Source organism: Lutra lutra, chromosome 3, assembly GCF_902655055.1.
Source record: "Lutra lutra chromosome 3, mLutLut1.2, whole genome shotgun sequence".
Taxonomy (NCBI): Eukaryota; Metazoa; Chordata; class Mammalia; order Carnivora; family Mustelidae; genus Lutra; species Lutra lutra.
The window spans coordinates 142,524,688-142,596,776 of NC_062280.1; positions in this window are offsets into that span (position 1 = coordinate 142,524,688).

The window sequence follows — 72,089 nt, forward strand, 5'->3', positions numbered from 1 at the left end:
GCCTCTCTGCCTACTTGTGATCTCTGTCAAATAAATAAATAAAATCTTAAAAAAAAAAGAGAGAGAGAGAGGAAACAATCAGAGGGTTGCTGGAGAGCAGGAGGGTAGGGGGTGGGGTAACAGTGATAGGCATTAAGGAGGGCACAGGACGCAGTGAGCACTGGGTATTATAGACAACTGATGAATCACTGAATTCTGCCTCTGAAACTAATAATACTTTATATGCTAATTAATTGAATTTAATTTAAAAATTTTTAAAAGAAAAAAAATAAAGTGAGTCTGTGTAGATAGCAAAAGACAAAACAAAACAAAACAAACAAAAAAACAAAACAGAACAAAAAACCCTAAGATGCTCAGGAGCCAGGGCTGAGAGAATGCAGATTATTCCTTCTTCCAGAGACGTGCTGACTGTGGGTTCCAAGTAATATGGGGAGCTGCACCCTAGAATGCTCTCTATGACACAATCACCTGGGAGGGAGCCCTTGCTGGCCAGGCCTCCAGGATAGAACCAAGGTGTCCACAGGTGGGGCCTGGGGTATTTATTTATTCATCAAGAAACAAAGTCTCAAGTGAAGGAACTAGGTTTTAATTATAGAATATCAGGCATCATGGAGGATATGGAGGGGATACCTCAGTGATTCTGACTCCCTGAAATCACATCACAAAGTCTACTTCGATGTTCTCAACTACCCACCTGGCTCACAACCCTCCTCTCCCCCGACCACAGGGGAAAAGCTAAGCAATTATATGACACTGAAATCATTCTGCTAGTCGCCATTCTAAAAAAGCAAGTTGACAAAAGCTATAAATGCCCCAGTATGCTTTCAATTCAAGGAACAAGTTTCAAAAAAGTTAAATTTTTATATCATTTACAGCATCAAATCAATAGATTAGGTGCTACAAATAGGAATTGAATAGGAATTCAAACTATTAAAAAACCCGTAGCTTAGTCTTTGTATAAAATAAATTAGAAATTTATTTCAACATAATGTACAAGCCATTCTTGCTCTGGGCTGATATCTATCTCTAATCTGCAGAATTTCTTTTTGAAACATAGGGATACAAAGGCAGAAGAATGAAAAAGAAAAAAAACAGCCCTTTAAAGTTTTCAGTGTTCTGGAAAGCTCACTTCCTTCATTTCAGAAACCTGGCTAGGAAGTATTGATTTTCTCAGCAAGAATCAGCTAATTCCTTGAGGCAATTAATGGTTTTGTTATTTAACATTTGTTATTCAACAATTGTTTAACGTTGGAGGGCTTATCACGCATTTGTTGTGAAGCACCTGTCCCAGGGGGAGAGCACTTGGATCAAGGCCAAACCACAGAAGGGAGTTGGAAATGTTAGCAGGAGCTGAAGACATATATGCTTCTGGCTGATTTCTGTGGATGAAGTAAAGGATATTATCATTCCAGCCCCTGTCCTTACTATCTGCTCTCAGGGTGGACCCCCTTGCTTTGAGGAACCATTTGAGTGAGAATGAACAGCATGAATCTGCTATTAATGAAGCATTTACTAAGAAAACTAGTTTAATGGCGCTCCTTTCATTGCCCGATTTTGTAAATACTTTACAGCAATCCGAGGGGCAGGTATTAATACTCCACATTTTCAGATACAGAGAATTTAGGTGACTTGTCCACGCTTGCACAGAGTGGAGGTAAAGTCAAACCCAAGTTTTAAGTCCACATTATTTCATGGGAACTAGAATTGTCCTCATTGTAGCCAACATAGGGAAACATATTCCTTAACTACACATCTCTTTTGAATAATTCTAATTTCCACAAATTATTACTCAGAAGAACTCTACAAAGAACATGTTTCTATATTTTTGCTTATAATGTGAACTTTTCCCAGAAATTACATGAAGAGACAAAGGAAGAATCAAATAGAATGTTACACTGAACAGGATGGCAGGGACATGCTGCATTCCCGTCCCCCTGACAAGTTGCATCTGAAAGTCACAAGAATTCCTAGTTAGGTCTGTAGACCTTCTGGTAGCTAAGGAATTCAACTGAAGAGGAAGTTGAACATTACTTTCCATAAAGGCATAAAAGCAAATGAATGAAGTGAGATCACAAGTTTCAGAATCTGCAAGCATTGTGATGTGACACACTGTATTTACAAGCGTGCTGTTTGTTGATTAAAATGTACAGAAAAAGAAATAGATGTGCTGCTCAACACAGAATTACAAGAGTTCCTTTCGAGCAGGCATTCTTTCTGAGAGCTGTGCTGAAGCCATTAGTGACATATGAGAAGAAAACGAGACTTTTTGCAATCCTACATTGCCAAAAGGAGACCTCTACATTACTTTCAGCAAGAGAACGGTCACAAGAGCTCACATCAATTGCCTATCCTTCAGCAAGTATCCTGGGAATATCTCACAGGACTCCTGAGAAAACAGTAGGAAATACATCGTGATGTGGTGAACCATTCTCATGACTCAATAACTTTTTATCCTTTCCTCAAGCCAAACAGTTAAAAAGACTGCCTGCTATTATTCTTAGCTGCTGGGATGTAGCTTCCTGTTCTGTGTTTTCATCACAGGTGGTGATCGCCAAAAGGAAAAGTTGTTCAAGAAAATAACTTGTCACAAGCTAATGCATGACTCAAGCATGGAAAGTTATTTGAAGTTAAATTCTAGAAACAGAAAGTCTTCCCTTGGGAAGGACTCAGATGTGCAGAGATGTGACCCACTATTTGAATGACTACCATCTGCCAGGCACTTTATAAATATCATTTGATTTAACATCACAACCACTATGGCAGATCCTTCTATCTTCACTTTATATGTGAGAAAGATAAGCTCAAACTTTTAAGAAATTGCTAAGATCACACAATCAGTGAGTAGTAGAAATTATTTTTTTTAATCTTTAAATTTTTACTGAGGTATACATTCAAATAGTAATGTGCATAAACTACACTAATCTTTTAGCTAATGAAATGTTACATGTATTTATGCCCATGCAATCACCATGTAACTGAGGATATAGAAAGTTAACACACTGTAGAAAGTTCCTTCTTGCCTTTTTCCATCCAATATGCAACCCAGAAGTGACCTCTACCTTGACTTCTATAAACATGGATTAATTACATTTGTCCTTAAACTTCATACAAATGTAGCATGACTAGCCATCCTAATTTGCCTGGAACTGAGGAATGCCCCAGATGTAGACTTTCTAGTGCTAAATCTGGCACAGTTGGTCATCCTTTAAATTGAATCATACAATATGTATTCATTTCTGTTTTGTTTTATACCACATAATGTCTGTGAGAGTGATCTAGGCTGTTACGTGTAACAAGGTTTTGTTCATTGTGTGTGTTATTCCATTTCATTACTACTCTATAATGTATTAATCCATTATCCTGTTCATGGACATTTGTTCCTAATTTTTGACTTTCATGAATAAAGGTAACAAAAATGTCATACGAGTCTTTTTGTGGAGATAATTACTCAATTTTCTTGTTAGAAGAAATGCTAGCTCATAGCAGATATGTTTTAACGGACACCACCAAAATTTTCTGAAATAGTTGTACCAATTTATACTCCTAGCAATTTATAAAAGTTTTAGTTGCTTCGCTACCTTACCAACATTTGGCAGGTCAATTTTTCAGTCATTCTTGCCATGTGATAGTCTACCATTACCAATATTCATTCCCTTGTGCCATCTCCTTCCATACTGACTTTGGTCTTGGCCATGTGATTCACTTCAGCCAATGGGATCTTAACAAGCATGACATAAACTAAAATTTGATAAACACTTGCCCACTGGGGCTTGTTCTTTTGGGACACTCACTCTGAGACCTGATCCACCATATAAAGATGTTTGGCTATGCTGCTAGAGAGAGTGCATGGAGAGGTGGAAGGGAAGCAGAAACATTAAGATGGACTGCTCACCTGGGTCCTACCTGCTCCAGCCATCTCCACTGAAGTGTCAGACCTGTGAGTGAAGAAGCCACATGGGAAATTCCAATCGCAGTAAAAGCAACATGGAACAGAATTGCCCAATGGAGTCTAGTCCAGATGAAGAACTGGGAAAAAATATTATTGTTACTGTTCAGTCACTAAATTTGGTGGTGGTTTATTTCATAACTATAGGTAGGTTCTAACAGGTAAGTATATATCAATATCTCCCTTTGGTTTTGAATATTCCCCTGAGGAATGATGATACTGAGCACCATTTCAGATGTTTATTGTCTACTTGGATAACCATGAAATTTTATTTTATTGCACTTTATCACTTAACTTTCCCATTAGATCTCCTGTCTTCTGCTATGATTATAAATCCATTACTTTAGTCTACCACAAGTTCCTTTACTTCTTCCTAAACATTCCAATACCTTAAATGGTTTAATTCCATATAGTCTTTCAACACTTTGTGCAAGGACTTCCATTTTATTTTATTTATTTTTTTTTAAAGATTTTATTTATTTATTTGACAGAGAGAAGTCACAAGTAGGCAGAGAGGCAGGCAGAGAGAGAGGAGGAAGCAGGCTCCCTGCTGAGCAGAAAGCCCGATGTGGGGCTCGAACCCAGGACCTGGGATCATGACCTGAGCCGAAGGCAGCGGCTTAACCCACTGAGCCACCCAGGCGCCCCAAGGACTTCCATTTTAAAATGCCATAAGCTCCATGATACATTGCTGTTATTTTTGCTTTAAATAACCATTTTTTTTTCTATTTTCCTACATATTTACTCTTTCCAGTGTTCTTCAGTTCTTCCTCCAGTTTCGTACTTTCACCTGGGCTCATTATGCTTCAGCCTAAAGCAGTCAAATTCTTTACAGGGTAGGTATGGAAGCAGTGAATTCCCTGAGATTTTGTTTGAAAAACTTCTTAAATTTCACCTTAAATTTTCACAATTAGCTGTCCTTCATTTATTTTTCAAGGAGGGAATGATAGTGCCATTTTTTCTTACTTCATAGACAATACTTTTCATATTATTTTTTTAGTGTTTAAATTTTTCAAAATTTATATACATTAAAATTCCACTTTATGGTGTATAGTTCTATGGTTTGTGACTCAACTGCATAGAATTCAGTAGCCATAATATAACTGTGTTACAAAACAGCTTCATTACTCCCCAAATTCTTTCATCCTGCCTCAATCTCTGAAGACCACTGATGTGTTCTCAATTCCTAGTTTAGCCTTTTTTAAGAATGACATAATTGGGGCACCTGGGTGGCTCAGTGGGTTAAAGCCTTTGCCTTTGGCTCAGGTCATGATCCCAGGGTCCTGGGATTGAGCCCCACATCGGGCTCTATGCTCAGCAGAGAGTCTGCTTTCTCCCCTCTCTCTGCCTGCCTCTCTGCCTACTTGTGATCTCTGTCAAATAAATAAATAAAATCTTAAAAAAAAAAGAATGTCATATAATTGAAGGAAACAATATGTAGACATTTTTTACCTTAAAATTTTTTTCTAGTTTTATTGAGAAATAATTTACACAACTTTATAAGTTTAATGATGATTAGGTTTGTACATGTTACCAAATCATGACTGCAACAGGTTCAGCTAATGTCTATAATCTCATATAAAGAAAAAAAAAAATTCTCTTTGTGCTTAGACCACTACATTACTTTCAGCAAGAAAGAATCTACACTCTTAACAACTTTCCTAAAATTCACATAGCAGTGTTAACTCTAGCTATCATGTTGCATATTATATTCCTAATACTTATAACTGGAAATTTGTACCTTTTGATCACCTTCCTCAAATCCCTCCTCCCTCACCCTTCATTTCTGGTAAACACATGTCTGATCTCCTTTTCTATAAGTTTATTTTTTTCTTTTGTTTTGGGGTTTCTGTTTGTTTTTAGATTCCATGTATAAATGAGATCATACAGTATTTTTCTTACTTCACTTATCATAAGGCTATATACTTATGGCATCACAACTTTTTTATCCATTCATCAATTGATGGACTCAGGTTGTTTCCATGCCTTGGCTATGTAAATAATGCCATCCTGAACATGGAGGCATAGACAATTAAATGGTCACAATTATATGGCCAATCTTCAACAAAAGAGGCAAGAACATGCAACAGGAAAAAGAAAGTCTCTTCAACAAATGGTATTGGGAAAACTGGACAGCTATACAAAAGAATAAAACTGGACCACTTTCGGAGCACCTGGGTGGCTCAGTGGGTTAAGCCTCTGCCTTCAGCTCAGGTCATGATCTCAGGATCCTGGGATCGAGTCCCGCATCGGGCTCCCTGCTCAGCAGGGAGCCTGCTTCCCCCTCTCCCTCTGCTGCTCTCCCCACTTGTGCTCTCTCTCCTTCTCTCACTCTCCGTCAAATAAATAAATTCTTTAAAAAAAAAAACTGGACCACTTTCTTATAATATACACAAAAATAAACTCAAAATGGATTAAAGATCTAAATGTTAAGACCTGAAATCATAAAAATCATAGAAGAGAAAATAGGCAGTAATTTCTCTGACATTGGCTATTACAATTTTTCTAGATAGGTCTCCTGAGGCCTATCTAGAAAACAAAAAGCAAACATAAAGCAAAAATAAACTATTGGGACTATATAAAAATAAAAAGGTTCTCCACAGCAAAGGAAATAACCAATAAAACTAAAAGAGAGCCCACCAAATGGAAGAAGATGCAAAATGACAAAGCCAATAAAAGTTTAGTGTCCAAAATATATATAGAACTTATAAAACTCAATAACCTAAAAACAAATAATCCAATTAAAAAATGGGCAGAAGACATGAACAGGTATTTCTCCAAAGACAACATCCAGATGGCCAACAGATACATGAAAAGATGCTCATCACCACTCACAATCAGGGAAATGCAAATCAAAACCACAATGAAGTATGACTTCACATTGGTCAGAATGGCCAAAATCAATAACACAAGAAACAAGAGGTGTTGACGAGGATGTAGAGAAAGAGGAACACTTTGAACTGTTGGTGGGAATATAAACTGGTGAAGCCACTCTGGAAATCAGTCTGAACATTCCTCCAAAAAAATTCCTCCAAAGAATACAAAAATACTAATTCAAAGGTACATGAATCTCCCTATGTTTATAGCAGCATTATTTATAATAGTCAAATTATGGAAGTAGATGTGGTGTGTATATATATACATAAATATATAAGTAAATATATGCATATATATATATGTAAATATGTATGTATGCATATGTATATTATGTATATTATATGTATATATGTATATATTTGCCTATGTTTACATACACATATATGCAAATATATGCATACACACACAAAATGGAATATTATTCAGCCACAAAAAAGTATGAAACCTTACCATTTGCCAGGACATGAATGCAGCTAGAGTAACATGTTAAGCAAAATAAGTGAAAGAAAGACAAATACCATATGATTTCACTTACATGAAGAATTTAAGAAATAAAAATGAGTAAATGGGAAAAAGAGAGAGAGAGAGACAAACCACAAAATAAAACTCTTAACTATAGAGAACAAACTAAAGGTTACCAGAGGGGAGAGGGAGGGGGATGGGTTAAATGGGTGATGGGGATGAAGGAGTGTACTTGTCGAGATGAGCACAGGGTGATATATGGAATTTTTCAATCATTATATCATACAACTGAAACCAATATAGCACTATATTAACTGGAATTTTTTAAAAAGAAAAACATATATACATGTGTATTTTGACTCTAAAAAAATAAAACATATCTTGGGAAATCAAATTATTTTTTCCCTAAGCTTACTTTCTTCCATTTTTCATTATTTTAATTTGTCTAAACTTTTTATTATTTATGCTTATTATTTTGCATTATTCATTATTTTGCCTTAAAACTGTTTTAAAATTATCAGCCTTTGTCTCTGTAAACACCTTACCACACTTTCTAAAGCATGTACACTTTTAAAACTCTATGATAATTTTTGAAAAGGGTGAGTGGAATCAGCTATTCCTTTCCCTCTGCCACACTTCCAAGATTTGCCGTTAAGTGGCTATCATATTACTCATTCTTTCCCATGGGCTGTGAACAGAAACAATGTATTTACTTCTAGGTTAAGACAATTAGAGCTGATATTCCCCCTTCATCCCCTTCTTTCCCTCTGTAGTGACCTCAGAGACTACATTTAGCACAGCTACAAGATGGCATGGCCTCCATTAGCCTTGGTCTCTGAAAGGCCGTGTGCAGCAGAGCCCTCTGCTCACCAACCAGTAACAAGTAATGCGTGAGACATAAACAGTTGGTTGTGACAAGCCACTGAGATTTCAAGTTAGTTAAATACAGCACAACCACTTCTTAAACAGAAAATTCTTTTATACATTTAAAGCAACTGGGATCAACATGTAAATAGCATAAATGTATACGAATAAAAAATAATCTTTTCTTCCAATGACTATTCTTATTTTGCCTTGGAGTTCTAGTCTAATATCCCAGAAAACAAGGTAAAATGCCTACATTAAGAAGTCTTAAACTAAGGCCACCATTTTCAGGTTAACTCAGCTTCATGTAATACTTGATTCAAAGTTCAAATTCTCAATCATAGCTATTTCTCCTCTCTCAATAGAGCTTACATCTCTCTTCTCCCTCCTGAGACCCATAAATGGGTTCAAGATGAACTTTACTTACTCTTATGCATTTACAAGGAGTTACCTCCAAGGCACAGTTTTTCTCCCTGCTCTCCCAGTTCCCATGGTGGTGTGGTCAGTTTGCTCTGGTGCCTATGTGGGCATCCATCAGGATATTTCTACCCCAGCTTGGACTACTTTGGCATTCTACTGGCTCCGGATGCTGAAGTTGGCAACAACTGAGCTCTGCCTTCATTACAAAGACCCTATATTCAGAGGCTGGCCAACATTTTCTGGCCCTCTAGTGAAAGAGTATTTTAGGCTCTGCGGGCCACATACAGTCTCTGTTGTATATTTTTCTTCCTTTTTCTTGCTCTTCTTGTGGTGTAGTGGTGATGATGATCAGTCTTCTTCTTTCCCCTCTCTTTTCTTTGCCTTCTCTTTCTCCCTCCTTCTCTTCATCATTATTCTCTTCTTTTTGAAATTGTAAACACCATTCAGACCTTAGGGCCATAAAAATGAATACTGGCAGGATATGACCCATTGGCCACAATTTGCCAACCTCTGACTTACAACCTTTTCATTCTGACCTTGAGCCTCTTCTAGCTTCCAACACTGATTTTAACAACTCCTGGGTTCCTGGCATGCTTTATAATCTGTGGGAGGTTGTGGGCTATTTCAGGTCCATCTGTTGAGAAAATTCCCTCTTCCCAGAGTCCTTTTTTTATTTTTATTTTTTATTACTTCTGCACCATGCTGATCCCAGAAACAGACCAAGGGTTGGCATGCTCTTTTGTTCCCTCTCAACCTGCTGAGACCCTACTGGAGTGTGATGGCCTGAGGCTCAAGAAAGTGGGGGTGCAGGTCTGTTTTCAGGGACCCAGGTAACAGCTTTCCATTCTGTGAAGCTTCTTTAAATTCTTCTTCTTTTCCCCCCAGAGAATAGCTTTCTATTTTTTTCTGTTTGGTGGATCATGTCCTCTGATCTTCTAAACTATGGTATATAGGAAAACTCTTCCACTGTGCTGCATTAGTCTTGCATTTTACTGTATAAAAGGGACATTTTGTAATTTAGAAAACGCCTCTTTCTCAACCGAAGTAAACCAGTTTTTAATATATATTCCAAGCCATCCCTGAAGTAAACATCATAAATCTCCATGTTTTGTAATTAAATACTTCCTAATTTACCTGCTACTGATACAAGTTTTTTTAAACAGAGGTATGTATGTATGTATTTCGAGCTACCAGACATCTAAACTGCGTCAGCCATGGAGCATGGATTTTCGTTATTTTGCAGGAAGTACATAGCTTCAAGGGTAATGTAAAGCAAAGTATTCAAAAGTTGTATATTACAATCATCTATTTAAATATTTTAAGTGATCATTTATTCATAAGGCCCCACTTTTTCCTTCTCAAGATACTTGGCATGATGCAGAAGCAATTAAAAGACACTCGTAATCATAATCACAGCAATTATTATGTTTTCTGGGAGCTCTGTGCCACCCTTACATAGCAAGCCTCCAGAGATCTAGTTCTGCTTCTGGAATAGAGAGCATCTGTCCTTAACAGAGGTTTCAGCCTATGCTCCTCCCTGGGTCACCCAGAAGAGCGTCAGCAGTGACTCAACAGCACCTTGAGAGGCACTATTAGTGACTCAGTGTCACACAGCAAAAGAGAAGGTTGCTACAATACTTGGCCTTTCTTTTCCTCTTGTGAGAGTTCTTTCTATGATAGCTGAAGGGTGAAATACAGCAAATTTAAAATTCCAAAAACATTCTGCTTTAGATGCCCTACAATATGGTTCCGGCTTTGGTTATAGAAAGGAGTGGAATGTGTAAGATGGCTTTATAACTTTAGAAAGAAATAATTTCTAAAAAAATATTAGTTTCATTCAGCAAGGTCCAAATTGCTTACCTATGCTTGTGTTCTATATCTCTTTCCTCCTCTTGTATGTGTGTTTAGGAGGGAGAAGGAACATCTAGTCCAGTATCACAAATCGTGTGCCTACTTCTTCCAGGGAATCCCTGGAGAATATGAAATGGGGACCACTGGGCCAGGCTGTTGAGGAACTGACCTTCTCTCCTGTCTGGACTGAATTTCAGCATTGGAACTACCACTTCTGAAAAAATTCCTCCTGCCTGTGTTCAGGCGTCAGTATTTAGGCTTATAAATATGCAGTTACCTACTGGTCACCCTCACTGTATGTGAACTCCTTAAAGGCAGAAATTATGTCAAGCTTTCAAAAATTGGTTCTTAAAAGAAGGGAGGAGAGGGGTGCCTGGGTGGCTCAGTGGGTTAAAGCCTTCTGCCTTCGGCTCAGGTCATGATCCCAGGGTCCTGGGATAAAGCCCCACATCTGGCTCTCTGCTCAGCAGGAAGCCTGCACCCCCACCCTCCCCCCGCCCCTGCGTGCCACTCTGCCTGCTTGTGATCTTTGTCTGTCAAATAAATAAATAAAATCTTAAAAAAAAAAAAAAAGGGAGGAGAGTTTGAGAGAGCAATGAATGAAAGAACACATGAAACTAATTAGTCTGGTAAGATTATTTGTAGTTTTGAGAGGTTCATTTATCATGTTTTTCTGAAAGGAAAGGATGGTACACTTCATTCAGCAAATTTACTCAGATTAGTGCATTAAATCTGATCAAATATCTGGGTTATGTGCTTGAGTATCATGACTGAGACAATACTGGATCATCACCAGGAAGGCTAAATACTGAATAAAATCTTTCATCTGACTGCTTTCATCAGACAGCCGAAAGGGATAAAACCACCAAAGATAATGGTTCATGCTGAACACAGGCTCTTCCTAAGAAGGAAAGACAAATAATAAGGATCTTGTCCTAGTCCATCTTTTTTATTGGTAAGTGAGTCCATTATATACAGTAGGTCATGTAAGAAGATCATTGGATATCCACAGCTAAATTTAATATATACCTTTTCTTTCCATCCAATTAAATGAGTTTAGAGCCTCTATCAGAGCACTGTGGTAAGTACCAGAAGTGAGAGGGGGAGGAACACACAGGCAAAAAACTGGCATATAAAAAATAAAATTTAAAAAAAGGAAAAAAAAACTGACATATAAACAGATGGTTTGAAGTCATAGTGCAAAGACCCTGAGCCAGGTGGCCTGGGTTTGAACTTCACCACTCCTACTTTCTAACTCTGTGACCCTGGACAGGTTACATAGCATCACTAATCCTCAGTTGCCACACTCATGAAATTATAACAGTACCTATCTCTTAGGGTTACTGAGAAGATAAAGGACACGGCAAAAATACTTCGTTCAGCATTTGACACAGAAAGTCCTCCAAAGTCACAGTAATTATTATTGTTTTGCTATTGCTGATGTTTTCATTATAATTAAGATAGAGTCCTTGACATGTAGGAGCCATGGTTTGGCTGAGAATGACAAGTACTACTTATCAATTGATTTTCACAAAATAGATCATAGCAAATGAAATACAGTCTACCAAATACACCAATAACCTTCAATATTATTAATAATATGTATGGATTAAAAGAAGTTTTGATCATGTATCAATGTTCTCTTTCTGTTTATTAAATCATACTCTTGCATTATATAGGTAGCTATTGGATACTGGGTATTTCTTTAATAAACCACATAGAAATTTAATTAGAAGGATAATGTATTCTTGTTCGAGTTTCTCATAGAATTATTTAATCTTCCATTAACACTCCTATCGAGGTCAAAAACAATTCTTTGCACAGATATAAGTCCTCAGACCTATAAGAACAGATTCAAAATCAAAACAGTTCTATTAGGCCTGCAAAAGCCCTACAAAATTGATGTAACCCTAAGGACTACACAGTGGTGCAGTTCTAATGTGGATGATTCTGAAGATTTTCTTGCCAAATGGAACAGTGCTCCAAAGAATGAAGCCCACTCGCAATATTCTGAAGTCTTTTAAATGCCAACCACCAAGCTAAAGAGGTGAAGATGAATTACATGAAAGCCTTTCTCAATAAGCTAAAACCTTCATCCCATAGTGAGCCTAGAATAAAACAAACCAGAGCAAGCAGGTTTCATCTCCTCAGGCCCTTTGCCTTTGAGAGGCCCAAAAGACTATAGTGATGGATTGTCAAGAGAAGATGGTTTAGCACTTAACTTCCTTTCACATTTATGGAGGAAAAAGGTAAGACAGACTATTGTATCTCAAAGATCTTCTTCTCAGTTTCATGCTATTTAACCCTACCCAGAGCACATGTAAAGATGTTCACAAGACTAAGCAAAGCATCAGGGCAAACATCAGGTCTTCCTTGGGCATCCATTTTTCTAGAAGCTTGGTAGGAAAGCATTATCTACATATTTAATCAGACACAGATACCTCAAGAATTCATACAATAAATCAGGAAATCTAAAAATATATGTATCTTTCTGGAACTTGCACCTTAGGAATATCATGTCTACTTTGCTCTTCTGAAACTTTAACAGAAAGTTTGAATATCCAATATGACAAAATGTTCCCACCAGCCAAACATAAACAAAAGTTCCAGGGTTTTATGTTCTGAATTTGTATTCATTTCTTTGTCTCACCAGTACTTAAGTGTACACAAAAGCAAACTCTAGCTATAATAAACACGGGATTCGCTTTGCCCTCTTCTCCAACCCAGGTCCATGCCCTTTTATCCCCTTCATAGCAAAAGGATTTTGTCCTTTTATGCTTTCCCTTGGGGGTATAGAGCTTTATAAAAATCACATAGAACAGCTGATGATACTCCTAAGATCCTTACAAGGCAAATGCAGATGGTGATGATAACCACCCACACACTGTCCGTCTGCTCAGATGTTAACCTCAAGGGAAAAAATCTATACCAGTGAAATGAGGACATTTTTCATGCCAGCAAAGAACTGCTGTGAAAAGGTACAATCATGATCCCACCCATTCACCCAGGCTCTGATTTGAGAGTACTATAGTCAAACATACAGGCCCCAGGATTAATTGCTAGACTACAGAAGTCACTCTGATTTTTCTAAGAGTGATTAATGACTTTGCAAGTCAGTGAGCAATAGTGATCTGGGCGTTTGGGTTTCAGGTAGAGGACAGTGTGTGGATCACGAACTTACAGAATACCCAGATAACCATCTTTATATTTCTGTACCTTCTATGGTTCCTGGCACGGGGGGCTGGAGGGTACAGAAAAATATCTGAGAAGAACTAAATGAATAAATAGCTTTCAGAAGATTTTCAGTTCAAGGGAAGTTGAGGCCCAGGAAAAATTTAATACAATTAGTTTGTCACACTATCATGGTTAGAATTATATCTCCACTAATTAACTGTGGAATCCTGGGTAAGATATTTAAACTTCCCAAGCTTCCAATTCCTCATGCATAAAATAATATACTCATAGGGTCACTATAGGAACTAAATGATATAAAACACCAAAGGTACAGTGATTAACTGAGTGCTTGTCACAAGTAGATACTGAATAATTTAATCTTCCTTAACAGGTAACCAGAAAAGTTCATCCTCTCCTTTGTTGAAGAGCTCAGAGTGGAAAGCAAGGTGTGAAAAATAGAACTTTCATCTGGAAAATGATGAAAAATAACCTGAACTGAAAATGAGTACTGCCTGAAGCCAGAGATATTCATTCATTCATTTTGCTTTGATCTTGCTCTTTAGTGGCTATATGATGTTGAAGAAGTCATTTAAGCTCTGATAGTCTCAGTTATATCAGCCACAAATTATGACTATAATTTCTGTAATTTATAAATTAATTAAAATTTATAAATTTTATAATTTTAATAATTTTTGCTCATTCCATCATATAGTCCTATTTTGAGACTTTGTGTAAGGTATAACCATGATTTGTAAATAGTGACACATTATACAAATATAAGGCACTATTATGAATCAATTTTTTGGGTTGCTAAATATAGAAATGGCATATAAATATACTTGAATAGCAGGCAAAGGGGCTCATAGTAATATTTCTCTTACTATGGGAAAGAGAAAAATCATGCTTTCAAGGCCAAGTTAAAAGTCAGAGTCCCTAACTTTAGTTCTAATAGGCTCAGAGGGTTCATCTTGCATGCTTAGAAAACTAAATTGGGAAGAATTGAGAAGATGTTGTTGGGCCCAATTTTAAAAAGTACCGTTTTAGTTCAGTTGTGGCTGCTAAGGATCCAGAAGGTAGGTGAGTCCATACGTGTGCTGTGAATTTTCCATCGTAACATGACATGTCCTTTCTGCCCAAAATATTGCTGACAACCCACTTCTTGAAACTCTCTATTCTGTGAACCCTAACTTGTTGTGTTTGCCAGTAGCTTTAAATGTTCTTTCTCTGCTTCCTGACATATCTTGCTTCCACCCACCATTTTTGTTTTCATCAGTTTCTGTCTAAACTCATTTCCTAGGGACCTCTTTTTTTTTTTTTTAATTCCCATGGGAATTCCCATGTGCAATCCTAAATTTACATTTATTGTCCTAATATCTGTACATAGCTTTTATAAGTCATTATCACTCAAATATGGCTAAGAATTTATAAATCATCATTTTCCTAACCCCCTTATCCTCCTTAGTTCCTTATTTCTATCATTCCTTTTATCTCAGGGTGTCCAATGCTTTATATGCAGAAAGCCATAAAATTTAAATGCATTCTATTACATTGGAGGAAATAGAATCCCAGTAACTTCAGAGATTTTTCTATCCCCCTGGGTACATCTAAATTCCAGGGCTTTCACGAAGCTGTGGTATCATGAAAAGTGGACACCATGTCCTTGCTATTATCTGTTCAAGCTGGCATCTTCTGAGACTTCCAGAACACCAATCCCTGGACCTTTAACCATCAGTCCACATGCTTGGCTTCTGAGCAAACCCTCATTTGCATCTGCTGATACCCTCTGGGATATTATAGTTGTTATGGCTAGCAACTTCTTAAATGAGGAGTAAAAGTTAAGAGGCAAAAGGGCAAAAGTAAATACAAGAGAAAATACATTAATTCATATTTCAAAACCAAAAATGTTTTCTGACTTTACTTCCAAACACAATGGAATAATGAGAACTGATTTACCCTCATACCCCAAACAAAGAAAAATGGACAAAAGTATTTTTTTAGTTTTCACATCAGACATCACACATCAGGCAGTGAAAGGGACTGAAAAATGGGATTTCCTGGGAGACAGAAAACAAACAAGGTGAGCACTTGAGCCCTATCACAACTCCAGATTACTTCCTGGAGGGAATTTTCAGACTGTGTGTGAGAAGGCAGAATCATGCAGAGTCTGCTGGTCTCCATAAGGTGGAAAGATGAAACTGGGAGTCTTAGGAATTATCTAAATTGAAGAGCAGAGTAGCAGAGAAGGGAGAATTCCAAAGAGAGAGAACTCCAGAGATCTGCAGAGGGTCTACCTCAATTATCTGTTAGAGAATTTATATGTATGTGAGGAAATTATCTAAAGCAAGAAAAATATTCTCAAAGTGATTGATTAGAACTTACAGAGCACCATCAGTATTTCCTTTTCTAGCCAGTGAGAATAGAAAGCTTCATTATTCAGAGGATGTTGGGTATACTACTCAAAAGGCAATTGCCTCATGGGGAAAAATTAACCTCAGAAGAAACAATGCTCTGATCTTGCTAACAAAATCTAAAAGAAACACCTTAAAGAACTGAACTTTTTCAAGTAACTTAATTGAGTCCTGAAGTTCAGAAACATTTATAGGAATACAAATATATCCAGAACCCAACAGGATAAAATTCATGTTATCTGGCATTAAATAAAAAAAATTCCTAGGTATGCCGGGAAGCAGGAAAATACAATGCATAAGGGAGAGAGAAAAAATTAATCAATACAAACATACCCAGAAATAACACAGCTGACACAATTTGTAGTGGGGGAAAAACACAATTATAACTTAACTGAATATGTCCAAGAAACTAGAAGAAAGATTGAACATGCTAAGTAGTAACACAAAAGATATAAAAGAAACCCAAGGAGGGGTGTCTGAATGGTGTAGTCAGTTAAACATCTGACTTTAGTTTTGGCTCAGGTCATGATCTCATGGGTTAGGGATTGAGCTTTGAGCTCAACCAGGAGTCTGCAGGAAGATCTGTCCTCCCCTCTCTTTCTTTCAAATCAATCAGTCAGTCTTTAAAAAAAAAAAAAAGAAAGAGAGAGAGAAAGACCCAGAGTGAAGAACCTGCAGCTGAGGGCTCACAGTTCTGGAAGCTCAGAAGACAGAGACAAGCAGGGGCCTCAGTCCACTGTGACAGGGTTGCTGGGGGCAGGCAACACCTATGGGAGGCTGCAGTTTTCAGGGGCGCTTACAGAAAGGGAGTCTGTGTGTTCTAGAGTGTTCAGAGAGGAGCAGACTGTGACTACTCTGCCCTGGGGCAGAGGTCTGGGTGCTGGCATTTCCCTTTGCTCTGACCCTCCCAAAAGGTGTGAAAAGCCTCCAGACAACAAAAGCCCCCCCAAAAAAATGGTTTCCATGGAGCCCAGACCCCTGACAAGGGGCAGGGCAAATCTACCCAAGCAGGGTTGCCTGAAAAACAATGCAGCAGGCCCCTCCACCAGAAGACAAGCTGGAAGAACAAGAGGATGACAACCCTAGGGTCCCCATAAAACTGTAAAACCCCAATACCAGGGGAAAATAGTATTTCAAGCTCCAGGTGTTACCTCACAGCCTATGTATTTCTCAGATACAACTTTTTTTTTTTTAATTCTTTCTCATGTTTATTCTTTTTTTTCTTTTTACTTATTTCTCATTTCAACTAGATGTTTAATACAACGTATTCCACAGTAACATTTTAACTTGTACTTTTTCACACCTATATATTTTCTCTTTTCTTTTCTATGAAGGTATTATGTGAAATATATACACCAGACACAAAAAGACAAATATTATATAATTCCACTTATATCAATGTATGGAATAGGCCAATTCATAGAGACAAAGTAGATCACCATGTTCCAGAAAATGCAGAGTTACTGCCTATTGGGTGCAGGGCCATACTCCCTCTGAAATCTGTAGAGGAATCTTTCTTCCCTCTTCACCTCTGATAGTTTGTTAGCAGTATTTGGTATTCCTTGGTTTGGAGCTGCATAACTCTATTCTCTGCCTTCCTCATATGGTATTTTCCCTGTCTCTCTCTCTCTCTCTCTCTCTCTCTCTCTCTCTATATATATATATATATATATATATATATATATATATATATTTTTTTTTTTTTAGGAGACAGAGCACACAGGCAAGGGGGGAGGGGTAGAGAGAGAGGGAAAAGCAGAATCTTAAGCAGGATCCATGCTCAGTGCAGAGCACAGCATGGGATTGATCTCATGACCCTGAGATCATGACCTGAACCAAAATCAAGAGTTGGACACTTAACTGACTGAGCCACCCAGGTACCCCAGCAATTTTCTTATAAGGACGCCAGCCATTTTGGATTAGGGGCTCACTGTACTGAAGACTCATTCTAATTAATGATACTTACAATGACACTATATGCTAATAAAGTCACATTCTGAAATATTGGAGGTTAGGACTTCAATGTATCTTTTTTTAGAGAGACACAATTCAATCCATAACAGTTGTTATGCTTTAAAGATATTTCAATCTTTCTAAAGATGCTGTAAATGTACATAGGCATTTTGTGGGGTTAATAGGCAAATGCACAACAGGATCAGAATTATTTATAGAACTGTTGGTTTTCTTTTCAATACCCTATAGTAACAGGATTCAATAACAACCAACAGTTAGTTCTTCTCTGGGCTTCAAGATCCTCTGTGAATAATTTTTGGCAAATGACCCTCAAAAAAATACCAACTTTACAAAAGCTGCACCCCACATAGAACTTCTCCACTCTGATAGACAAAAGACAAAGTTTCAACTTCGAAGCTAATGCTAATCTAGTAATAAACTACCATCTTCAAATATTAATTTTTTATTCTAGGAGAATATGACGAATGTCAAGATCTAGGCACTTCACATATTGATTTTCAGGTAAACAAGCCTCTTATTCACAATTCACATTAGTAAAAGACAAAATCACCAAGTGTGCGGTAAATCTTTTCACAGAATGCTGGCTGGGCAATTCCCTAGTTAAGAAATACAATGCATATTTTTCTAATAGAATTAATAGCATCTTCTCTGATAAAGATTCCTTGTTTTCAATTCAAGTCTCCCTAAGAAAAGTATGAAAATTATTAGTTGGTGAGAGAGGAAAGAAAGAAAGATGAAACAAGAAGAAAAGTGAAGCTTACAGTCAGAAAACTTTCCTTTCAAAGATACTGAACTACTAATAGGACATTTTATTATTTTTTTTATTATGTTCACTTAGCCACTGTGTAGTACATTAGTGTTTGATGTAGTGTTCAGTGATTCATTAGTTGTGTATGACACACAGTGTTCATCACAACATGTGCCCTCCTTATTACCCATCACCCTGTTACCTAAGAGGACATTTAAAATAACCCATCCCGCCACAACTCTCCCCTCTGAAACCCTCAGTTTCAACCCCTAGCACAGTGATGGGTGTTAAGGAGGGCATGAACTGCAAGTAGCACTGGGTGTTATATGCAACAATGAATCATGGAACACAACACCAAAAACTAATGAAGTACTGTATGGGGAATAACATAACATAATATAAATAAATAAATAAAAATATAGAGAGAATGAGATACAGGTAAAATCAGAGGAGAGTCAAGTGACAATGAATGGACAGAAGACTCCTGGAGACCAATAAAACCAGTTTGAATGCTGTCCAAGACACTGCTAATTATCAGAAAAATGGGCAAATTATACATATTAACTATTCAATAAATTTTAAAAGTTATTATAACAATTATAGTCATAATTATGCAAATAACACATACTGATTAATCAGTAAAAACTAGTTGCCTAATTATGTTACATATACAGGTTAAATGCAAAAGTTATTGAAAAATTACTAAGTTTTAATATAATTATTATTATTATAGTGAATAGAGAAAAGTCTGTGCCTTGCAGAGTATTAGAATTATAAGGGCCTATTCAGCCAGAGCGGCCCCACCCCGGTTGAACTGCCATTTTGTTGTAAAACTTAAATTGACTCTTCCTGCCACCCCAGGGGAACTTACCTAAAAACAACTCCCAGAAACCAGTCCCAGGTAACAAAGTCCAAATACAAGGGTGGATCAGTCCAGGTGGAGGTATTCAATCAGTGGGGGCACATACTGTCTCCTAGCTACCAAGGAGTATGGGCTCCGCCCTTTGGGCACCTTTTGGGTGCCAATTCTAACCAAGATGATAGGCTGGTTCAAATGTCTACTAGGGTAAATTGCAATTCAATTGGTCACCTAGAATGACTGTGCAGCTCTCTCTGTGTGTTACAATTTCATTGGCCACTTGTGTGTGGCCAGGCCCAACCACATGGCCTTTGCTCTATAAAAGTTAGTCTGGAAAGAAGGGAGGGGTCGCCCTCTCTGTAAGGGTTGGCCCTGACCGGTCCGTTTGACTGGTTGGTTTGATTCTTAATGCTTGGTGCGAAATAAAGTTTTGCTTGACTTTTGCTTTGTATCAATCTCACTCCTTTAATCACGGGCCCATTATTGGGGGACCCATTACTGGGGGACCCAACAAAATATTTATCAGGTTCTGGCCTTCTGGCGACCTGAGATTCTCCTGAACTCACCATTTCCCATGGATACACTGAATCTACAGCTATACATGGAGCAATTGCCTCTGAAATTAATCCAGAAACCAGCTAAGTGATTCCTATACATCAAGGGAATGAGAAAATATCTTTGTTAAAATAGGTAGGGCAGTCTGAAACACACTCTTGCCTAAAATCCAAACATACCACAGTGATCTACAATCACGTGGGAACTCACAACTCCCGGATTTTCTCTGAGAATTGAAGGGTTTGGACTCAACATCTAGTACCCCAACTTTTACGACGTCCACCTGAATGATGAGTACCCAAAACACATAGCTCTGAAAGCTAATGGAGCATTCATTCATGAGATCCATAAGACCACAGCAAATAAAGAAACAGCGCCTAACAAGTTTGAAAGTACTTGCTTTAACTACTCCCTGCCCACACACCCTAGGGCTCAGCACAGATGGAGCAGACAGAAACGCCTATCTACCAAGTCTAGAGGTCTATTTGCATACTTTAGAAGCTCTAGACAAAGGTCAAGCTTCTAATTAAGCTCAGGTCTAAGGGCTAGCTGCAATCCTCTCTAGAGACAAATGATTGGCATTTCTATTCTCCTTTTAACCCATTTAACTCACTAGGTGTCCTCAGGGAAGAAGCTTGTATTAACTTGTCTGGTGCCCTAGAATTTGCCGGCAGCCACCTAAAGGATGTCCCCTTTAACTGAGTAACTCTCATTGTGATTGAGTCTTGCATTTGTGACTCCTTCAGAACTAAAGAAAATAAAGAAACAGTTCTCAACCAGGTACCACCCAAGGGTGAGGTACAGAGGGAGCAGACAGAAATGCCCGTCTACAGTCTGGCCTGAAGGAGACCTATTGTCATACTTTAAAGATGTTGCCAGAGAGGCTGGCTACCAATCAGCCTGCATCAAGGCGCTAAATGATAGTCTCTCTTTTGGGACACTGACAGGTCTTGGTACACCTCAACTACAGTGGGCCAGTAAAAACAAAGAAGGAGGCTTAGCCACCATAAAGGTTTACAAGATAATGAAACAGGCTGAAAGATAAGTTTCATCTCCAACATAAGGACAATTTTATCAAGACTGGGAGAGGTGGCTGTTTTACCTAAGGCATAGATACTAATGCAGAGATTCAAGAAAATTGAAGAAACAGGGAAATGTATTCCAAATGAAAGAATAAGATAAAATTCCAGAAATAGGCGTTAATGAAAGAGATAAATGATTTACCTAAAAAGTAATTCAAAGTAAGATTCAAAGATGCTCAATTAAGTCAGGAAAACAATGCATGAACAAAGTGAGAATTTCAACAAAGAGATATAAATATTAAAGTGTACTAAAAAGAAATCATGGAGCTGAAGAATGTGATAACTGCATTGAAAAATTCAATAGAGGGGTTCGATAGCAGACTAGATCAATTAGAAGAAAGGACCAGCAAGCTCAAAGAGAGGTGGTAGAATTAATCCAGTCAGAGAAGAAAAAAGACAAAAGAAAGAATAAAGAGAGCTGAAAGGACTTTGACACATCAAGTGGATCAATATTCCTATTATACGTCCCCTAAAAGGAGAAGAGAAAAAGGATTAGAATGCTTCTTCCAAAAAGGCTGAAAATAGAGCGGCTCCTCGTTAGTATAGTGGTTAGTATCCCTGCCTGTCAAAAAGGCTGAAAATGTTCCTAAATTAAGTAAAGAAATATACATCCAGATCCAGGAATATTAGAAAATTCCAAATAAGAAAAATATATAGACCCACATCATGACACACTGTAATTGAACTGTCAAAATTAAAGGAGAGAATCCTAAAAGAAGCAAGAGGAAAGCAACTTATTAAGTACAAGGGAATCCAAATAAAACTATCCACAGATTCTTCAATAGAAACTGTAGGCCAGAAGGGAGTGGCATGATATACTCAAAGTGCTAAAAGGAAAAAAAACAAAAAAAAAAACAATAAAACAAAAAACAAAAACAAAAAACAAAAAACAAAACCTGCCTTCGAAAAGGTTTCCAACAAAGTTGTTCTTCAGAATTAGAGAGATAAACACTTTCCAGACAAACAAAAGCTGAAGAAGTTGGTTACCACTAGACCAGCCATACATAAAATGCTAGAGGGACATCTTCAATCTGAAATAAAAGGGATTCTAATTAGTAATTGCAAAGTAGGAAAGTCTAAATCTCACAGGTAAAGGCAACTACATAGTAAAACTCATACAGCCTAATGTTGTAATGGTGGTGGGTAAATCAATTATAAATCTAGTATGAAGCTTAAAGGACAAAACTATTGAATATAACTATATCTATAATAACTTATTTATGGATACACTATGTAAAAAGATGTAAATTGTGTCAAACATAAATATGGAGAAGTGGGAGAGTAAAAACATGGAGCTTTGGTATGCTTTTGAAGTTAGGTTTCATCAACTTAGAATGTTATAAAAATGTTTCACGTAAGCCATGGTAATCACAAAGCAAAAACTCATAGTAGATACAAAAAAGATAAAGGAATATAACCATATTCCTATAGTAAATCATCACATCATAAGGAAGAGACAAAGAAGAAAGGAACAAAGAAATTACAAAGCAGCCAGAAAACAATAAACAAAATGGCAATAATAAATCTAGATGTATAATCACCTTAAATGTAAATCGGCTAAATTCTTCCATCATAAGACACAGAGAGCATGAATGAATTAAAAAAAAAAAAAAGACCCAAATATCTGCTTCCTATGAGAGACTCACTTCAGCTAAAGACACACAGACTGAAACTAGGAGTTAGAAAAAGTAATTTCATACAAAATGGATACCAGAAGGAGGCATAGATAGCTATATTTATATCAGACAAAATAGACTTTAAGCTGAAGACTCTAACAAGAAACAAAGAAGGTCTATATATAATGATAAGGGGATCTATATCCAACAAGAACATAATATTTGTAAGTATTTATGCATCTAACATAGGAGCACCTAAATATTAATAGAAATGAAGAAATAAACAGTAATATGATAATAAAAAGGGATCACAATCCCTGTTTTCAATAACATATAGATCATTTAGACAGAAAAACAGTTAAGGAAATATTGGACTTAAAGGGCACCTTAGACCAAAGAAACTTAACAGATATTTATAGAACTTTCCACCCAAGAATATACAGTATATACATTCTTCCCAAGGGTAGTGGGGCTTTTCCTAAGATAGATCACATGTTAGGCCACAAAACAAGTCTTAATGAATTTAAGAACATTAAAATCATATAAAAGCTCTTTTATGGCCATAATGGTATAAAACTAGAAATCAATTACAAGAGAAAAACTAGAAAATTCACAATTATGTGGAGGTTAAACAACATGTTACTGAATAACCAATGGGTCAAAGAAGAAATCAAAAGAGAAATTGAAAAAAAAATCATTAGACAAATAAAAATAGAAATACAACATATCAAGTCTTATAAAATGCAGCAAAAGCAGGTCTAAGAGGGAAGCTGGTAGGAATAAACACCTATATTAATAAAACAGGAACATCTCAAATAAACAATTTTACCCCACAAGGAACTGGAAAAAGAACAACCCAAAATTACTAGAAGGAAGGAAATAACAAAAATCACATGGAAATACATGAAGTAAGGACAAAAAAAAGAAAAAAGAAGAAGAAAAAAGTCAATGGAATTTTTTTTTTTTTAAAGATAAAATGGACAAACTCTAGCTAGGCTTACAAAGAAAGAAAAGAACACTCAAATAAAATTAGAATTCAAAGAGGGCACATTCAATTGATACCCCAAACATAAAAAGGGTCAAAAGAGATTACTATGAACAATTATACGCCAACAAATTGGACGACCCAGAAGAAATTGATAAATTCTGAAACATAAAACCTACCAACACTGAATCATGAAGAAAAAGAAATCTGAACACTTGTATTACTAGTAAAGAGACTGGAACAATAAAAATCTCCAGCAAATATATGATGAGCAGTAGGTGTTGGATGGAAGTGTTGAAACACTATAATGTACACCTGAAACTAATATTATATGTGTGTTAACTGACCAGAATTCAAATAAAACTTAAAAAAATTTTTTTTAATGCCATCAAATAGATCACTAGTGAATTCTACCAAACATTCAAAGAAGAATTAATACCAATCTTTCTTAAACTCTTCCCAAAAATATAGGGGTCAGGGCAGGGGGCACTTCCAAACTCATTTTATAAGGCCAGCATTACTATGATACCAAAATCAGACAAGGGCACTGCAAGAAAAGAAAATTATAGGCTGATATCCACGATGAACATAAATGAAAATCATTCACAAAATATTAACAAGCCAAATTCAACAATACATTAAAAGGTTCATACACCATGATCATATGGGATTTATTTCAGGAATGTAAATATGGTTCCCCATCTGCAAATCAATGTGAAATACCACATTAACAAAATGAAGAATAAAAACTATGATCATCTCAACAGATGCAGAAAAAGCATTTGACAAAATTCAACATCCATTCATGATAAACTCTCAACAAACTGGGTATACAGAAGCTCTCTCTGTGCTTTGATAGTGAAACTGGAAGAATAGAAGATGAGATGTGCAATAGTCCTCTTATAGTAGGAGTGAGTCCACCAACAAAGTAAACATGGAGATAAGAAGAGCCAAGAAATAGAGAACAAGAGATTCTTGACTGCACGTTAAGCATTATGGCGAAGACTGTAATGATCATCAAGTGTTTTATGAATCTCCATTTCCCAGATTTTCATGTGATTATGTTGGAGCCATATACCACTTCTGATCAATAAACATAAATGATGTATTTCATTTACATGCCAAAGTATTTCAGAGCAGGTATGGATTATTCACAATCCCTCTCTTCTCTGGTCATAGCAACACGAGAAACCACATAATAAAACAGTGGCATCACAGATGACTACCAACAATGTGAAACAATGTACTGATCTGTATTAAACAGCATAAGAAATATTAAGGTTTCAAATTCTTAGGTCAGATTTAAAAAAAAAAAAAACTTGATCTCAGAAAGAAGTCATCTATTTATTAAAAAAAAATAATAAGTTACCTGAGCAGATTTACCCAAGCATGACTAAGATTAATAGAAACAAAATGGAAACTGCAAATTCTAGAGCTCCACGGAGGGAAAATAAATATATCATGCAAAATTCAAAGTACTCCTATTAAAACAAACCGAGGGTTGCTGGAAGGGAGGGAGGTGGGAGGAATGGGGTGGCTGGGTGATGGACATTAGGGAGGGTATGTGCTATTATGGTGAGTGCTGTGAATTGTGTAAACCTGGAGATTCACAGACCTGTACCCCTAAAGCAAATAATACATTATATATTAATAAAAATAAATAAATAAAATAAAAAACAAAGTACTTCTACTAGAAAAAAATGATCCCAAATTAGAAATTAATTTTTCATAATTAGAGGAACAATGGAACTACTTAGTAAGAATATTAATTAAAACAAGAGCTTAATTATGAGACCAAAGTCAATAAAATCAAAGTTCAAAAATGAGATGATAGAACCAGAAGACAAAATTAAAAGGTAGTTTCCGAATGTAGGGAAATAAGTGAAACTGAAACATAGTAGAAAAAGAAATGGTGTTGGAAAAGGAACTACTGGCATAAAGAAGAATCTTACAATAGTAGGATGGAGACTGGATGCAGTTTTTTTTTTTTTTTAATACAAAGATTACTGTAACTAAAAAAAAAGTATAGAAAAAGATAAAATATAATCTAAGTATAATTAATGCTGCTGGAAGAGATTAATAAATGTAATATAAAATAAATTTAAATTATATAACAAAAATTCTCCCCCAAAAGAATTTTAAAAAGAGAAAAAAATTCCCAAATTTAAAAAAAAATCCTTGATTCTTCTATATAAACACATGGTATTCTATGAAAAAATATAACAGAGCACTTAATACCAGACATAAACCAGGTAAGCTATTGAACCTCAAGGAAAACAGAAATTATTATAATTATTCTTATAATTATTCTGGTATCCAGACATAGAAGACAAATGTCAAGGAAAAAATAGTAGATTAATTTAACATTTCTCTAGTATTCAATGCCAGAAGATAGTATGAAATGCACATAAATTCTGAAGGAACAAAAGTGTGACAGAAAAATATTACAGCAAAATGCCCATCAAATACAGTGGAAACTAGTTGATATTTCCAAATATGATAGAGCCTGAGTTTTTCTTAAAAAAAAAAAAATTGGGGCGCCTGGGTGGCTCAGTGGGTTAAGCCGCTGCCTTCGGCTCAGGTCATGATCCCAGGTCCTGGGATCGAGCCCCGCGTCGGGCTCTCTGCTCAGCAGGGAGCCTGTTTCCTCCTCTCTCTCTGCCTGCCTCTCTGCTTACTTGTGATTTCTCTCTGTCAAATAAATAAATAAAATCTTTAAAAAAAAAAAATAGACACAGCCTATATTTAAAAAAAAAAAAATTACTTCACACTGGAATACAGCCACTTAAGGACTAAATAAAAATTAAATTTAAATAAAGAGATATGTAAAATTTTAAAGACATGATAAAAGGACTGGTTATAAGCAGAGATAAATTTAAAGATTAAATTGATTTATAGAATATAAAAATTGTTAAAATTGTTTTTGAATTTCTCTTTGTATTTTGCTTCATTATTTGAATTCACTATAATGAGCATATGTGATTTTCCCAAACAGGATTTTTTCTTAAAAGCAGACTAAAGTGGAAAATTATTAGCAATTGTTAAGACCATGGCAAGATATCAACATTTGTTTAGTTCATTACTATGTCTTAATCTCTTAAATATTATTTTTACAAAGAATCCTGAGTTACCTCTATATCATGAGTTCATGCAGTAATTAAGAGAAGCTAGGATCATCTGTAAAAGTGACACAGCATTAATAAAAAGCGTGAAAATTAATGATTTATTCAGAGAATGGAGAGCAGTCTAATAAAACTGGAATTCAGTTCTGGTGAGACATACCTACAATTATGAAAGATGAAAATACACCTAGTAACCTAACTTGAATCTACATTATAAATTCTATTAACACTTTTCAATAGAAAATAGGAAGGTTTGGAACCAAAGAGAAAGAAGGTTGTAAGAGATGTAAAGGCAGCATAATCTCAAAGACACTAATTTTAGGAATATATTCAGTGAGCTCATATACTCAATGAGCTCCTTGGCTATGCTGACAAAAATTCAGGGGATATTTGCAAAAAAAGAAATGTTCAACTGCTCTTTTAGATAGAAGATGAAGTATTTATATATGCTTACTTCATGAAAATATTTGAGTCATAATAGAGTATGAATAAGTAAAAGTTCAGAAAAAGCCTTAAGTAAGTTCTATTCACTGTACTGGAAAAGCAATCAACATTTATCCCAAGACTTTCCAGTACATTATTTTGAAGTACAATTGAAAAGAAAGGAAGAAGCACAGAGCTCAGACTATAGTAAGTAGAGACAGCTCCAATGATTCCCACTTACTTTGGAATGAGCCGAAAACCATTGATGTATAATGGAAGGAACACTGAGGTTAAACTCTGGGAATCAGGGTTTCAATTAGGATTCATAATTTCATGATTCATAAATTCATTGTTAGTAATCAAGACTGAGAAAAATCACTATCAATGGATTTCTCTGATACTTCCTTATCTGTAAAATCAAAACAATATTTATTCTACCTAAAGGATATAATTCATATAAGGATCAATAATGGGATAACAAAAGACTTTTGCAATGTCAGAGTATGGAATACCCCAAATTTTCTTCTCCACAAACCAGTGAAAACAGTGCCCCAAATTGTCAAAATTGACTTGTTCAGAACTCCAGAAATTAACCAAAAGCTTAAAAAACCCAAGGAGTGCTTATTCAACAGAACTGACTGAATCTTGCAGGACCTGGGTGGCACAGTCAGGTAAGCATCTGCCTTTAGCTCAGGTCATGATCCCAGAGTCCTAAAATCAAGTCCTAGCTGCTCAGCGGAGAATCTGCTTCTCCCTCACCCTCTGCCCCTCCCCCATGCTCATTTTCTCTCTCCTTCTCTCTCTCTAATAAATAAATACAATCCTTAAAAAAAAAAAAGACTGAATCTCAGTAAGAACAGCTAAATATGCGTCACTTAAACTAACTCTACTCCCATTTCTCTGTCATAATCTCCAATATAGCCTTGAAAATGAAAAGTCTTGTAAGCACTATAGCTGTGAAAACAGTCAGCCTAATAGGCACTAGACAGATTTGAAAGCTTTCCAGAAAGTTCCACCCCAAGGTAATTTTCATTATTTCATCTGGCTGAAAGATCCCTAGAAAAATCCATTCACAAAACTTGTCATATTTTGACTTAGAGTTTGCTCAGTGGGAAAGCCCTATCCTAGAGCATATGTCAAAAACAATCAGTGGCAATAGATTAACGTCACAGCTGCCTCAGGCAGAAATATCAGATGGGACAACTAAGAAAAATCACCAAAATCTTAAAAGCAAAATTTGGGAATAAGATGTAGTTTGGGACCCTTGAAAAGCTTAGATATCTTCCTAGGAATAAACAAGGCCATACATAACATTCAGAGCTATGCACATACCCAGGAAAAACCTGAGAATGGTGTAATATCTCACCACCAGCTCATCTTGAGGCCCTACAAAAGTGGGAAATAAAGACTTAAGCAGAGTTTTAAAGTGTTGGAGCACTGAGTCATGTCCAACACACATAGAACTCCTTACCAAAGACTGTGAGATTTTTTTGTTTTGTTTTGTTTAAGACTTTTAAGGGGAAAAAAAAATATAACTGTTCAATCATTAACTGATTATTAAACTAATTGATTAGATGTAATTAGCCATCAGTGACAGAATATAGCCTTTACAGAATCACTCCAAAAAAGTAAAAAAATAAACAACAGAAACAGTAAGAAGAACACTGACCAAAAAACCAAAAATGAAACCAACAAACAAAAAACAGTAACAACAAACCCTAGAAGAGGGGGAAAGGATCTGATTTCCCACAGCTGTCATATTACTATTTAACTGTTCAGTTTTTTTTTTTTTAAGATTTTATTTATTTGTCAGAGAGAGAGGGAGAGAGAGCGAGCACAGGCAGACAGAATGGCAGGCAGAGGCAGAGGGAGAAGCAGGCTCCCTGCTGAGTAAGGAGCCCGATGCGGGACTCGATCCCAGGATGCTGGGATCATGACCTGAGCCGAAGGCAGCTGCTTAACCAACTGAGCCACCCAGGTGTCCCTAACTGTTCAGTTTTTAAGAATAACAACATCTGCTGTCTCAGTCAGTTGGACACGTGAGTCTTGATCTCAGGGTTGTAAGCTGGAGCCCCACATTGAGTGCAGAGATTTAAGAAAATAAGTAAAAATTAATTAATTAAAAATACAAATAACAAAAATGAGATATGTGAAGAAACAGGAAAATATGGCCCAAACACAGGAAAAAGTACCAAGTACAAATCCATATTTAGACTTACTAGACAAAGACTATAAATTAGCTGTTATAAATACATGCCAAAAAAAAAAAAAAAAACGAAAAAAATAGGGGTGCCTGGGTGGCTCACTCATTAAGCATCTGCCTTTGGCTCAGGTCATGATCCAGGGTCCTTGAATCAAGCCCTGTTCAACAGGAAGCCTGCTTCTCCCTTCTCCCTCTCCCATTCCCACGCTTGTATCCCCTCTCTCTCCCTCTCTTTGTCAAATAAGTAAATAAAATCTTAAAAAAATAGCTAAAGAATTAAAGAAAAGTATGAGAACAAAATCTTGCCAAATAAAGAGTCAATTATCATATGGTTTCACCTATTTGTGGAGCATAACAAATAGCATGGAGGACATGGGGAGTTAGGGGAAGGGAATTGGGGGAAATTGGAAGGGGAGGTGAACAATGAGAGACTATGGACTCTGAAAAACAATCTGAAGGGTTTGAAGAGGTGGGGGGGTGGGAGGTTGGGGGAACCAGGTAGTGGGTATTAGAGAGGGCACGGATTGCATGGAGCACTGGCTGTGGTACAAAAACAATGAATACTGTTATGCTGAAAATAAATTTTTAAAAAAGATAATTAAAAAATAAATAAAAAAAATTAAAAATTAAAAAAAAATTTAAAAAAATAAATAAAGAACTCATAATAACTAAAAAAAAAAAAAAAGTATCAAGAGAAAAAGAAATTGCAAAAAAAGAACCAGTAGAGATTCCAGGTAAAAAGTACAGTAACTTAAATGAAAAAAATTGCTTAGACTGGTTCAAGAGCAGACATGAGCAAGCAAAAGAAAAAAAAAAAAATCAGTCACCTTTAAGACTGATCCATTGTGACTATCCAATTTGAGGAACTAAAAGAAAAATGAATGAAGAAAATGAAAAGAACCTTAAATATCTATGGGACAATATCAAGCATATCAACATGCACATAATGGGGATTTCAGAAAAAGGAGAAAGAGACAAGGAGGAAGAAAGAATATTTGAGAAATAGTGGTTGAAGATATACCAAATTGATGAAATACAGTAATACACAGGAAATTCACTAAATTTCAGGGCTGCCTGGATGGCTCAGTCAGTTAAGCCTCTGCCTTTGGCTCAGGTCATGATCCTAGGGCCCTGGATTGAGCCTGGCATTGAGATCCTTCCTCAGTGAGGAGCCTGCTTCTCCCTCTCCCTCTGCTGTTCCCCCTGCCTGTGCTCTCTCAAGTGTGCTGTCAAATAAATAGATAAAATATTTTTTAAAATTTCAATAAACTTCACATAGGAACCCTCAAAGACAGTAGACTAGATATAGGAGTCAAACTGTTGAAAGCCAAACACAAAAAGGAAATTCTGAAAGTATTCATCATCTTAGAGAATACACAAATTATCATAAACGGAATGGCTCTAGAAATATGAACATCAGTGGTGATTCTAGGGGCTCTTATATGGAAATGAGGAACAGGTTATTCAACACTGGAGGAAAAGCTATCCTGGTTATAAAGTGGCAGAGAACCTGTTTTCCTATTGGGTGGGATACAGAACTTGCAAATTATAAACTTGGATATATTAGCTGAGGAGATTACTAAGATTACTAAGCAAAATGTGATAACTATAGTCTTATTTCTTCTTGCTGCTTGTAAGGAAATGTGACAGAAGAGAGATAAATAGAGGCATAAATTATTAAGCAAAAAGGAACCAGTACTTGAGAACTTGGAAGATTTTAAGCCTATCCAGACATAGTATTCTGGAAACAGATCCAAGGGTATTGCTGAATAACCATTTGCTAAAGAGATGAGGTATTTGACACCTGGGTCCAATCAGCCATTTCAGAAGAAACCAGAAACAGAGATGTGGTTAACTAGGAAAGAGCTGTGGAGGACTCTCATGTTGATATCTTAGACTCCCATAAATTACATGGAAGAACAACAAGATTTTTGAAAGTTTTATACCAGCACTAATACTGCCAGCCTGGACTGAAAGGAGTAGAGAGGATGAAATGAAGGAAGTATAAATCTGAGGTCAGAACCATGGATTTAGAGGCCTGCGAATTGGACCTCCTAAGGCTAAGAAGGTAAGGCCAATGCCCCAGTGAGCTTGAAGGGTGAGACTGCTTATGTTCAAGACAAGAAGACAAAACATTGAGCCAAAGAGGATTATTCTCAGGTCTCGATCTAATGCAATTTGCTCTGGTGAACTTTGGACTTGTTTGAGGCCCCCTGACTTCTTTCTTCTTTCCAATTTCTTCCTATTGTGATAGAAATGTCTACTTGATGCTGGTCCTATCATTCTGTTTTACAAATAGCTTGTCTGGTTTCATAGCCTTATAGATGGAGAAGACTTTTGTCCAAGGATGAATAATACTGATTCTTACCCATAACTGATTTAAATGATTTAGATTAAGAGTTGGGACTTTGAGCTGGCAATACTGAGACATGATTTGGAACTTAAAGTGATGTTGGAATGGTAAAGATTTGGGGGAATTTGGGGTTATAATGAGTATTTTGCAGTTGAGAAGGACATGAATTTGGGGGTATAGGACTAGAGTACTGGCTGTTATGGGTTGAACTGTGCCCCCCACAAAAGATATGTTGAGATCCCAACCCCCAGTCCCTCAGAATATAACTTATTTGGATGGGTCATCACAGATGTAATTAGTTAAGGTTGCATTGGAGTATGATGGGCTCTTAATCCAATATGGCAGGTGTCCCTTTAGGAAGAGGAGAGATATACACAGGGAAAGAGCCATATGATGATGGAAACAGAGATTGGAGTGATGTATATACAAGCCAAGGAACAGCAATGATTCCCAGCAAAGACCAGAAGCTAAAAGCAGGCAATAAACAATTTCCCCCTACAAATTTGAGAGAGAATATGACCCTACCAACATCGGACTTCAGACTTCTGGTCTGCAGAACTATGAGACAATAAATTGCTATTGTTTTTAGCCACTCAATTTTGGGGACTTTGTTACAGCAGCTTTTGGAAAGTGATAGACAATTCAATCATCAAAATTTTTTTTCAAAAAATTGTGTTAATAAAACTAGATATTCATTTCCAAAAGAATGAAGTTGAACCTTACCTCACTCTATCTATAACACTTAATTCAAAATAGACCATAGACCTAAATGTAAGAGTTAAAGCTGTAAAACTCTTAGAAGAAAGCATGGTGTAAATCCTCATGACCTTAGACTAGGTGATGGCTCCTTAGATATGGCTCCAAAAGCATAAGCAACAGTAACCGAAAAGATCAACAGAACACTGAAGGCCATTAAAATTCTAATATTAACATCTTTCTTATTTCAAAGACACATTTAACAATATAAAAAGACAATCCAGAAAATGGGAGAAAATATTTGCCAATAATATATTTGATAAGGAAACTATACTCAGTATATACAGGGAACTTTTACCACTCCAAAAAAAGACAACCCAATTAAAAAAAAAAATAAAGTAGTTGCTATATGATCAAAAATTTCACTCCTGGGGCACCTGGGTGGCTAAGTGGGTTAAGCCTCTGCCTTCGGCTCAGGTCATGATCTCAGGGTCCTGGGATCGAGTCCCGCATCAGCCTCTCTGCTTGGCAGGGAGCCTGCTTTCTCCCATCTCTCTCTCTGCCTGCCTGTCTACCTACTTGTGATCTCTCTCTGCCAAATAAATAAATAAAATCTTAAAAAAAAAATTTCACTCCTAAGTACATACCAAAGAGAATTGAAACAGATGTCCACACAGAAACTTGTACATGGATATCCACAGCAGTAATATAATAGACAACAAAAGAAAGAAAGAAAGAAAGAAATCCAAATGTCATCGACAGATAATCCAGAGAATGGATTGTCATTTGGCAATTAAAAAAAAAAGAAGTACTGCTATAGTTACAATATGGATTAACCTGAAAAATACTATGCTAAGTGAAAAACAAAACAAAAACTTAAACACATATGATTCCATTCATATAAAATGCACAGAATAGGCAAATCCATAGAAAATACAAACAGATTAGTGTTTACTTAGAGCTTGGGCAGGGAAGGAATAGATACCGACTGCTAATTAGTGTGGGTTTTCCTTTGGAGGTGATTATAATGTCCTAAATTAGATGATAGTGATGAATTCAAAGCTGCAAATATACTAAAACCACTGAATTATACACTTTTTTAAAAGGTGAATTTTATGATATATGGTCATATCACATTGTAGCCATTATAAATATGCTATAGTGAAATATATGGGTCTACTCTATATTTTGAATATAGTTACAATGTGTAAATCACTCTGTTTATTAGTTGAGCATAAAATAAAAGCAGTTATGGACAAATGGAACAAGTCAGTTCTATGTCTTTTCTAGACCTGTTTCCCATCTTTGTGCAATAGCAGTGCTATTGGATGTTAGTATTATTTAATAAATACAATCAATTGATCATATGTCACACACTCAAAAAGTTGGAAAAAACTAATTACGAAAACTCAGGATTTTTCTGCAGTACTTTTCAAATCCTGTATCATGATAATGTGCCCAAGAATTTCCAGTGACGTTATATAGGCTGTATATCCCTAAATTGATCATTCCAGGCAACAATGCTCCCTGGGAGGTCTTAAATTATTCTTGATCTCTTCATTCCCTGGGATCAAGGTAGAAGCAAAGTTATTAAAATTTCTGCTCCCTATAACTAAACAGTCAAGCTTATAATGAAGCTTTCCTGAAACTTAAAAAAAAAAAAAAAGTGAAATAACATGTATATTTTAGAACTGGAGGAGTGATGTTAAAGTGAAGTCCTGGGGCAATAACACGTTAGGGGAAAGTTTCCGGAAAGATGTCACCCAGTCTGTGTCAGTTAGAGACCCTGTGAATGTTAGGGTAGATCCTAATCTTGTGAGCTTCAGTTCACTCATATTTATGGATTAAAATGGTGTCAAACTCCTTGAACTGTTGTTAGAGTTTATTAGATAATTTGTGCAAAGTTCAGAGTGACTGCTACATATTAGGAGCTTAGTAAGTATGTCTTTTTGTTGTTGATATTGTTATTATTCTCAACTAGAAGATTCTGCCAAAAAAAAAAATACCTTACTATCAACATAAGGATGTCAACTACTCTATCTCCTTATTCTATGCAGCATATAATTCCTGCCAAATTTAGAAGAGTATCTGAGTGGCGCCTGAGTGACTCAGTCATTAAGCATCTCTCTTTGGCTCAGGTCATGATTCCAGGATCTTGGGATCAATCCCCACATTAGGCTCCTTGCTCAGTGGGGAGCTTGTCTTCTAGCCTCTGCCCTCACTCTCCTTCTCTATCTAAAAAAAAAAAAAAAAAAGCTTCAGAGAAAACACTCGGAAAAAGGGGAATTTTTAGGGCAATTAAATTATTATTTTGGGTGAAAGTTTAATGATGGATTTATGTCCTTATACATTTACCCAAACCTATAGAATGTACAAAGCAGAAAGTTAACCCTAATATAAGCCACGGACTTTGGTGATAATGAGGTGTCCATGTAGGTCCATAACCTATAACAAATATACCATACTAGAGGCAAGATGCTAAAAATAGGAGGAATGGGTGGATAGGGAGGGTAAAGGAATATTTAGGAACTCTCACTCTAATCTTTTCTGTAAATTAAAACTGCTAAAAAATAGTCTATTAATTAAAAAAAATAATGTGAAATTAAATACAGTTTGGCCATATTGCCCCAGAATAAACAACATCATGTCTTTTATGTTGAAAATCCAATAGAGAATGTCATTCTAGCACATGTGTTGCTTAGTAAATGATGTTAAGCAATCGATCAATCAGACAGTTGGATAGACAGCTGATTCACCCTGACAGCTAAAGGACAGAACAATCTGTATTAGAGACAAAAGTTTCTTTCTGCCAATAACCATAAATATAGAATTCAAACTCTGAGCTTGTTTCCTAAGTCCCTTATAGAAATTCACTTCAGCGCCTATTGGGAATGCTTACAGGTAGTCTGGCAAAGACATTCTGTCTTGCATTTATACTCACTTACTCCTCTTTCAAGAAGCATCACAAGCTTGTAGCATTCAGAGCTATTCCCATGTCATCTGAGAATGTCCCTCTCTCATCTGAGCCTGGGCATGGATTAGTATTGCTTAAGTGACTTTGGACACAATTATGATCACTAATGTGAACAATTTTTCTTTTGATGTTGAATTTATAGTTATAATTAGATTATCCTAAATATTCATTGGTTGCACCATTTGGTCTCGACAGCTTTGGTTTCTTTTTCTTTCTTTTTTTATGTTTTGTTTTCTAAATTAGGTAAACACAAAAGATTAAAACAAGATACCACATCTTTGTTGGTGAGAACATTCTTCCGAGTGCCTCAAGTAAAAGCAAAACAGTTGGAGAAAAGTCGAGAATCAAGAGTGTTCAAGATGTCAGACAGAAGCCGTAGCCCTGGACACACGAAAGAGATGATATGGCCCTTAGGGGGCTGTTGTTGCTCCAGTGAAAGGAGTCTCCAAACAATGACTGCTACTTTGAGTCATTTGCTAAATTTTCAATGACTCAAATCCCTGAAGGGAGTGTGTGATTTGCCAATCAAGCTCCATTTGATTCCATAATAAAGAAGCTGGCACCAAGAACTAGCCTTATTTAAGGAAACACAAAATGGAGCATTCTCTTCAAAGGGGGAAATTGGCAGGCTATTGGTAAAGAAGGGAGGGGCAGAGGTGAATGCCAGACACTTTCCCCTCAATAAAATGATAAAAATTTCCTATGAGTGATGGTAGTGATACTAGTAATGATCTTCTTTAAGATTTTATGGAACTAGAGGGTATTATGCCAAGTGAAATAAGTCAGTCAGAGAAAAACAATTATCATTATGATCTCTCTGATATGAGGAATTTGAGAGACAGGACAGGGAGTTGTGGGGGGTGAGGAAGAAAATGAAACAAGATGGAACCAGGGAGGGAGACAAACTGTAAGAGACTCTTAATCTCAGGAAACAAACTGAGGGCTCCTGGAGGGGAAGGGGGTAGAAGGAATGGGGTGGCTGGGTTATGGACACTGGGAAGGGTATGTGCTATGGTGAGTACTATGAAATGTGTAAGCCTGATGATTCACAGACCTGTACCCCTGGGGCAAATAATACATTATATGTTAATTTAAAAAAGATTTTATAACATTTAACATAACACAATCTCATCAGTCACCCCTCCAAACCTATGGGTTGCATATTCTTATGTCCACTTCATTAAGTGAGGTAACAGATGCTCAGGCAAGGTGTCTTTCCCACGGTTATGTGGCCTTAATATGATTAAGTCAAAGCTCACACTATGAAAATAATGTACTCTCTTCACTAAATACTTGTTGCATAATCAAATGAATGAATGATAACTTTCTTTATAGAATCGTGTAAGCATATACCTCTTGGAAATAGATTCACAAATGGAAGGATTCTTTAAAAACATTTAGTCCAACACTGTTTTCCTAAAACTCAGGAAATACACTATGAATTAACATGATTTGCATAAGACAAAACAACCAACACTGGAATTTAGGTTTACTCAAACTCAGTAGCTTGTTCCTACTCCCACATTATATTGCCTTCCCCAAGTTCCCTCCTTATACTGAACTGGGTATCACTGTTATCATTCCATGAAAGGAAATGAGAAGCGTAGTGTAAACCATGCTCTCTTTGAGCTCATGGGCAACTTGAAAGTTAGTGTTTCCTGTGCATCAGATCAATCTAAAAGGACTTATAGGATGTGTCAGATGCTGCTTGAGGACTGAGGGCTCATAAAGCTTCTATCTGCTACCCTTCTGGAAGCCATCCCTGGAGAGCTCTCCTTCCCACATAGCTCCCTCCTCTGGAATCCTTATACATTCATGAAAGCCACAATGGGGCAGACATCAAAGGAGCTTTACCCAAAGCCTCTAGCCATCAGGTTAATATGGAGTGGAAAGTCCCAGCTAAGTGAGTCAGGTGTGAACAGGCCTTCTCTGTTGGTAGTGAGACATATATGCCTAAATGCAAAGAATTTCCCATATTAGCAAGCATCTAGGGTGATTAGCTCTATTCAACTACTTGATTTATAGTTAAGTACAATACAGATAAGCCTTGAAGTCCAGACGAGTGGATCAATTAGCTGGCTCAGAATTGCAACCACCAGAGCATCCAACTAAAAGTGGCTTAAATCTTAAGAATTTATTATGTCCAGGGGTGTGCTGAAATGTTTAACAACAGATTCTTCAGAGGACTCAAAATCTCCAGTTTGTACCATTTGCAGTTCCCATGGTATAAATACTCTTGACATGGCTGATTTCATGCTATGAACACACTAATGCAGAACTGCAAAGAGATACACACATTGATTTTCCTACCAGGAAAGCTGGTTCCAGCCAATCACATGACAAGAAATCCACTGTGGAGGATTCTGAGGTTATAACTCAGTGGTAGAACAAAATAATCAAGGACCCAGCTCTCTTTGATTCCCTCTTCTGCTATCCTCAGCATAAGGGCTGTTAATCTCAGGCTCAGCAATTCATGATTCCAAGTTGGCCGCCTCTGTCCACACAGCATGTTCTTGCACAACTGCAACCAAAGGCAGGAAGAGCAGATTTGTTTCCTTGTCTTCTTCTTTTTTCTTTTCTTTTCTTTTAAATCAGGCTGAAAACCTTTTCCAGAAGTGCCTCAGCCTTTTCATTGGCCAGGAATGTCTCAAAAGCCACTTTCTAACCACGAGAGAGGCTGGAAAACATTTTATTTGGCACTTTCAGCCCCTATAAGTGGGAATGGGTTCCAACCATCATAGAATCAACAAACTTGGGAAAGGAAAAGGGGGTATGGGCTAACAGTCTGACAATAAACAGGTCTGCCACAACTGAGAAGTCTATCACCATGCATCCTATAATTTTTATTTGAATATGAATTATCTAACTTAGAAGACAAAGGGTTCACCTAGTGCATGACTGTTGAGGCTATATTTTTTTGACCTTTGATTTTTATTAGTAATTAACATCAAGTATCTTTTTTTTTTAAAGATTTTATTTATTTATTTGACAGACAGAGATCATAAGTAGGCAGAGAGGCAGGCGAGGGTGGGGGAGGCTCCCTGCTGAGCAAAGAGCCTGATGCAGGGCTTCATCCCAGGACCCTGGGATCATGACCTGAGCTGAAGCAGAGGCTTAACCCACTGACCCACCCACGTGCCCCAAGTATCTTTTTTTTGGTAAATATTTGTTCCTATCAGTTAGCCAGTCACCTTCTCTTTCCCATAGGGTACTGTTAACAGTTTCTCATGTCAGAATTTTCTAGTTATTAATAAGTTACTAGGGTTTTTAATAATTTCCTAAGGCTTTTTAAAATGGAGTTCTTATAATCTCTGATTATAATTAGAAACTGGAAATTTCTGCTTTCTTGGAGGGTAGTCATGTGCCCAGTGCTAGGTACCAACATTATCAGTTATATTTTCCCTAATACCCACTGTTTGATCATTTTCTCCTCTCATTAAGAAAAACAGTTACCTGGAGATTCTGGACCATGTGAGTTGAATGAATATGTGGTAGTGTAGACAGAACTATGCACTAAATGCTTGGAGACCCGAGCTCTGACTCTAACCCTGCCACCAGCTCCCTATGTGGTCTTGGGCAGTTTACTTAATCTTTGCAATCTTGACTTCTTTATCTCTGAGCAGAGGTAATTTTAGAAAGTAATCCCCAAATCCCTTCCAGGTCAAAAGTGCCATGGTTCAAATTATTAGTAATGCCAAAAAGAAGTCTTCTAGGTAACTTGGGCAAGCTAATTAACCTGCTGGTTTTGGCTACTTCTTCCTTTTGTTTTGTTTTGTCTTGGTGTCTTTACTCACAAATGTGCCTAATACAGTGAGGTATGTACCTGCCTGTAAGGATAAATTACATAAAAGTGAGTTGATGCATTGAGAAAAAAACAATAACCAGTTAATAAAAATAGAAACTCACTGTACTGATGACGGGTTAGAGACTGTCATCTGTCTCCAAAGATAGGTCTAAGTCAGGCAATTAGTAATCAGGTGAAGCAGAATGAAATCAGAACTAATCTTTTATAAATCTACTTCCAAGAGATAATAATATGCTTCAGTATTAAAGGGAAGCATCAAAAAAGGTTTAGTAAAAACAGAAAAAAGATATAATTTATGCACATTAAATAATTATTTCATTGCAACTTATGGATTTTTCCAAAAGCCCAGGTAATGTAAGATTTAAGATTTTTGGAACTCAGAAATTAATGTTATACATGGTATTGATTTCCCTGGATAGACCATAAAATGTTTTTATTTTTGTATTTTTTTAGATTTTATTTATTTGACAGAGAGAGAGAGAAAGCACTGTAGGGGGAGCAGCAGGCAGAGGGAGAGGGAGAAGCAGGCTCTCTGCTGAGTGGGGAGCCTGATGCAGGGCTCTATCCCAGGACCCTGAGATCATGACCTGAGCCAAAGGCAGACGCTTAACCATGTAAGCCACCCAGACACCCCACATAAAATGTTTTTAGCCACAATATACACATGGGAGAGTCTGGCAGTTGTGAACAGAGGTAAGGGTGGCAGAGACAAGACAAAAAGTAGCTGGCATGGAAATCAAGCTTTGTTTCAAGAGCAATAGTGAAATCAGGGGCATTGCAAACAAATGCCATGTCTTGATTTTTTACTAGTGTTTCTCTTTCTAAGTCACTCTCTGTTCTCATTACCTATGCACTGGTTGTGTACCAGAATCTGTGTCGACCTCAGGATCTCCTTCCATTCCTGTCATTGAAGCCAAGCCTGAGCTGCCAGGTCTTCCTGGCTCTATCTTCTGTCCTGACCCTACTCAATCATTCACAGCAGGGAGCACTTCCTAACTCCCATTCCATCTTTCTACGCCAGCTGTAGGAGAGGGAAAAGAATTCTGTGTGCAATCTATCACACTTGTTTCCAATAGGAGGTGACTTGTTTCCTTATTCCCTGTGTTTCTATCCTGTGCATGCTCTGCAGCTATGCCCTACTACAACAGAATTCCCTTCAGAGAGTAAGAAAAGAGATCTGTGTGGTTGTCAAGAGGACTGGAAATCCTTCAGTTGGTGCTAAAACCTACTGGAAATAAACTGGGACACTTTAAACTGACATTCTCTCATGGAAGCCTGTCAAGGTATGTAGCCATATGTAAGGTTCACTCAGTCTCCTGTAAGAATCAAACATTCAAACAATATCAAAGGGAGGCATTTTTATCAACTGAATGTCGGTATAGACTTCAGTTAAGCCATAAAACCCTTTGTTTCCTTTCGTTTTTAATTTCAACACCTGTTTTGGAAAAAAATCCTTGAATTTATTGGTCTACTTTCCTTAGTGTCTAGAGTATAAAAAGAAAACTGAGTGTCTTTATGGGAGAACTTGCTGGTTCCTAGGTTGTTCAAACCTTCAGTTGTTCTACTTCCCTCTACTCAATCTTAGGGATGTAGAGAAGGCTGTAATAATACAGAGTAATCTGTATTACTTCTAGAACTTGCTTAGAATACCTTCTTAAATACCTCCTGTGAGATCACTCTGTGAGAGAGGTGCATAAGGTATTCCAACTAATCAAGATTGTACTGTGCAAATGGACCTCTCCAAACTGCAAATAACGATGCCTGGTTTAAGGAATACAACCCAACAGAACTCCAATCCCCTTCAGTGGTCACTAAGCAGAAGAATTTTCTCTTCTGTTTTAGCACCAAATCAATATAGTGCAATTCTAGGGCAGGTTTGCTTTTTAGACTTGTCTCCATGTTTCTGGAAACTCTCTTTGCTGATTAAGGACTGGTAAATAAAATTCAGGATGATGTGTGCCCTTGCTACCCAATTAAAGACACCAAGAGAAAACAGAAGCTACTCCTGGATATCTTATTTTAGTGTCTGCCAACTACAAACAAACAGCTTAGAAATGTAACCCACTCAGTGGAGACATTTAATTTAGAATAAAACTTCCTGTTTTTGATGGTAGTGTTTATGCTGCTTTTACAGTCTAAACACCTAAAATGACAAGCTGATGAGTCAGAAGTTAAAATTAAAACTGAATGAGTTTAGGTACCATTTGTCCTTCCCCTCTCTCTGGCCACTATTCTGTTATCCTCACTTCCTCCTTGAGCCTGCCTCACTTTAATTACCCCATAGTTCTCCACTGAGTCATCCTGTGACAGCACCAGCCATCTCTCCCTGTCTCCTACTTCCCATCCCTGTCCCTTACAGACTCCAGCCCAGGAGTTTCCTCAGATTTCTTGTTTGCTTTAAAATCACTTTATTCAGGTATGATTGACATATCAAAAGCTATCGATATTTAATGTAAAAAACTCATTGTGTTTGGAGATAAGAATACCTCCATGAAACCATCACACATTTTGTGTATGGTAAGAACACTTACCACAGGATTTATCCTCTGCAAATTTTCACTATGCCTATGCATATATATATTATTAGCTATAGGCATTAAGTTGTATAGGTCTCCTGAATTTCTCTTACATAATTGTACCCTCTAGTCATCAACTCCCCTGCCTCTCATTATCCTTTCCTCCAACCCCTGATAATCATCACTTTGCTCTCTGCTTCTATGAGTTTGACTATTTTAGATTCCACATGTAAGTGACATCATTCAGTATCCGGCTTTCTCCATCTGATTTACTTCATTTAGCATGTTCTCCAGGTACATCCATGATGTCACAAGTGGCAGATTTTGTTCTCTTCTTTAAAGTGGAAATAATAATATGTTTATATACCACCTTTTCTTTATCTACTTGTCTGTTGATGGTCTTTTAGGAGGTTTCCACATCATAGCTGTTGTAAATAATGCTACAATGCACATAGAAGTGCAAATATTTCTTCAAGATCTTAATTTCCATTCTTTTGTGTAAATACCCAGAACGAGTACTGCTGAATCATATGACTGCTCTATTTAAAAATTTTTAAGGATATTCCATACTGTTTTCCATAATGGCTGTATTAATTTATATTCCCACCAATAGTGCACCAGGATTTCCCTTACTGCATCCTCACCAACACTTTTTTTTTTTGATAGCCATCTTAGCAGGTGTGGGTGATATCTCATTGTCATTTTGATTTGCATTTCCCTTATCATTAGTGACATTGTTTACCTTTTCATGTACCTGCTGATCTTGTGTGTGTTTTTTTTTAAACGCCTAACAGGTGTTTTGTCTATTTTTTTTAATTATTTGGTTTTTGCTATCAGATATATAGCTTGCAAATATTTCCTCCAATTTCATAGGTTTCCTTTAACTTTGTTATTCCCATTGCTGTACAGAAGCTTTTTAGTTTGATGTATTCCCACTTATTTATTTTTGCTTTCGTGGCCTGTGTCTATGGTATCATATCCAAAAAAATCGCTGCTGAGGCCAATGTGAAGATGCTTTCTCCCCATATTTTCTTCCAGAACTTTTACGGTTCCAGGTCTGATTTTTTGGTTAACTTTGAGGTGGTTTTTGTGTGTAGTGTAAGAAAATGATCCAATTCCATTTTCCTGCATATAGACACCCAGTTTTCCTAAAACTAGTGAAGAATAGTATCCTTTCCCCCTGTGTATTCTTGGCACTGTTCTTAAAGACTGTAAGTGTGAATTATTTCTGCCCTCTCTCTTCTGTTCCATTGGTCTATTTTTTTTTCAATATAGTGTGAAATCAGGAAACTTGATGTCTCCAGCTTTATTCCTCTTCTTTAAGATTGCTTTGCCTCTTCACGATCTTTTGTGTTTCTATATGAATTTCAGGAGTTTTTCCTATTTCTGAGAAATGCCATTGGAATTTTGATAGGGACTGCATTGAATTTGTATTAAATCACTTTGAGTAGGGGCGCCTGGATAGCTCAGTGGGTTAAAGCCTCTGTCTTCAGCTCAGGTCATGATCCCAGAGTCCTAGGATCGAGCCCAGCATAGGGTTCTCTGCTCAGCAGGGAGCCTGCTTCCTCCCCTCTCTCTCTGCCTGCTTCTCTGCCTACTTGTGATCTCTGTCTGTCAAATAAATAAATAAATTCTTTAAAAAAAAAGAAAAAGAAAAAATCACTTTGAGTAGTATGGATATATAAATGCTAATTTTCCAGTTGATGACCACAAGATATTTTTTCATTTATTTGTCTTCTTCAATTTCCTTTAACAAAGTTTTATAATTTTTAGTGTATATTTTTTCCCATTCTGGGTGAAATTTATTTTTAAGTAATTTTTGGCTCATACTACTGCAAACAGAATTGTTTTTCTAAATTTCTTTTTTGAATAGTTTGCTGTTAGTGTATAGAAATACAACTTATGTATGTTGGTTTTATATCATGCAATTTCACTGAATTCATTTATTACTTTAACAGGTTTTTTTTCATAGAGCCTTTAGGATTTTCTACATATAAGACCATGTCATCTGCATACAGACAGTTTTACTTCTCTTGCATTTTCAATTCATTTCTTTGTCTTTCCTAATTGCTCTGCCTAGAGCTTTCTCATGTTTATTCTTAACTTCCTAAAATGTTAAAGCTGAAGAGGCCAGACTGACTTTCTATTATGTGTGTGTGTGTGTGCGTGTGTGTGTGTGTGTGTGTGTGAGAGAGAGAGAGAGAGAGAGAGAGAACACACATACTAATATTTACCGAACACCTAGGTTCCTAGGTACAAGTAAGTACTTTATCTACACTGTTTCTTTTAATCCTCGTACTAACCTATTTACATTCTACAGATAAAGAAAGAAAAACTTAGAAAGCTTGTGTAATTTGCCTAACGAGGTAGAAAATATGAGCTCATATTCAAATCCAGTGCTTTTATTTCTAAAGCATATGTCCCCAATTATTCTATGAAACTACTCCCAAAAAGGCACCCTCTGCGAAGGTGCAGAGTGTGTAGTCTGCAGGCTGAATATGTTGAAGACCACACACTGGACCCAATCTAATTACAGGTTTGAATTCAGAGACACATGAAAGTTAACTTTCCCCATAACTCTGTTTCTGACATATCTCCTCATGTCTACTGATCCGGGCAATTCCACAATAAAAGTTTTATTTCTTTGGTTAAAGTCTTCTTGCTGCCTGCCTAAAGGAAAATTTTTCTGAGAGTATCACATTCAACTTAAAAAAAAAATCTATATGCACCTCTATATGACAAAGTTTATTAGAAAATTTCCTGACTGAGGATTACAATGGGAAGAGTCAGAATGGAGAGAATATGAGGCCACTGGTCAGTGAGTAGAGGGAAACATTACCTGGGAAAGGATGAAGGAATGGGGAAATGACTTAGTGTAAGAAGAAGGGTATGCCAGTAGGCATATGATAGCGTGCATTTTGGCTTTGTCCCAATTCTAAATTTGCATGCTGCACTAAAAAATAAACTGAAATGCATTAATTTAGGATCCTCTCACTCTATTATTTCAATATGTAAGTGAGATATAGCTGAGGTGTCTTTGGTTTATAAAAATAACCACTTGTATATAGAATACAAGACGTTTATTTCAAACTGCATATGTAGCATAAGCAGTGTTTTTGCATAAATGATTTAAATACTGCCTTTTCCAGATGTCTGCATAACCACTGAAAAAACGTTCCTGAAATACTTAAAAAGTAGTGGGGGTTAAATTTAAGTACCTATCCTATTAATTCTTTGGGCTGCAGAATTTATTTATGAGCCAGAAATGGGTATGGGTGGTAGCTATGCATAGATGAGGAAATGGGTAAAGAACTTACCTGGCAGCTACAAGACTGCTCCTATAGCCTCACTTTATTATTACCAACATGATAAGAGAGTAATTAGAAATTTCACTGCTCACTTATATATTCATTAATTTAGTCAACAAATATTTATTAAGCAATTATTGTGGCACCTTCTCAAGCAGCCCATTTGGTCATCATTAGCTTAGCAAACAAATTTTCTTCTTGATAGTGTGACTAAGAGTATATTAGAAGGTTATTTTAGCTAAGGGATCCAAAAATACCAGAAACCCATGCTAAACTAATCATTTACAAGATGGTGGTAGAGAGGATACAGACTGGTGATGACCAGTAAAGTAAATTAATTCTCAGTTTTCATAAGATAGTTATTTTCCAACTACCAACACAAAGTCATGGTCTGGGCCACACAGAAGATTCATTTTTCCTATTGATAAATCAGAGAAAAGGTCAAAAGACAAGAACCTCTGAAGCAGAGGAAACCTACTTCAGGGCTCGAAAGGGAGTCTCAAATCACATCATGCCAGACTGATGAAAGGGACTACCACCAGTGCCCCCCAAAAAGTGAGTAAGAGAACTAAGTGCTTGAAATACCTCCTTTATTTAGATCAATAAATCTCTAACTATAGAAAAGTTGACCCAAACAGTGGTCAGAGCATTCCTCTTCCTTGAAAGAAAAGAAGAAAATAAAAGGGGGAAAGGTTGAAGCAGAAAGAGTTCTGGGCTTACCCCAGAACATAGCACCATGTGTTGGTGTATGCTTTCCCATGGTATTATGATGTGTGCTATTCACACAATGCTGGACCAGACACTCCCTGAAAGCAGAGAAGAGAATGTCTTCAAAACAAGTAGATGATGTGGTTCTTACCCCAGTGAAAACATTAATGAGCAACTAAAACACAAGGAAACAGAATTTGGGGTAAAAAAATCATTACTAATTATTCAATCGAACTCCTGAAAGGTGAAGAAATTTCCCCAAGATCAAAGCTCTCTGGTGACAAAGACCCAGAGTAAACCAAAGATGGCCTTTACCATGGTGGTGTTTCCACAGTAATGCCACTGCATTAGAACGCAGGTTGGGCTGGACTTCCAACAGACAGCAAGTGAGTCCTCCATGCAAGCTGGTAATATGCAAAGTTTTACTTAGGTTGCAGAATTTTTTTTAAGATTTTATTTATTTATTTGATAGACAGAGATCACAAGTAGGCAGAGAGGCATGCATAGAGAGAGGAGGAAGCAGGCTCCCCACTGAGCAGAGAGCCCAATGTGGGGCTCAATCTCAGGACACTAGGATCATGACCTGAGCCGAAGACAGAGGCTTTATCCCACTGAGCCACCCAGGCGCCCCAATTAGGTTGCAGAATTTTTATTGTTTTATGTGTACTACATAAACCAATCCTTGAGGTAAAAATCTGTATAAGAATTTGCTACAGAGCTGACTTCAGAGACTTTGACTCAAATATAGATGAATCCTAGCATAAATCTTCTATAAATGGTTGGGATGCTTCCAAGATTCTCCCAATATTTGATATCTAAACTGTCCTAGGTCCCCTGTGCCTTCTCATTCAAGTCAAAACAAATACATAATTTTAGATTACATAGTAAAACTCAATGAAAACTTCAATGGTTTGTCAAAATTGAAGAGTCATGTTCAGTGAGGTAGAGAAAAGGAGCACTACAATCCTTGATTAGGGCATAGTGGCAACCTCAGGGCTTCAAGTTTCTGCATCATTGATTCTGAACCTTGGCTCCACATATAAACCACCTGAGAGGATTTTGAAAATCCTAATGCCCAAACATACCCCAGACAAGGGAGATCAAACTCTCTGGGGATGGGGTCCAGCTTCAATATTTTTTAAAGGCCTTCAGTGATTCTATGTGCAACTAAGGTTCAGAACCACAGTTAAAACTAGCAGTTTTAGATGGTTACAGATGCCTAAGCACTATGATTCCAAGTGGGGGGAAATGGTCTAGGTCTGTCACTGGTGATTCTTACTCTTACAATATTATTTCCAATACTTGAAACTTATGAATGGTTTTAAGATGCCCTCAATGAAAGCACATTACAGAGATTATGAAGGTTTATTTAACCCAAGGAAATTGGAGCAAAATTCACATCTGAAGAAAGAAATCATAGTTTTCTTATTAAAATGATAATATGCATCCTCATAGTCAACCTCTACATTTCCATGCATTATTAACCTGATCTTACTGCAGAACATTCCAGAATACCTGCAGTAAGTGGGCTTTTCTACAGGGTTGGGCGTCTCTTCTCCCATCAACTAAGATATGCACTTGTAAGAAGCTAGTTTTATTTGTTCCTCCCCACTAATACCCATTATAGCATTTTCATTGAAGCTTTGTTCTAAACAGATAGGCAGAGGGGTAAGAGCACAGTCTTGGGAATCAGACAATTTAATTTCCAATGACTACCCTGACACTAACTAGCGCTGTCATTTGGAAAGTTATTTCCCTGCACCTCTATCACCTTACTTTAACATAAGCTTAATAAGAGAACAATGAGTGGTTAGCAAATAAGATATGTGGAGGGGAGTGTATGATACAGTTAATAGCTTGGATCCTGAACTCAGAGATTTTAGTTTAAATCCCTATGACACCATTTGTTAGTTTGGTAAACCTGGGCAATTTCTGTAATTTTCTGAGCCTCCATTTCCTCTTGTTTAAAGAAGAATGACTTTTAGAAAAGCCATAATATATACTTTATAAGGTTTTTGCAAGATTAAATAAAAGAATGCATATAAAGCACTTAGAATATTGTCAGGGACTTAGTTAACACTAGACAAATATTAATTATTATCACTGCCAATAACATCAGGCACCTAGTTAGTGCTTAGGGTGTTACGTAATTAGTAGCTACTGCAATTACTAACATTATCATTAAAATTATTTTTGTCCTGGTTTTAAGATACCCTATATTAATTTGGAATATACTGTAGAAATTCCGTTTGCTTTGACTCACCTCCTCCACAGAGAGAAATGCAAAGGTCCTACATCAAACAGCAGTTTAAGCAATTAATAGCAGTGTGGCCTTTTGAGTTCTGAGAAGAAAATCCTATTACAGTATTTAAAATGAACTTGCTGAGTAATGGCTGAAGAGTTTTTATCTAGCTAAATGCTCTGTGATTAAAGCCATTGTATCTTCGAACTAAATTGGCAGTAAGGAGATTCTGATTTAAAGGCATGGTTTTGTAATAATTAGATGCCAGAGCTAAGAAAAAACAATGGAAAGTAATTACAAGGGAGGCAGTATGGAAGAGAGAACTCAACTATACCTATTTCTTTCTAAAAGTGTGACTAAGTATTTAATTCCCATCTATAACAAAATTCAAAGATTACATAAGTTTTCCATCTCCCTTAAATCTCCTCTTTCTCCCCTGACCTCAGTGAATTCTTACTCATCCATCAAGACCCAGCTTTCATTCTGCTTGACTCCCTTTCTGACATAGTAGGGAGTAATCAGAACTCCCCTTTTTCTCCAAGAAATAAATTAATTTAAAATTAATTGGATATAATAATAAAATCCAACATAGGTTTGGAAATCATTTAAGATGAGTTATTAAAAAACTTGACATGGATAGAGAACATAACTCTAAACAAAATGTTAGTCAGAGAAAGCCAAAACCACATGATTTTCACTTGTATATGGAATTTAAGAAACAGAAGAAAGAAAAAGAGAAAAAAACAAACAACAACAACAACAACAACAAAAACAGGAAAAAGACTTAACCATAGAGAACAAACTGATGGTTACCAGAAGGGAGGCAGGTAGGGGAATGGGTTATATAGGTGATGGGGATTAAGGAATGCACTTGTGATGAGCACCAAGTGATATATGGAGTTGTTGAATCACTATGGTATACCTAAAACTAATATAACATGGTATGTTAACTACATTAGAAATTAAAATAAAGAAAAAAATTAAAAAATTGAAAAAACAACATAATACTAAACAACAAATGGGTCAATGAAACACTCAAAGAAGAAGTTAAAAAAAAAAATAGGTTGAGATAAATGAGAATACAATTGCCCAAAATCTCTGGGATGCTGTGAAAGCACTATCAATATAGTCTTACCTCAAAAAATAAGAAAAAGTTCAAATAATCTAACCTTATACCTAAGGCAACTAGAAAAGAACAAACAAAGCCCAAGATAAGCAGAAAGAAGGAAATAATATCAGACCAGAAATAAATGGCATAATGAAAAAAAAATCAGTAAATCCAAGAGCTGGTTCTTGGAAGAAATAAAGAAAATTTATAAACCCTTAACCAGACTCATCAAGAAAAAAAAAACAACAAATAAATAAAATCAGAAATGAGAGATGAAGTCTGACACTACAGAAATACAAAGAAATATAAGAGACTACTGTGAAAAAATTGCATATCAATACATTGGACAATCTAGAAGAAATAAACTACTAAAAACGTAAAATCCTCTAAAACTGAATCAGGAAGAAACAGAAAATCTGAACAGAATGATTGCTCAAAACAAAATAGAATTGAGAATCAAAAAACTATCAAAAAATAAAAGTCCAAAAAATAAAAAGGACCAGATGGATACACCTGTGAATTCTACCTATATTTTAAATTTGCTAGGCTTAGAGATTTTAGGAAAAGATGGCAGAGTAGGAAGATCTTAGGCTTACCTTGTTCCACAGATACATGTAGGTAACACATTAGTGTAAATAATCCAGAAAACCACCCAAAGACTGGCAGAATAGTTTCCTTATAGCTAATCACAGAGAAAATGCCACATTAAAAATGGTAGGAAGGGCAGAGACACAGATGTGAACCAAGGTGACTTATAAGACTGTGTCTGCAGTGGGGAAGGACACTGCAACCAAGGAGAAAGAAGAGGAACAGATCCCGCACCAGGCACCAGAGGCATGGACCTGCACTGGGAAGATGAATCCCTATAACATTTGGCTTTGAAACCTAGACAGACTTAACATGGCAAGTTTTTAAAACCAGCAGGGCTAAACAACAGGAACTTTACAACTTCTTTCAAGATATGTCTCCAAAGGCAAAGGAAACAAAAGCCAAAATAAACTTTTGGGACTTCATCAAAATCAAAAGCTTCTGCACAGCAAAGGAAACAGTCAAGAAAACAAAGAGGCAACCCACGGAATGGGAGAAGATATTTGCAAATGACAGTACAGACAAAAGGTTGATATCCAGGATCTATAAAGAACTCCTCAAACTCAACACACACAAAACAGATAATCATACCAAAAATGGGCAGAAGACATGAACAGAGACTTCTCCAATGAAGACATACAAATGGCTATCAGACACATGAAAAAATGGTCATCATCACTAGCCATCAGGGAGATTCAAATTAAAACCACATTGAGATATCACCTTACACCAGTTAGAATGGCCAAAATTAGCAAGACAGGAAACAACATGTGTTGGAGGGGATGTGGAGAGAGGGGAACCCTCTTACACTGTTGGTGGGAATGCAAGTTGGTGCAGCCTCTTTGGAGAACAGTGTGGAGATTCCTCAAGAAATTAAAAATAGAGCTTCCCTATGACCCTGCAATTGCACTACTGGGTATTTACCCCAAAGATACAGATGTAGTGAAAAGAAGGGCCATCTGTACCCCAATGTTTATAGCAGCAATGGCCACGGTTGCCAAACTGTGGAAAGAACCAAGATGCCCTTCAACGGATGAATGGATAAGGAAGATGTGGTCCACATACACTATGGAGCATTATGCCTCCATCAGAAAGGATGAATACCAAACTTTTGTAGCAACATGGACGGGACTGGAAGAGATTATGCTGAGTGAAATAAGTCAAGCAGAGAGAGTCAATTATCATATGGTTTCACCTATTTGTGGAGCATAACAAATAGCATGGAGGACATGGGGAGTTAGGGGGAGGGAGTTGGGGGAAATTGGAAGGGGAGGTGAACAATGAGAGACTATGGACTCTGAAAAACAATCTGAAGGGTTTGAAGAGGTGGGGGGGTGGGAGGTTGGGGGAACCAGGTAGTGGGTATTAGAGAGGGCACGGATTGCATGGAGCACTGGGTGTGGTACAAAAACAATGAATACTGTTATGCTGAAAATAAATAAAAAAAAATGATTAAAAAATCAGCTACCTTCAGAATTTTATCCATATATTCAATTCTGTGGTATTCTGGTATATCAAAAATGGCACTGGGTTAAAAAAATAAAATCCGCTAGCTCTACTCTGGGATAGGCTGGAGGGTAATAGGAAACTGAGTCCCTGCCCTTAAAGAAATAGCATAACAAACAGCCCCACTGAGATACAGCACAGAAACAGCAGTTTGAAAAACACCTGGAGTATACAGGAAGGACATTTATTTACTGATCTCAGAATGTGTGCTGGAAGGGCAGGGATCTTTAGGAGACTTCTCCAAGAACAAAAGAGCTGACAGGCACCATTTCCATCCCCTGCCTCCCGCCCTACATATGCAGACACTTGCAGAAACCAGCAGAGTGTGAATACCTACTTTGCTAACAGTGCAACCTGCCTCCATATACTCCTATGGACTCAAGCCTCCAATCCCCTACTCAGCAGTTCTCCAAGCTGTGACATGTCTTCTCCCACAGCAGACCAGGGCGAACTTTGCAAACACCCAGTGCCCCACCCCCGTACTCTTCTTCAGACTTCCCCCCACAACATGCCCTAGGCAGGAGTCACAGTGCCACAAGTCTGGCATTGTGCAAGCAGCCCCAACAAGGGCCAGCACCACTCCAAAGTGACTCATGCCACAGGGAGTGGGGAAAATAACCCTACACACCAGTTTAACTGCAGCCCCAGAAGTGGCCTGGGTACACACATCTGGTCTGACTATAGGCTCCAAATCCCAACCAGACTCCAAGGGGCCAGCTCAGGGAGAGAGTCCTGCAGTTTGGTGCTACCACAGCTCTAGCCAATACTTGGTCTGACCTAACTTAAGCCCAAAGTAGCCCCAAACTGTACCACTTACAAAACAGGGAACAAAACTTGCCCACAAAAGGCTAGGAAAGCCATTACAGATTGACTGGACTTAAGGCAAAAATGACTTGACCACTACAGCAGGGCACACACAACATACATAGTACACACACAGAAGACAATCCTGAAGAACTAGGTTCTCATAAACAGGGGATACTTCTCTGCATGGCACTGAAGGACCTCCTCTTCATAGGTCACTACTTTCAAGCACAGGAGATCTAGCTGACTTTCCTAACAGATAGTAAGAGAGAGAGAGTCACAAAAACTGAGAAGACCAAAGAATATGTTCCATGTGAAAGAAAAGACAAAATCACAGCAAGAGAGTTAAATTATATAGGTAAGTAATATGCTTGATAGAGAATTTAAATGGTCATAAAGATACTCAAAGGACTGGAGAAAAGAGGAGGATCTCAGTGAAACCCTCAACAAAGAGATAGAAAACATAAAAAAGAACCATTCAGAGACAAAGAAGTCAACAACTGAAATTAAAAACACAAGGGATATAATAAATAGTGAACTAAAGGAGGCAGATCAGACACCTGGAGCACAGAGTAACAGAAACCACTTAGGCTGAACAGAAGAAAGAAAAAAGGTTAATAAAAAATGAGAATAGATTAAGGGAACTTAGCAACACCATCATTCATAACATCATTCGTATTACAGGGATCCCAGAAGGAGGAGAAAAAGAAAAGGGGGAATAAAATATATTTGAATAAATAACAGATAAATCCTTCCCCAATCTGGGGAAGCAAACAGATATCCAGATCCAAGATGCACAGAGAGCCCCCAATAAAATCAACCCAAAGATGTCCACATTAAGATATAGTAATTAAAATAGCAAAATGTAGTCATAAAGAGAGAATTTTAAAAGCAGCAAGAGAAAAAAGTTACATAAAAGGTGTTCAGCTAAATTTTCAGCAGAAATTCTACAGACCAGAAGAAAGTGGCTCAATAAATTCAAAGAACTGAAAGAAAAAATCTGCAGCCAAGAATACTCCTTACAGCAAGGCTATCACTTAGAATAGGAGAGAGAAAGAGCTTCCAGACAAACAAAAGTTAAAGGAATTTATGATGAATAATCTAGCTCTCCAAGAAATGTTAAACGGGACTCTTTGAATAGAAAGGAAAGACTGTAAGGTAGGAATTAGTAGGAACCACAAAAGTAGTAAAAAATAAGTGTACATATTAAAATCAGTCAAGAGATTCACAAAATAAAACGATGTAAAAGGATGTAAAATATTACACTATATACCTAAAATGTAGGAGGAAGAAGAGTAAAGAATGGGTTTAAGTTTAAGCAACCATCAGCTTCACAAAGACTGCTATAGGCATAAGATGTTATATACAAACCTAATGGTAACAACAAATCAAAAACCAGCAATAGATAGGTAAAAAATAAAGAGAAAGAAATTCAAGTATATCACTAAAGAAAGCCAACAAACCATGAAAGAAGAGAGCAAGAGAAGGAACAGAGGAGAACTACAAAAACAATCATAAAACAAGAAAAGGACAATAAACAAATCCCATTAATAATTACTTAGCATGTAAATGGAATAAATGCTCCAATCAAAACACATAGTGTGAAAGAATGGATAAAAAGCAAGACCGCTGGGGCACCTGGGTGGCTCAGTGGTTAAAGTCTCTGCCTTCAGCTCAGGTCGTGATCTCAGGGTCCAGGGATCGAGTCCCGCATCGGGCTCTCTGCTCACCAGGGAGCCTGCCTCCTCCTCCTCTCTCTCTGCCTGCCTCTCTGCCTACTCATGATCTGTCTGTCAAATAAATAAAAAAAAATCTTAAAAAAAAAAAAAAAAGCAAGACCGCTCTTGCTTTTAGATGCTTTTAGATGCTGCCTACAAGAAACTCATTTCAGACCTAAAGTCACAAGTAGATTGAAAGCAAAGGAATGGAAAAGCATTTATCACTCAAATCAAGTGAAAAGAAAACTAAAGTAGCAATACCTGTATCAGAAAAAATAGACTATAACAAAGACTGCAGCAAGAAACAAAGGACACTATATGATCATAAAGGGAGCAATCCAAAAACAATTATAACAATTGTAAATACTCACGCACCCAACATGGGAGCAGCCAAATACACAAGGCAGGTAGTAACAAACATAAAGGAAGTAATCAATAGTAATACAGTAATAGTAGATAATTTAAACACCCCACTTCCATTAGTGGACTGATCATCCAAACAGAAAATCAACAAGGAAACAATGACTTTGAATGACACACTGGCGCAGATGGATCTAACAGATATATTCAAAACATTCCATCTTAAAACAGCAGAATACACATTCTTCTTAAGTGCTCATGCAACATTCTCCAGGACGGATCACAGACCATAAAACAAGTCTCAACAAATTCAAAAAGATTGAAGACATGCCATACATCTGACCATAATGCTATGAAACTAGAAATCAGCCACAGGAGAAAATCTGGAAGGAACACAAATACACAGAGGTTAAATAACATGCTACTAAACAATGAATGGATCAAGCAAGAAATCAAAGAGGAAATTAAAAAAACAAAAAACATGGAAACAGATGAAAACATAATGGTTCCAAAACTTTGGGGTGCAGTAAAAGCAGTCCCTGGAGGGAAGTTTATTGCAATACAGGACTACCTTAAAAAGCATGAAAAATCGAACCCAACCTAACCTCACACCTGAAAGATCTAAAAATAGAACAAACAAAACCCCAAACCAGGAGAAGGAAAGAAATAATGTATTAGAGTAGAAATAAATGAAATAGGAAAAAAATACAATAGAAGAGATTAATCAAACTAGGAGCTGATTCTTTGAAAAGATCAACAAAATTGATAAACTTTTAGCAAGATTCATGGGGGGGGGACTCAAAATCAAAACTAGAACTAACACTAACACCACAGAAATGCAAAGGATTATAAAAGATTATGAAAAATTATATGCCAACAAACTGGACAAACTAAAAAATAAGTAGCTAGAAAAATATAACCTTGTAAAACTGAATCAGGAAGAAATAGAATATTTGAACAGGCTAATGACCCACAATGAAATTGAATCAGGAATCAAAAAGCCCCAAACAAAAATCCAGGACTACATGTTTTTGCAGGTAAATTCTACCAAAAATTTAAAGAAGGATTAATCTATTCTCAAACTATCCTTAAAAAATGGAAGAGGAAGGAATGCTTCCAAATTCAATTTATGAAGGTATCATTACCCTGATACCAAATCAGACAAAAGCACCACAAAAACAGATAACTATAGGCTAATATCCCTGATGAACACAGATGCAAAAGTCCTCAAAAAAATACTAGAAAACCAAATCCCACAATATATTTTAAAAATCATCCACCAAGATCAAGTGGGGTTTATTCCTGGAATGCAAGGGTGGTTCAATATTTGTAAATCAGTCAACATAATACATCACACCAATAAGAGAAAGGATAAAAACTATATGATCATTTCAATAGCCTGACTAAGTATAACATCCATTCATGATAAAAACCCTTAACAAGGTAGGTTTAGAGGGAACATACTTCTATGTCCATACCATACGTCCACTCTCACCACTTTTATTCAACATAATACTGGAAGTCCCAGCCACAGCAATCAGATAACACAAAGAAATAAAAAGCATCCAAATTTGTAAGGAAGAAGTAAAATGTCTACTATTCACAGAAAACGTGACGCTACATATAGAAAACCTGATAACGCCACCAAAAAACTACTAGAACTGATAAATTAATTCAGTAAGGTCTTGAGATACAAAATCAATATGCAAAAATCTGCTGCATTTCTATACAGTAATAATGAAGTAAAAGAAAGAGAAATTAATAAAATAGTTCCATTTACAATTGCAACAAATATATGATACCTAGAAAAAAAAAATAAGATACCTAGGAATAAATCTAATCACAGAGGGGAAAGACCTGTATTCTGAAAATGAGAAAACACTGATAAAAGAAATTGAGGATCACACAAGCAAATGGAAAGATAGTCCATGCTTATAGATTGAGAAATGAGCATGGAAATGAGATTGTTAAAAAGTCAATAATACCCAAAGCAATCTACCAATTAATGCAGTCCCTATCAAAATTCCAAAGTCATTTTTCACAGAACTAGAACAAATAATACTAAAATTTGTATGAAACCACAAAATACACCAAATAGCCAAACCTATCTTGTTAAAGAAGAACAAAACTGGAAGTATCACAATCCCATATTTCAAGACATACTTCAAGGCTATAACAATGAAAACACTATGGTACTGGCACACACACACAAACAACAACAACAACAACAAAGAATACAAAGATCAAGAAAACAGATTAGAGATCCCAGAAATAAATCCATGTTTATATGGTGAATTAATCTTTGGCAAAGGAGACAAAAATATGCAATGAGAAAAAGGCAGTTCATTCAAAAACTGGTGCTGGAAAAACTGGACAGCTACATGCAAAATAATGAAACTGGACTACTTTCTCATAGGATATGCAAAAATAAACTAAAAATGCATTAAAGACCTAAATATGAGACCTGAAACCATAAAAATCCTTGAAGAGAGCACAGATAGTAATGACTCTGACATTAGTTATAGCAACATATTTCTAGTATGTCTCTTGAGACAAAGGAAACAAAAGCAAAAATAAACTACTAGGACTACATCAAAATAAAAAGCTTCTGAAGAATCAAAGAAACTAAAAGTTAATCTGAGCGGGAGAAGATATTTGCAAATGGCATATCCAATAAATATGGAATAAAACATATAAAGAACTTATACAACTCAACATCTATAAAACAAATAATCCAATTTAAAAATGGGTGGAAGACATGAACAGACATTTCTCCAAAGAAGACATCGAAATGGCCAACAGACACATAATCAGGGAAGTGTCAAACCACAATGAAATATTACCTCACACCAGTCAGAATGGTTTAAATAAAAAACAAAAGAAACAAGTGTTTGCACTTGCAAGTATTTGCAATGATGTGGAAAAAAAGGAACCTTTAGCATAGTTAATAGGACTGCAAAGTGGTGCAGCCACTGTGGAAAACACTGTGGAAGGTCCTCATAAAATTAAAAATAGAATTACCACATGATCCAGTATCTCCTCTACTGACTTATTTACCCAAGGAAACAAAAACACTGATTCAAAAAGATATATGCACCCCTATGTTTATTACAGTATTATTTACAATATATGAACTATGGAAGTAACCCTGTATTCATTGATAGATGAATGAATAAAGAAGTGGTGTATATATGCAATGGGATATTACTGAGCCATTAAAAAGAATGAAATCCTACCATTTGCAACAATGTGGCTGGCTCTACAGGGTATAGTGCTAAGTGAAGTAAGTCAGTCAAAGAAGGACAAATACCATATTATTTTACTCATGTGAACTTTAAGAAACAAAACAAAAAGAAAAAAAGAGACAACTATAGAGAACAAATAGATGGTTATGAGGAGTGGTGGGGGAAATAGATAAAGGGAATTATGAGTATATTTATGATGAGCACTAAGGAACATATAGAATTGTTGAATCACTATATTGTACACCTGACACTAATAAAACAATTTACATTTATTTTACTGGAATTTAAATAATATTGAAATATAAATTTACTAGGCTTTCTTACGTCTGATCAATTAGAGAAAAATTTTTATAATTTTTTGATATTCTTGAAGAATGTGCTCTGTATTTGCAGAAGTCAATTCTTTCTATTTCCTTTAGCTTCCACCTTATTTTTTAAATTTAACTAAGAGACATATGTTGAAAGGTCTCACTAAGATGGATTTGTCAGTTTCTATTACCATCAATTTTTCCTTTATATATTTTGATTATATTTATTAGGTGCACACCATGCTTTTTTATTATTCTTACCAAATCGAATATTTTCTCATCACAACCTCATCTACCAGTGTGTTTTTTTTACCTCAAAATCTATTTTGTCTGACAATCATACAGGCAAACTAATTTTCTTTGGGTTGGTAGTTCCTTCACTCACTTTTTTCCATCAACTTATTTCAACTAAAGATTTTTTTTTTTTCAGCATAACAGTATTCCTTGTTTTTGCACCACACCCAGTGCTCCATGCAATTCGTGCCCTCTCTAATCACCACCTGGTTCCCCCAAACGTCCCACCCCCTGCCGCTTCAAACCCCTCAGATTGTTTTTCAGAGTCCATAGTCTCTCATGGTTCACCTCCCCTTACAATTTTTTATGTATCCTTATGCTTTAGAATTTATCACTTCCTAAATGCATGTATTAGTCTCTTTTAAATAGCATATGTGTAAAATTATTTTTCAATCTAGTTTAAATGGACAAGTTTAGCCAATTCATATTTCACAATTCACAAAAGAGTTGAACATTTTCCTACCCTTTTCATTTATTATTTTTCCTACTTCTTACACGTAATTCCTACTTTTTTAAATCTTTGAGATAAAATTCATATAAAATTCATTATTTCAAGTCTTCTGAATTGTACATTAAGTGGCTTTTAGCATATTCACAATGTTGTGCCACTATCAACAGTTTCCAGATTATTTTCATCACACAAAAGGCAACTCTGTATTCATTAGGTAGTCATATCTCACTGCCACCCATTCCCCAGCTCTAGTAACCACTAATCTGGCAGTCACAGAGTATCATAATTTCCATAGAGACCACTTTCTGACTCTATGGATTTTCCTATTTGGAGTATTTCTTATAAATGGAATCATACAATATGTGGCCTTATGAGTTTGGTTTAGTTCACTTAGCAGAATACTTTCAAGGTTTGTCCATGTTGTACCATGTTCCTATCAGTACTTCATTCTTTTTAGGGCTAAATAAATTCCATTGTTTGTGTATCACATTTTTTTATTTTTTAAATCCAGGCAACAGTTGATGGACATTTGAATAATTTCCAGCGATTCACTATTGTGAGTAGTGTGAATATGAAACTTCATTAACAAGCTTTCATTTGAACACCTGTTTTCAATTTATTTGGCTCTAAACCTAAAACTGGAATTATTAAATCATCTGATAATCCTATGCTTAGTTTTGCAGAACTGTCAACTGTTTTTCATTGTTACACCATTTTACATTCTTACCAGCAATGTATGAGAGTTCTGATTGCTCCACATCTTAACATACACTAGTAATTTTCTGTTTTCTTTTTAATTCTTATATAGTATAGCTATTCTAGAGTGTGTGAAATAGTATCTCAATGTAGATTTGATTTTAATTTAAAATTCCCTAATGAGTAATGATGAGTAACATTTTTTTTTGTGAATCAACGGGCACAATTGAGAAAGTAGGACAACCCACAGAATGGGAGAAAATATTTGTTAGCCATACACCTGACAAAGACCTAGTATCCACAATACACATGAACTCATACAAATTGACAGAGAGAAATAATCCTATTTAAAACAGGTCATTTGTATAACTGACAGTGAAAATTCAAATTATTTGCCCATTTTTTGATAGGGTTGTTTGTCTCTGTTAATTTGTATGCATTTATATTCTGGATGCTAGGTCTTTATCAGGTACAGGATCAGCAAATATTTTCTCCCCTTCTGTGGGCTGCCATTTTACTTTCTCAGTAATGCCCTTTGATTCACAATAGTTGTTACTTTTGAAGAAGTCCAATTTATTTTGCTTTATTGCTAATGTTTAGGTGTTATATCTTAAAAAACCATTGCCAAATACAAGATCATGAAAATTTATCACTGTATTTCCTTTTAAGAATTTTTGTGGTTTTACTTCTTACATTCAGGATTCCGATTAACTTTGAGTTAAATTTTGTATTTGGTATAAAATAAGAGCCCCATTTTATTCTTCTACATGTGGATATCCAGTTATATCAGCACCATTTGTTGAACAGACTATTTTTTTACCCACTGAATAATCATATCTTATTAAAAAAATCACTTAACCATAAAGCTTTTGCATAACCAAGGAAACCATGAACAAAATGACAGGATGACCTACCAAATGGGATAAATATCTGAAAGCAATAAATCTGATAAGGGGTTAATATCCCAAATATATAAAGAATTTATATGACTTGACACCAAGAAAACAAATAATCTGACTTAAAAATGAGTAGAGGACTGGAATAGACATTTTTCCAAAGAAGACTTATTGGCCAACAGACACATGAAAAGATGTTCTTGTTCACAATGAGACAACACCTTATACCTGTCAGAATGGCTAGAATCAAAAAGATAAGAAATAAAAAGAGTTGGCAAGGATGTGAAGAGAAAAAGAATCCTCCTGCACTGTAGATTGGCGCAGTTACTATGGAAAAGGGTATGGAGATTGCTCAAGAAATTAAAACTACCATATAATCCAGCAATTCCACTTCCGGGTATTTATCTAAAGAAAATGAAAACACTAGCCTAAAAAGATGTATTGCAGCTTTACAATAGCCAGAATATGGAAAAGACCTAAGTATCCATCAATACATGAATAGCTAATGAAAATGTGGTATATACAAGTAGAAAAGGGTTATTCACACATTAACAGGAAATGAAGTGTCTACTATAAATGACTGTGAGTTTTACAGGTAGACAAGCAGGGGCTGGGGTAGAATGGTGAAGGGCCAGGAGATTTAAAAGCGGAGGAAATAGTCTATAAAAAGGCGAGGAGGTATGAAAATGGCAAGGAAATAAGCTGTGTGCTTGGAAACCTATGAGAAATTTAACATTGCCAGCTACTGGACTTCTTACCTTTAGAGACTTACTTGTAATTTTGGCTATTGAAAATACCAATAATAACCCTCGCCTTTTCGTAAACCCATATTATGGAGAAAATAAAAGCAATGGCTTAAGATCATGTATCAATGAATCAAAACACAATCAACTTTGAGTTGAATAGGATTATCAGATATTTGATAAGGCCCAAGGAAGGAAAATTTAGTGGATTTGTGGTTGACATTCTGTAAGTGAACCTGAACAAGAATGTGTCATCTGGGAGAGAAACTTGACCTTCTTCTCTTAATCTCACTAGTGTATAAGTAATAATAATAAATAGCACACAGTAAAGTCTTACTATATATTAGGCAATTAAGTGAGTGCCTCTCATATATTCTCTCTTTTTGACTTTGGACTTTTGATTGCCTCACTAATGAGACAGTCAATCATGAGGGGTTGACATCTCTATGACAAATACTAAGGTGTTAAGAACAAAGATATTTAGAAAGTTATTTCTATCTCTACCCTCAGCCCCTAGGAGAGTTTGTTTTACATATAGGAAGGCAAGGGTCAGGCAACATATAACATGTAAGACCTGACTAGGTAGTGGGTGAAAAAATACATATAGGCAGTTGAACATCTTATAATTCTCAGATTATGCCATATAGGTGACTACTGAGGATAAATAATTGGCCCTACCTCTTGATTTAGTACAGTGGTAAATATTAAAATTCTCATGGTTGGGTTGCTTGGGTTCAATGCTGAGCCCTATCTCTTTCTGGCCATGAGGATTGGACTAAATCTCTCTGAGCCTCAATTTCCTCTCCCGCAAAACTAGGACATAATAGCACTCCTCTCATAAGATTGTCAGGAGAATGAAATTAAATAATTTAAATGAAATGTTTAGCACAGTGCCTGACATGTAGGATGCACTAAAAAAAATTAGTTATCATTCTTCCTACTGTACTTTATTTATTTTTTTTAAAGATTTTATTTATTTATTTGACAGAGATCACAAGTAGGCAGAGAGACAGGCAGAGAGAGAGAGGCAGGGGAAACAGGCTCCCTGCTGAGCAGAGAGCCTGATGTGGGGCTCGATCCCAGGACCCTGAGATCATGACCTGAGTTGAAGGCAGAGGCTTGCTTAACCCACTGAGCCACCCAGGCGCCCCTCCTACTGTACTTTAAACTAATTGAACTGAGTAAGGCTTTCTATCTCATGTCCACTACTTCACATAAGATGTTTGTGGAAATAAAAGGAAACCTAGGTGCACAGCAAGGTGATTTTATAATTCCATCTGACCCTATCCAGCCCTTCTGAATGACTTGGTCAAAGTTTTTCCCTGAGTTCCTGGGTAGCTGGTTGGTTGACATTCTTTCTCTTTCTGATGGAATCACAGTTCTTGTAAGGTATTATAAATTCTCAGAATATCATGAAACACCATCTGACTGGGAAAATTTTGATTTCTATGGATCTTTACAGTTGTGATTTCTCTGCATAGTTAGAATATTTCTAAGGCCAGAAGGGTATGTTTTGCTAGGTCACCCCCAAACCAATGAAATATTGGATACTAAATAGGCAGTAACATCAATGTATAAAATAACCACACCTTTGGCAGCAGTTCAAGGTAGGAGGGGGCACATGGAAATATGAGAATCTCAAGGAGGAGGCTGCTTTACTAGCATGCAAGAAAATCCCTAAGTGTTCAGGTTTTACTTAGTAAATAAAGATATCAAGAAATATCCCTGACAAATAGAAAAATGAGAGGCGCTAGAAAGCTAAACCACCAAAATGTAGTCATCAAATAATCCAGGAGAGCAAGAAACAGTCATAATGTCTGTTGTAAAAACAACCTACTTTACTTCCTATCCCAACATAATTTTTTTCCTCCAACTATTATTTGTTTCCTTTCCCTGTTGACTTGATTTCCAAAAAGGATTTCTAAGAAGTCAAAATGCTAGCAGTTTCAAAAATTAGCTCTGAGGAGCTTTGGGAATTTCATCTCTCAAAGAGATTCATCTCCACAAGTAGACCCACACTGCAGATGGGAACATGAATATGAAGATTAGGGTAGAGACATCTGCCTCTGGAGGTTCTCAAAGAGTTTGCACACACAAAATCTCAATATGCCACTCTAAGTTCCACAAACCACAAAAGCTTCCAATATTGTTTGTAGGTTTTCCAGAGCTATATGGTGTTTTGAATAAACTGTGATATTAATGTAAGTCATGTTGTGCTATCATGTATCAAACACCTTGCCAAAGCATAAATGCTTTATGTTTGGCCTTCTGGAGGAGATAAAACATTAGGAACACACTTATGTATGGAAAAGATAGAGAAAGGACTTCTGCTTTTTGGCCTGACATCTCAAGAGCCTGGAAGTCACATACCATCCTCACAACAGCAATAACTAAAGCTAAACCAACTGAACATCAAATAACTCTTCTTAAAGAATTGATGTCACAGGGAAAACTGCTGTCCAGAAAACTAGAAGGACAGTTGGGTACAGAGACTCACAGCTTACTGGGAGCAGAAGTCCCCACATGGAGCCAGTACTGTAGAATAATTAATTTTAGTGGCTCAAGATAGACTAATCTGAGAGTTAAATACTCCAGAGGGGCCCCCAAGTTTCATGAGTTTTAGAGTTTTATCAGGTTTGCACTACAAAGATCAAAGAAAAATTACCTCTTGCTCTAGCCAGAGGAAGGGGAAAGTAGCCATTTAAAATACACCTAGAATTTGTTAAAGAGACCTCCTTAAAAAGACCTACCCTCAAAGGAAACTATTTTCTAAAGGCTAAATGACCTAGGGGAAATTCTCATTTCTATGGTCCATTACCTTCAGTGTTGGGAAGGGTAATATGCAAATTCAGCCCCTCTAGCTTACTTCTCTTACCTAAGGGCAGTGAAGATGAGAAGCACTTGTGAAGGTCACAGCCCAGAAACATGAGCTCATTAAAAGACTGAGGTCTGATCATGAGATTATAAAATGCTTCCCCTCCCTCAACTCCTTACCACTATACTAATAAAGTTCCTGTATAATAACAGAGTACAGCTAAAAAAAAGAACTGCAAGTCTCTGACCTGAAAATGAAGAAATCTCCAATGAAATGAAAAACAATAAGAAATATTAGAACATTAGGAAAAAAAAATTTAGTCTGTATTCTCTGGTATTATAGGCAGATCAATAAATGCAGTCCAAACACTAGCCAGATAAACATAAAACTTCACACTAAAGTCCTGCTTAGCTCAATTCCTTTTACTAGATATGTCATGGCTGGATTACAGTAAAAAATTACAAGATATGATAATGCTACAAGCCATGTCTGAAGAGACAAAGCATGCATCGTAACAAGACTAAACTATAGTGCAGGATTGGAATTATCAGAGTGGGAATTTAAATAATTATGGTTAATATGCTAGGAGCTCATATGGGAAAAAGTTGCAGAGGTGAAAAGATAGATGGAAGCTCTACGAATCAAAAGGAACAGTTAAAAATATTTTTTAATATAATATAATTAAAAAGTGTCTTCAATGTCCCATCAGTAAATGGAACAGTTGAGGAAATAATCAGTAAGCTTGAGTATATAGCAATAGAAACTTCCAAACTGAAAAGCAAACAACAACAGCAACAACAACAAAAAATTAAAGCTAGAAAATGCCTGTGGGATAATCACAACAAGATGGAATAAATGCATAATAGGAATACCAGAAAGAGAAAAAAAATAGGAAAAAAATATTTGAGATAATGTCTGAGAACTTCCCCAAATTATTAACATATCAAACCACAGATTCAAGAAGTGCAGAGAACATCAAATAAGAATAAGGAGGAAGAGAAATTTGACACCCAAGAACACCATATTCAAACCGCAAATAATCAAAAACAAAGATAAAAACTTGAAAGAACTCAGAGAGGGGCACCTGAATGGCTCCAGTTGGTTAAATGTCCAACTCTTGATTTTGGCTTGGGTCTTGTTCTCAGGGTCATGGAATCAAATAGGACTCTGCATGGAGTCTGCTTGTCCCTCTCCCCTCTGTTCCTTTCTGCTGCTTGATATCTCTCCCTATCTCTAAATACATACCATAAAATCTTTTTTTTTTTTTAAAGATTTTATTTATTTATTTGACAGAGAGAAATCACAAGTAGGCAGAGAGGCAGGCAGAGAGAGAGGAGGAAGCAGGCTCCCCGCTGAGCAGAAAAGCCCGATGTGGGGCTCGAAACCCAGGACCTGGGATCATGACCTGAGCCGAAGGCACCGGCTTAACCCACTGAGCCACCCAGGCGCCCCCCCATACATAAATCTTAAAGAGAAAAAAAAAACCTAGCTCAGAGAGAAAACAAACATCCTACCCGGAAACAAACAAATGTAAGAATTATATTGTGAAGATTTCTTCAGAAACCAATAAAAACAAGACATAGTGGACTGAATTCTAGGTCAAGCATGAAAATGAGTGCTAAAAGGTACAATCAATATGTAAAGTGAGGAGGGACAATGGAATAATAAAATGTTGAGTTAGAATAGGCAGAGGAAAAAAAAGGAAAACAACAACAAAAAAAAATAAGAACAAGGTCAATCAACAAAACAATTACAATATGTTATCTATTAAACCAACTATGTCAATAACCACTTTAAATGTGAATGGTCAAAGTTTACCAATTAATAGATTGAGTTGGTTAAAAAAACAACAACAACAGGGGCCCTGGGTGGCTGAGCTGGTTAAGCAGTTGCCTTCTGCTCAGGTTGTGATCCCCAGAGTCCTGGGATTAAGCCCGTTGTCAGAATCCCTGCTCAGCAGGAAAGTCACTTCTCCCTCTACCCTCCCCCTGTTCGTTCTCTCTCTCTCTCTCAAATAATCAATAAAATCATAAAAAACAAACAAACAAAAAACAAACTACATGTTGTCTCAAGAAACCCACTCTAAATATAAAGATATAGACAAATGAAAGTAGAAGGAATGGAGAAAGCTACTCTATAATAAACATGAATCAAAAGAAATCTGAAGTATATTAATTTCAGACAAACCACACTTCAAAGTAAAGAAAATTACCAGAGATAAAAAGGGGTATACATAACAATAAGGACATGGAAGTCTCCAAAAGGACAATAATGTTATATGTGAATGTGCCTAACATAGAGTGTCAAATTACCTGAGTCAAACCAATAAAACTACAAGGAGAAATAGACAAATAGATTTTAACAGCTCTTCATCAGTAATTGACAAATCTAGAAAGCACAAAATAAGAATACGCTGAATTGAATAGCACTATCAACCAATAGATCTTATTGGCATTTGCAGAATACTTGTTGAAATCACAGAATATATATTCTTCTCCAGGTCACATGGAACATTCACCAAGATAGATGATATTCTGGGCTACAAAGCATATTTTAACAAACTTAAAAGAAATCCTGCAATGCATATTCTCAGGTCCCAGTGGAATTAAACTAATAATCAGTAGCAGAAAAAGGCTAGAAAATATCAAGGTATGTGGAAATTAAACAACAATGTCTAAATAACAACATGAATCAAAGATGTCACAAAAGAAATAGTAAAATACTTTTAACTAAATAAAAATACAACTTATCAAAATGTGTGAGATGCAGCAAAAACAATGCTTAAAGGGAAATTTGTAGCACTGAATACACTTATTAGAAATGAAGATCTAAATCCAATAATCTTTCATCTTCAGAAACCAGAAAAATAAGAGCAATATAATCCAAAGTAAGCAGAAGAAACCAACATTAAAATGAGAACAAAAATCTAATTTGATAACAGGAAACACTAGAGAAAATTAATGAAAACCAAACCTGGTTATTTGAGAGATTAATAAACTTGATAAACTATAGGCAGGTTTATGCAAGAAAATTCTAAAGAGAAAACAAAAATTACTAAAATCAGAAGTTAAAGTGTGCCCATCACTACTGATCCAATGGACATTAAAATGATAATAAAGAATATTATGAATAACTCTATGCCCTGAATTGATAACTTAGGGAAGTAGGCTTATTCCTTAAAGACATAATGTAACAATACTGACCCCAATAGGAATAAATAATCCATACGAGCCCAAATCTATTATAGATATTTATCAATAATTAACAATCTGCCAAAACCGGAAAGCATCAGGACCAGACACTTTCACTATGAATTTTAACATTTAAATGATACCAATTTTCTACAATCTCTTCCAGTAAATTGAAGTAGAGATAAAAAATAACTCCTAATTTATTCTATAAGGCCAGCATCACCTAAGCACCAAAACCAGACCAAGCCATTACCAAAAAAGGGGAAATTACAGACCAGTAATTTTCATGTGGAAGTAAAAGTCCTCAGCAATATATTAGCAAATTGAATACAACAATATATAAAAAGAATTATTTGTTATTTGTCAATTATACCTTAATAAAAAAATGACACATCATGACCAAGTAGGATTCATTTCAGGTACACAAAGCTTGTTCAACAACTAAAAATCACTTAATGCAAACCATCACATCTTCAGGCTAAAAAAAAATAATCATATAATGCTATTAATATATGCAGAAGAGGCATCTGACAAAACTCAACACCCATTTAAGGTAAACTCTTAGCAAACCAGAAGCAAAAGAGAAGTTTCTCAATTTGGTAAAGAATACCCACAAAACAAACCATAGTTAACATCATTCTTGATAGGAAGAAATTAGATCTTAAGATATGGAACAAGACAAGGATGGCCTTTCTCACCACACTATTTCACATTATACTAGAAGTCCTAACTAATGCAGCCAAATGAAATAAGAAAGTAAAAGATACACAGATTGGAAATCAAGAAATCAAATTATCTTTGTTTGAGATGAAATGGTTGTCTGTATAGAATATCTGAATGAATTGACCAAAAAAAAAATCCTGGAAATAATAATTATAGCGACTTTGCTGGACACAAAGTTAATAAACAAAATGCAATTTCTCTTCCACAAACCAGCAGTAAATGATGGAATTTGAAATTTAAAAGAACACCATTTACGTTAACACCAAAAAAATAAATACTTTCATATAATATGTATAAAGTATATATGGGGAAAAACTATAAACACTGATGAAAAAAATCAAAGATACAAATAAATGGAGAGACATTCTATGTTCATGGATAGGAAAATGCAATATTTTTTAAAATGTCAGTTCTTCCCAAATTGATCCATAGATTCAAGACAATTTCAGTCAAAACCCAAGCAGGTTATTTGGTGGATATTGACAAACTGATTCTAAAATTAATATAAGTCCCCAAATAAACACTTGAAACAATATGAAAACAATACAATTTAAAAATGAACAAGATATGGAATAGACCTCTCACCAAAGAAGATATAGAGAAGGGAAACAAATACCTGAAAAGAAACTCAACATCATACGTCTTTAGGGCAATGAAATTTTAAAAATGAGATACTACCACATACCTATTAAAATGACTAAATCCAAAACACTGACAGCACTATGTACTGGTGAGAACGTAGAGCAAAGGAACTTTCCCTCAGGCATGGAAGTGCAAAATGGTACAGCCACTTTGGAAAACAGTTTGGCAGTTTCTTATAAAGGTGAGTATAGTCTTACCTTAGTCTTGTCTTCTAGGTATTTAAGCAATTGAATTAAAAACATATGTCTACATAAAGACCTGCATATAAACTTTTGTAGATTCATAAATGCCCCCCAAATTGGAAAAAAAAACCCAAGATATCCTTCAACAGGTGAAAGGATAAACAAACCAAGTTACATCCATAGAATATGACATAAAGAAGGGATCTCAGCCACAGAAAGACATGAAAGAACTTAAAATGTATAGTGTTAAGTAAAGAAGTCTGAAAAGGCTACACACTGTTTGAAACCAAATACAGAACATGCTAGAGAACACAAAGCTATAGAGATAGTAAAAAGAAAAAAAAAATAGTAAGCAGTTGGCAGGAAATTTGGGGCCAGGAGGGATGACTAGGGGAGCAAAAAGGATTTTAGGGTAGTGAAACTATTCTGTACAAAACATGATGCTATGCATTTTTCAAAACCCACAGAACTATATAGCATAGTGATCCTTAACATAAAATATAAAATTTGTATAGTAATAACTTATCAACATTAGTTCATGAATTATAACAGATATAATGGCCAATTCAGGATATTGATAGAGGAAATTGTGGGCAGGTATAGGTACAGGTGGGGAGGAAGACAACAGGGTACATGGAAGTCTCTGTGCTTTCTGCTTAACTTTTCTGTAAATCTAAAACTACTCTAAAAATAAGGTCCATTAAAATAAGTTGGGGGGGAAGGCAAGAAAGATTGTATAATACCTCTCCTTGCTACAGCCCAAATAGTTGCTTCGCATATCTACATGTGGTTGTCAGAGCACAAGTCATTGTGGTAGGCCTGAAGAGTATTTCAGCATTATGATTTTTGCCTCCCTATAAAACAATGTGACTGAGGACACCCTGTGATTAGTTGTTGACTAATCCTGATGTATCTTAAGCAAGTAAAACAATGAATGGAGATAGAGTAGGGAGTTATAAAGAATCCTATTTTTTTAACAGTTTTCAAGCATTTGTGCAGATGTAACACATCCAGATATAAAAATTCACATATGCACATAAACATATAAGTATAAGCTATTCATTAAGTATTGCTATGTAGTGAGATGTTGCACTGTGACATGTGCATTGTGCACATGATGGAGGGTAAGGAGGGAAAATTTAAATATTATAGTCAAGGTAAGTCACTTTGAGGAGATGGAAGTTTAGTCAAGAATGAGAAGTAGTTACCTACTTGAAGAGATGGAGAGACGTATTCCAGATAGACGGTACAGCAAGTGCAAAGGCTCTGAGGCTGAAAGGAGTTTACTGTTGTCATGTTTTGTTTTTGTATTTTTTAAAGAATGGTGGCCCCCATACAATTTACATGCATATGCTCAAATTATTCTCTACTTAACATAACATAATATATAATTGTTACATCACACAACATCTTTGCTTTGTGAGTTCCTTAGCCTAGAACAGTTCTTATCTCTATATCTGTTAAAATTTAAGACCAACTCAAATGATTCCTACTCCATGGCATTTCTTATTTTACTGTCTTGATCTCCCAGCCAAAATTATTTACTATTACCCACTTATTATAATTAGCTATTTGCATGTTTTCTTTCTTCAATGGGTAAAATAACATATGGGATTGGATACAAAAAAATTATTGAATTTAATTGAAATGTCCTACTCTTATTGATTAGTCAGGAAACTTTCATAAGACCCAAAGGATCAAAAGAAACACTATCTTTAACTTCTTTAGTTTATTAAGAACAGTAGCATAACTAATTAATCAAGAATTTCAAGTACAAGAGATCCATTGTACAACACTATGCCATGATCAACAAAATAGTACACTAAAAAATTTATTAAAAGGGTTTATCTTATCTTAAATGTTTTTACCACAACAAAGTAAATTAAAAAAAAATTACAGCACATGTATTAAAAGAAAAAGGATGTAACTTCCAGGCAACACCCAAATAAAAAATTTTCATCACAAAATGGTATCTGGGTCAATAATTTCTACTGATGCACATTCAACTTCTCACTAAAATACATAAAAAATGAATACTCATAAGGCTATTGAATACTGCAATGAAAGAAAAGCTATAGAATTTAGGAGGCCCTGGCCTTAATTTTAAGGTAGATGGACAATAGAGATAGAAAAACTTATCCATTGTTTAGGTTATGGGAGATACAGAATTTGGTAATGGAAACAGAAACTGCTGCACAAAAGTTAGGAAGACTCTCTACCTTCACAATCTGGAAAGCCTGAACAGCATTCTCCCCATCCCTCCTGGGTGCTTCACAGTAATGTGGAAAAAATGCATTCAATTTTTTTATCCCACTCTATTTCCTAATGTCATCATTCTTTTTTTAAAAAATTGAAGTATAATTGACATACAATATCTTATTAGTTTCAAGCATACATCATAATGAGTTGACATTTTTATATATTACAAAATGATACCCCCCAAAAAATCTATTACCATCTGTCACCAAAGTTATTACAAGCTTACTGACACTATTCCCTACACTGTACATCATTCTTTAAAACGGTGTTCATTATGAAATATACATACAAATAAATTTGAAGAAATATAATAACATTAAAATACTACCACCCACCCTAGAGACATCAGCTCTAAGTTCGAAGGGCTCCTTCACCTACTCTGCTCCACTGCCTCTGAAAAGGAGATAGAATTTCTCTTGCCTAGGGAGGAGGGACCTGAAAGCTTAGGCCACTCTGAATGGTTGAAGGATAGTCCATAAGGAATATGGATGCTAAGATTCTCAACAAGATACTAGCAAACAGGATCCAATAGCATATTAAAAAGATTATCCACCATGACCAGGTGGATTCATTCCTGGGCTACAAGGATGCTTCAACATCGGGATAACTAATTCTGAGTCAGGTCTAACCTCCTCCACTCCGTACAGAAGGGGTCTAGCAGCCTGGAAAACTTCAGATCTTTCCATGGCTTTCTTCTATGTCTATGGCTACGACTTTCTTCATTCCACATGCAATACTGAGCTAGGTAAGCAGGGACTGGCCATTTAAAAAAAATAATGTAAATGGAGGAAAGAAAGATTAAATCTTGATACACAATAAGTGTTTCATGTGTGTTTGCTAATGAATTCATGATGGCTTGCTACAATTCACAATGAAATTTTGTGGGAAAAGATCTTGTAATTTTTAACAACTTCCCTAGGAATTACTGTTTTGTTTGTTTTTTTTCTCCCTATATATAACTTTTTAAATAGTAGCCACAATTGGTCATCAATTGATTTTATGCAATAACCAGTCTTAGAAAGATGAACAGTTAAAGTTTATAGGAAAAGGTTAATTTTTTCCATTTTTGTAACTATGATAGAACTAAAATATTTGGTAGTCAAATAATAGAATTCTGTTATTAATGTTTATAATTCATTCTGTTAGTTGACTTTTAAAATTTTGTAGTCTTGCACTTTTATATGCTATCTTTTATGAAGCTGCTTGTGTCATTATTTTATTCACCACGAAGTGACATTTACAAAAGATCAGGAACAGAGATACTCACGGCTTATGATGCTAAAGAACAGTTCAGTATTTCTAAAACTTGGCTTTAGAAAGATATCCACATATACATTGGTAAAAGGAACAATTACCCTATAAATATTGTAATTTATGTGATGGTATCTT